Source organism: Apteryx rowi, unplaced genomic scaffold, assembly GCF_003343035.1.
Source record: "Apteryx rowi isolate R43461 unplaced genomic scaffold, aptRow1 scaffold_1131, whole genome shotgun sequence".
In the NCBI taxonomy this organism is placed as follows: Eukaryota; Metazoa; Chordata; class Aves; order Apterygiformes; family Apterygidae; genus Apteryx; species Apteryx rowi.
Window position 1 is genome coordinate 75,729 of NW_020447344.1, and position 64,220 is coordinate 139,948.

At 41.8% G+C, this 64,220-nt stretch overlaps 1 protein-coding gene across 3 annotated transcripts; it reads right to left on the reverse strand.

Moving 5' to 3' along the window:
• Positions 1-33,420: 33,420 nt before the first annotated feature.
• LOC112972401 (transcriptional regulator Erg) lies at positions 33,421-53,451 on the reverse strand. 3 transcript variants are annotated; one of them, XM_026078878.1, is made up of 8 exons: positions 53,286-53,451; positions 50,138-50,341; positions 49,093-49,173; positions 46,943-47,014; positions 40,805-40,873; positions 40,367-40,423; positions 38,445-38,492; positions 33,421-35,596 (listed from the first exon to the last, which is right to left on the reverse strand). In XM_026078878.1, the coding sequence occupies exons 1-8, from the start codon at positions 53,395-53,397 to the stop codon at positions 35,076-35,078; spliced, it is 1,164 nt and encodes a 387-aa protein (XP_025934663.1). In that variant the 5' UTR covers positions 53,398-53,451; the 3' UTR covers positions 33,421-35,075. The 3 variants fall into 3 exon arrangements, with proteins under 3 accessions (XP_025934663.1, XP_025934655.1, XP_025934672.1); XM_026078870.1 differs by having other exon boundaries at positions 38,445-38,513; XM_026078887.1 differs by lacking the exon at positions 49,093-49,173.
• Positions 53,452-64,220: the final 10,769 nt, after the last annotated feature.

Below are 64,220 nucleotides of genomic sequence, written 5' to 3' on the forward strand. Positions count from 1 at the left end.
CTAAATGGCCAATCTTGCTAGTTATTGCAAAAAAACACATTGCTGTTTTCAGAGAAAGTATTGTAAATCCTACCCTGATCTTAGAAAAAGTTTGGAAAGAACAGTATATACAATAGTAGCCTATGAACAACGCTTGTTGCAAGTCAGCATAGTTTTCCATTGTAATATTGTGTACAGATATATAGCTTCTTTCATGTGAGAAACCAACGTTTAGACAACGTACATTTCCCAAAGTGTATCCGACTGATATTTCTGTAACAGAATCACTCTCACTTCAATCTCAGCGCACAACCATTAGGCTCCTGGAGAAGGTAATTGTAATTAAGCACAATTCCAAATGAGATACCTACATTTCTTCCTCCCTTCCTCCCTCTCTCCTCTGCTTTCTCCTTTGTACTCGTTTTGACAGGATCTGTTCTGCACACAGAGTGCCTTGAAACAGCAGTGAATAATAAATGGCATCCCTCTGAGCTCTATTTGAACATGAAGCATCTCTAAAAGCTGCAGATTTGGGTGCATATTATGACAGTTTATGGCTGGCAAAGAATAGGGAAAACACCAAAAGATAGACAAGAAAGGGAGGAACAGATAAATACCTTCTCTCTCTGGAAAAGCACTAAACATTTAGTGCTTCAGAACTGAGACTTGTTTTCTTCTTCAAGTAAGAGAAATCTATTGTATTCAGTAGAGTATAAGGCAAGATTTTCTTTTATTTTCGTTCAGAAAATTGCCTTAAAACCAAATCTTATATTTGGTTCAATATGGTAGCTGATTCTTTGTCCTTCAACCAAAGTGCTTGAAAGATAGAACAGAGACTCAAAACTTACTGGGGTAATAAGATGTTTACAAGCAGTGGTCCAGGCAGAAATGATTGAAACTTTCAGTTGATACTTCAGAAAAGTTTACTAAGCTACAAAATGTCTAGTTATGAAGAACTTATTGCTTTATCCTGACTATTTTATTTATACTAAGCTCACAAACCTAGACAAATGAGTAGTCCTGAGAGAAAACAAACAAGCTGAATTTATTCCCGGATATACTTCTGCAGAAAAAGAGAGCATGTCTGCACACAGAATTATTCCAGCAGAATCACTTAACAACCCTGAGTAACTTAGTCTGGAACGATAATACATGTGGATGTTGTGAGACTGGAATGTGGGTGTCTTTCCCTGCATCAACTTAAGTGACTTTCATGATTGATTCCATCAAAAAGAAAAAAGAAATAATCATATTGCCACATGGCTTGCTCCATTTTACCACTATCCCACTTAAAATTTACAGCTTCTCTTATTCCAGATGCATTTATTTGCATGTGCAGACAAGCTCTAGACTGTGAGGAATGGCTCTAGTTTCACTCATGGAAATGGTCCTTCCCAGGAATTCTTTCTGGGTGTTAATGTCACTAAAATCCAGAGGCCAAATTCTTGGCTCCATACTTCTCCTTTCTGCAGCATTCTGGCGTTGCAAAGAGGCCATAAAGCTGATCCAAGAAGCCAGCTGAGCTTTTTCCCTGGCACAGAGAGAAGCATCATGAAGACCAGGCTATTTCCACTGGAAAAAAGAGCCTCATTTTCTTCAAGAAATGAATGTGCTGTAATGAAATTTTACAACCCCCATAATAAACCCATTATCAAGATTGTGACAAAACACGAAAAAGCTTAAAACTTCCAGTAGTATCATGCTAAACCACAAAATTGTGGCCAGCTCTAATTCTGTATTGCAATGAGCAGTTGGTTTCAGATACAGGTTTGTTTAAATGTTATATTTCATAACCATAAATTTAGCTTTTTAGCTGAAATTTAAACTCAGATTTCATTGCTAATCCATGGCATGTGATTGAACTGGTATTTAACAAGTCTGTCTGCAGCTGATATTCTGAAAGTGTCTGTTTTAAATCTGTGATCTGATATCAGCATCCCATTACCAAGTATTCATCTCATACCTGAATAGAGTTGCTAAATAATAATACTTTGACCTATTACGCTTTTGCTTCCTTTTAGAGCAGCAGGCTCTTAAGTGCTTCATTAAAGCATTCAGTATAATTTGATGTCATCTCACTTTGTACCTGGTAAACTGAAGTACAGAATAGCAAAACAGAAAGAGTAACCTATCTACTCAATTCCAGATGTCAAAGCTGGAGACCTGAGATTTAGTTTATTTGTGTAGCAATCAGGTCACATCAGGCATGCGAACCTTTTTAACACATTTGATTCTGTATAGCATTGTTCAGTGAGAAGTGGTATATGCCAGATTTTCTGTCTCATCCTCCTATCATCAAGGAGATAGTTGAAATACGCACTGATGTTTGACCACCAAGATAAACACCACTGTTAGCACAATTTTTGGTCTCCTCCTAAGTTCTCTTGATCAGCCTGTACTGACGTCACTGCGTGTTAGAATAGCCTCTTGAGTTATTTTTCTATATACGTCTGCTCAGTGTCTCTCTCCTTGGCCTCCTTCTCTCACACGCATTTGTCATGCAAAGGTGGACAAGAGGAAGTGGCTACTTACGCCCTCAGCCTGTCAATAGGATGGGGAGTATGTGAGTTGCCGAGACCTGTGGCTCGGTTGCTGTGCCCAGGACAGATGGGACACAGGACTGACTGCTGGCCATGCAGTGGTGCATCCCCAGGTGGTGTGGAAGTTTGTGCGAGTCTCCCTGCTAGGATCTGCCACTACATCATGGCAAAACAGAGCTTCTGAGCAGCTTCAGTTTTTGTTGGACTTTCTGCATGTTTCTTTAGCTGTGACTGTGAGAGTCACTGCATCACTCGCACGCACCTTCTCTACCCAGGTTTGACAGTATTTGACAAGAGCGAGCTCTGCAACTAAACACTATTAAAACGGGTGGTTAAAATGCACGGTCTTGCTCTCCGTCGTTCTTCTCCTTCCTAACTTCTGCTGAGCAGCTTTCTTGGGAAAGTTGTGTTCACAGATAGGTTTAGAGACCAGACAGCTGATACAGGGCAAGAATATGTTAGCCTATCACATTTTTTGCAATAAAGTTTCATCTAAAATAGCTTCAATTTTCAGGCAGTTACTACTGCGAATGTGTGGGGGTGATGGGATAACATGCTGGAGGGAATTAAACTGCAAACAAACTGAGGGGCTGGATGCTGAGTGGAAATATTCTAAATTTGAAATGAACAGCTCTGAATGCAGCCCTTGGCTACAGAAATAGAGTATTTGCAGCTAGGGATCCATTTCCAGTCCCACCCTGAGTCAGTACGTGTCACAACACTGAAAATGTATGGACATGGTGATCTGCASTGTAACTAATTTGGTTGCTGGCAGACCACATGGTACAATAGGCATGATCTAAAGTCCATTGAAGTCAAGGTCCCTTTCCATTGACTTCAAACAACTCTGGATCTGCACTGAAGGGACAGCGAGCCAAGCTCACCACTGGAACAAATGATGACAACTCCATGGAAGCCAATGAAACTCTCTGCTTGTGCCAACAGTGAATCTGGCCTATAAACTTTGTTCTGCAGGGATCAGAGACTCCATAATTCATGCAGTGGTTCGAAAGGTAATTAAATTTTCATGGCCATCAGCATATCGGCCACGGTCTGTACTCAATTACTTTTTGACTATATGAGACAGCTCTTTTCCTCAGTCATTTATTTAAATGCTCCCTCTTCGTTGCTGTTGAAGCAGTCACAGTTTGCATACACGCTCATTTGCCTTCTTATCTAGAATGTTGCTTAATCATTGAAGCCTTCCTTTTTACACAGTGGCAATATAATAAAATTGATTGTATGATTATGAGTCTGGATTTCATTTACAAGAGTGTTGATAGAGGAGAGATGAAATCACATGACTTGTAAAGGAGCAGACTGGAAATAACTTTGGACTTTACTAGTTCTAGTAAATGTAGCAGTAATTCTGAGTTGGCTTAATACTGGCCATGTTCAGTGCAGGAGTCTGAATGCAGAAGAGATCTTCAAGGTATTGCATTTTGTCTTCTCTCTATGAGAGGGTCTCTGTGATAAATTCCTTCCTCATTAACTCATGTAAGCAAGTCACGTTGACTGTAATGACAACATTTATGGTTACAAGGCCTCTCATACAAAAATAAGCATTATCTAGGAGGATGTGACATTTCTTCCCCTTTCTGATGTTTTATTTAAACCTGTAGATTGATTGACTGTTTTACTGGATTTGTTCATATTAGCAACCTGACAAATACACATCATCTGTAGATTGTGGTAAATGAAATGCTGCACAGATTTCCATCCTTTTTTGGCTGGTTGAATGCAAAGCCTTAATCCAGATGACAGATGTCAGGCAGGTTATAGCTTTTTATGAATACATAAAACATTCGTGTAAAATAATATACATCACATGTTGCCAAAGCAAAGTGGTAAAAGGAATCAGGGATCCAAAAGCACTGCTAACTTTATTTTAATATCAGTTTGGCAGGAGAAATTCTGTGGCAGTACAGAAAAATGTCACATACTGAGAAGTAAAGGAATATTACACCTTTTCATTCTTGTTTGATAATTTGTCCTTATAAGTACCATCAGTGACCAATGAGAAGGAAAAAACATATTAAAAATGATTATTGCACCTGCTCCCCTGTTCAGTTTGGAGATTTCTTCCCCTTCAATCAGACAGCAGACATATAAATAGTTAATTTAGCATTTGGCACATCTAATGGAGCAGGGACCTGTGGTAGAGGAAGGAACAAACCAGTGACGGGACACTAATAAAACACTAATAAAAAAGTAGCCCAAGTATTTTTTGTAAAGATGATGATCATGCTGGTTACAGTTTAACAGCTGCATATGGAGTTGTGCTAGAGTGATTAGATTTAATTAATATAGAGTAGTTTATCAGAAAGAAATGATTCAGCTGGTGATTTCTCATTCTTGACTTCACGAAGGGAAGATGCATGCTCCAGCATGGTTTTGCATCATTTCCTGTACTTCTCATTGTTTGAACAGGAATGAGGGCTTGACTGTACTGTGTATTATTGCAATGCTTGGAACTGAGCTATCTAAAAAAGTCAGAATGATAAATGCATATATTTTAAAAATGAAAATGCTTTCAATCTGTTAGAGTCTTTATAATTGCATTTGTAATAATATCAGTCTATCTTGAAAAGGTTTTAGATCTAGAATACTCATAATTCAACATAAAACCTGCCTCATGTTTCAGCTATATGGTGTACTACACTGTCAACATTTCTGTCACCTACGAGGCTGTGTGTGACACTCACTTCTTCAAGAGCACAAAGCATATAAGCAAATGGATGGGGATGGTTAAGACATTGAGCTGAATGTAAAACACAATTTTAAAATGCTCCATTGCAGGTGGACACTTTATCTCCCACAGTATAGGTCAAGATAGGAGTAGTGGCATAATCCTGCCTGCGGTCTTCTGCTGGGTGACTGCACATGGGTGACATAGCCCTAACAAGCATGCTGTGGCCTCCATGACGTGGAGGCAATGCCAGGGTGCAGGTGTGGGCTCTTCCTACTGGCCCTTCTGTTTCACAACTCAGTGATGGCTTTAAACAGACAGCTTGAGCCTTCATCTCTTCAATCACAGTTTTCTACTAGTCTTCTTATTTCACTCCAAGGGCAAGTATTACATCACACTGGCTTTGACAACAGCAATAGTCAGTTTTCAGGCTCAAATGCAGCTCTCAGAAGTCTTTCTAACAGTGATTTGATGAGACTAGTGAAGTCTCATATGCTTAAGAAAAGCCCTCAGAGCATGGAGTGGCTTTGGGAAATATTTTTCATGCCTGTGAAGAGTTGGCTGGAATTTCTAATCTGCAGCTTCCCCACAGCTGCAGGCACCCCTCCAAAATGGATCTGTCTTGAGGTATTTATAACATGTCTGTCACCAGGGTAGCCAAGCACCACATGGAAATGCGGCACTCAGGTTTGCAGCTGATGCAGCTCATCATCATATTGCTTCTCTCCCATGTTCCCCACCCTGGCATGCTTTCTACAGTGTTTGCTACAAGAGACCTTGTTGCAAAAGCTTGCTCCTCTGAAAGCTCCCTAATGGGGATAGTGCACAAGCCTGGCACCTACCTTCTGCCCCGTAGTGAAGCATCCCCTCAAGAGAGAAAAGACCAATAGACAGGACTGAAATTTTTCTTTTGAAAAGCTTGGACTACCATGCAACATACTTCTGATGCTACCGTGAAGAGCCACATTTAGTTGAATAGTGTTTATACTAGCTCTCCTGACTCTTTCTTAATTAACTCTCAGTGTTTAGCAGAGACTATTCCTACATCTTCTGAGCTTGGCAGGTGAATACTTTGCCAGTACAGAGCATTGCACTTGGTCCTACAAAGCCATGTGCTGAAATACTTCTCTTCTAATCTCCTTTCCTTCCAAATCTAGGCATTTCAACCTGAGCTAACTATCTAATAGCCTGATGAGCCATTTCCTTTTCATGTTGTCTGCAGTCTTCATCCCTTCCTGTGTTCTGCCCAATATTTACTTGTAAGGGAGCAATCTTATCTGAAACATGAAGTTTCTGGTCTTCAGAGTAAATATGCAGCTTGGACTGCTAGTAAATTATCTGTAAACTAGCTGATAAAGGAAAATCACTCCCAAGCAGCTCTGGTCTGATCCAGATCTGAAGACAAGGTAAAGACCTGGGTCTCCAGAAAGCAGCCAAGGAATTCTAACATTTGCACTGTCTAACTGAAATACATATCTGAAACAGTTGCTAGGCAAACTAACCCCATGCCTCACAAACCAATTCCACCACTGGGTTTYGTACACACTTGCGTGTCTGAAGTTTGATGTTTCTGCAAAATATGTAAGGGAAAAAGTACTCTAAGTGGCATATAAGTTACAAATATAGCTCAAAATTCATTGGGTAAAGGGCATACCTGGGTAGTGAAGCTGCCATGTGCCCACCCACCTAGTCACTCAGCCCACCTAGGAGGGCTCTAGTACAGGGACTTTTTGAACTTCAGTGGTTGGCAACGCCTTTTGTATAGGTCTTCTGAAAAGGACTGAGCTTTTACTACTTTGAGTAGTTTGCTCCACTTTGACCAATGCTCATTGGGGAAATTCTCCTAGAGGGGGACAATTCAAGGATAGGAATCTCAGACAAAAATGGCTAATACTCCATTTCTTTTTTCCTCCCTAAGGTTTGAAATCTGGAGAAAACTGGGATGGCTTAGCAACAGCCCACCTATTGCTCCCTGCTAGCTCTGCCTCTTGCACATTTGCTGAACCCTGTAGCTTCAGAAGGTTACAGGCTACAGGGCCAAATTCTGCCACTGATTTCCCATGTCTTCCCTAGATAGCAGTCTCACCGACTTCCAAGGTATTACCCACAAAGCAAACAACTGCTTCCACTCATCTGGCCCTCAATAGYCATGTTGTGTGCTTGTCTTGCCCACACATTGCTCCATTGAGGCTATTGGAAACCATGGAAAATTCCAAAATTCCTGAGTGTTTTGAATGGGTGAAGGAGCTGAGTTTGCATCCAGTTTAAGTTTAGATTTGGTTTGTGGCTCAAAGCTGACCCAGGACTAGAGTTCAAATTCATACTTGAGGAGTGGAAAACTCATGGATTCATCTCATGAGGATTCTTACCCAAACAGTTGTTGCCTTGGGGTTTGTGGCACACATGAAGCAGAGCTGGGATCCTGCAGGATGCAGAACATCCCTTCAGCATCCACTGATTTCCACGGTATGACCAGAACACCTTGCAGACCAGCCCTAAAAACAGACTATGCAAGCCTTGTGATTTTCTAGATCTGATCCTGAACACTATCCACAGCAGCAGGCTTGGTTGTGGTGATCAGAGTACCAAAGCCCTTGAAATTCAAATGACGTGATTTCTAGACTCCACATGATTTCCAGACTATGCCCAGTACTGGGCTTTGTCCTCCTTTAACTATGGGAGAGGGAGCTTGCACCGCTGTGGCTTATGGAGGTGGCTTGTTGCACGCTTGCTCCAGTGGCCAGGGCAATGGGACTTGTGAAAGATGGTAGATAAATATGTATCGCTTACCCTTAGAGCTTCAACCTGCAGTAGCAGGGTCTAACAGACAATGATTATCACCTCTCAGAGTTTTTTATTTGCTGCTTGGAGACCTCTTTCCCCAATATCCTACAATAATACACTTTAAAAGCAGGTGGGGCCTTCAAAACTACTGAGGGTGGCATCTCTCTTAGCTTATAGAACAAATGCACTTTCTGGCAAGAACAGCAAAGACAGCTCACAGACCAGCATCATCGGATGAAATATGTGTCAGATACTCCTAGCTGATGTGCTCCAGCATTGGTAGGAACAAATCTGTTTGCTCTTTTATCTGTGCAGTGCACCGCACCAGTTTTCCATTCATTCCATTGCTGATCCAAAAGGGAAAAAAGTCAAACCTTTCACTTTTCCAGTATTTGTTAAAGCACAAGTGTTTTATTTGGAGACTCTGAGTATATAATTGTTTAAAGTCTTAAATGAGATCTCTGTGCTGCCAGACATCCATTCAGAAACCACAAATCAGGCCATTAGAAATTTTAAGACTGGCATAAACATCATGAGACCTTCAAAAACAGGAAAATATGGATTCCTTCCTTCCTTCCTTCTTCTTTCCTCCCTCCCTTCTTTTTTTCCCTTTCTTTCTCTTTTTTCTCATTCTTTCTTCCCTTTCTTTCTTTCTTTTCTTTCTTTCTTTTTTTCTCTTTCTTTCTCTCTTTCTTTCTCTCTTTCTCTTTCTCTCTCTTTCTCTCTTCCTCTCCTCTCCTCTCCTTTTTTGTTTCCTTCTGTTTCTTTCTCTGTCCCTCTCTCTTTCTTTCTCTTCCTTCCTTCCTTTCTTCCCTCCTTCCGTTCTTCAGAATTGATATTTTAAAGCTTTTCTCTGAACTATTAGAAGCAGAGAAACTTAGTTTTTTTTCCAGYGGAAGCTGAGACTCTGCTATGGGAGACCTTTAGTGCAGTTACAAGAATTTGCAACATTGACCTGCCCTAAGAACTTCAGGCAACCAAGAGAACTAGCAAAGTTTCCACTGACATAGAAGCTTAGCTGGCATGCCATTTATTTCACATCTTTTTAGTTCATATCTGGTGACAGCGATTTCTTGACTATTTTTATTACTATTTACTGTCTGTATTATAGTAACATCTACAAGCCCTGGCCAAACTCAAGATGCTCATGCACGTGATGAGAAGCAATCATTATCTACAGAAGCTATAGTATTAAAGGCCAAGATGAACAAAGGGAGGAAGAAAGGAGGGATTATCTCTCCCTCCCCCATTTACAGACAGATACTGAGCAGCACAGCAAGATGAAGAGACTTTCCCACGCTACCTCAGGAAGTCCGTGGCAGAGCTCAAAACTGAACCGAGATGCTGATTTCCAGGCAACTGCCTTAATCACAAAGCCTTCCTTTCCATCAAAAGCCAAAGAAATCAGCGCAGCAAAACACAGACAGCAACCTAAAGTGACCTGCCACCAGATTAGTTGTCAGCATGATCTGCTCTGCCCCATGCCCTTGGCTCCCTGCCACAGAGTAGGCTCCCAGGGGCAGTCTGGGTGCTTGTTTTGGGGGGTGGCTGGCCTAAGGGATCCCGCAGGTGCTGAACAGCAGGTTGCAGCAGCACAAACCCTGGAGGCTGAGCTGTGTCCTGAGGGTGGCTTTAGGACTTGTCCTGACAAACAGCACAGAGATGTGCCACCAGTGCCAATATGCAGAATAAACTGCAGGCGCCTGTGCTCAGTACCCCTCCGCATCCAAAGGGCTCTCTGCATGGTCTGAGGCATTCACTAGCTGTTAGCCCCTAGGTGGTTGTCTTGGTTAAGGAGGCATAAAAAACATGARCAACTTCACTTATCGGAGCATGACGGGAACAAAGTAACAAAGTACACTGTTCTTGAAAGTCAACACATAATGCAGAAATTTCTCAGAGCTGGCAGGAATATTACTTTGATTAAAAAACCTGGTTTGCTGGTAAACTTCCTGTATTTTAAGGAATTCGCGTAACCTTATCAGAACACAGGCTGGGGGGGTGCTTAATTACCTTCCACACACCTGGCAAAGCTATCTAATCTGTAATTCTCTAATGTAAATAAATTTTATGACTCCCAATTATATCTTATTAGATAATAACTTTAATGACTTTATGAACGTTCTTAAGAGAGACCATATAAATTGCATTGGAGTCCAGGAATGGGTACTTTATATATTGTAATTCAAAGAAGGCTGTGGAAAAAACAGACAAGGAAATTACCTAGAAGTTTTCTGAGTAAGATCATTTCAGGATATGTCAGAAAGATAACGAGCAGTACTTTCAGGTTCATGGGTCTTGTCTCCAGTGCACTGAAAATTGTATTTTAGTGGAGCCACAGATGGTTGTGTGAGGGAGCTGGGACCCCTTCCCCTGCATGGGAGGGCAGAGGGGGCTCAGAGACCATGGCGGACTCTGTGGTTCAGAGCTGTTGTTCGCTTCCTAAGTTTGACAGTAAAGCGGCCAGACTGAAAAATGAAAAATAATCCTGTTTGAGATGTGCCTCCTGGGCCAACAGGTGCAGTACAGTCTCAGGCGCCCGGCTCCCTGATGAGACGCTTGGCCCCAGGAACAGCCCCAGGAATGGCCTCAGGAACAGCACAGCCCCCTCCCCACTCGCCTGCTCTCCCCACCATGCATCGCTGTCACAAGCCGCTGCCTTCACTGGTTGCACAGTTCTTGGTCTTGAAAGGAGAGGGAAGGCTTGATGTTTGCTTTGGAAGGCTTTTACACCCCCTTCTGTTATTACGGATCACACACAAAGTACAATCTGGGTCAATTTTCTTCTGTTTCCTACTCAGGTATTTTTCCCGCCTTGATACCAATCTTGGTGGCTGCTCAGCTGCCAGCTGCAAACACAGGTACCCTTTCCTTTCCACTCCACACCGATCTGTTCTCTCCTTTCCCATGGTTGCCAAAGTAAAATATTGAATCACTGAAGAGACAGGTGACTCTGTCTTCATTGCATTGTTCAATTCAGCAGGAAAGCTCCTGTTTAAAGGCTGAATTTTGCTGCTCTATGGACATATTCCTTGAACCTTGATAGGAGCTACAATAATTTGATTTGTTTTTACTGTGTAAATAGACAAACATTTTAAAAGTATGCTTTGATTCTCCTAGAAATGCTCTGTGAGATTGGGTAAAGGCCATGAGGGTGGGAGGGGGGTACACCTTTGAGGCTTGCATAAAGAAAAGGTGCCCTGATGCAGGGCACTCTGAGCCATGTCTGAGATACACATAGTTCACTGGTGAGCCTCCCACTTACAGCACAGGGCAGTGGTTCAGCCTCATACAGGGAAAAAAGCTGTTTTTTTTTTTTTTTTTCCTGTGCTGAAGGTGTCATTGCTCAGCTGGGCAGGCTTGGCAGGAAAATAGCCTTGAGGACCTGATGSAAAGCACACATCACAATGAGCAGAGCTCTGTGGGCACAGTCTGTTCATTGTCTCATGGGTTTCAAAGACTGTGTGGGCCGGGGGAAAAAAAAATCAAAAATAAGTGCATCTTCAACAATCTGATGACATATCCTAGACCTTCACTGTCAAAGAGGCTTTGTCATTCCAGTTCCCCATTCAAGAGGAGGGTAATTCCATCACACACACTCACCCTTTTTCTTTCTGTCTTCAAGGACATGTCATTTCCYGAAAGAGCATTAGCCCAATGCAAAAGATGCCAGAGAGTTGTCTGTCTTTTTCTTTAACATTTACATATTCTTTAGCAAATCTTTGAGGTGTCCAAATGATGGGTAAGCATTGTTGTTCTTTAGACCAGGCAGGCAGGTATAASGAGGCAAGATCACAATTTCTGATCCAATGCCAAACTGAAGGGGAAAGGCTGAGCTTATTGGCCAAGGATAGCATTTGGAAGAGTTTGCAGCTATTCTGCAGCTGCTTTGGGTTGGAGTTGCAGACTGCAGCAGATTCACTTAGCCCTACTTTGGTGAGCTCCTGGTTTCTCCATGGGTGTTAAACTCCACACAATGGCATCAGTAAATGGCACTTCTGCTAAACTCCAGTTGCCTAGGAAATGCCATTCTTTTCTAACAATGACATGGCCATTTGCATTCCTGTGGCATCATCACTTATCATGTAGACCACAGCAAGATCATATCCCTGAGCCATCAGCCCACAGAAACACTAACTGCAAGAGAAAGCTGTGGCATCTCTGCTTTGCAGTATTCGCTTCCACAAGCATTCACAGGCCTGAGTTCAACATTTCTGAAGGACTGCCCCTAGCTTTGAGATGGAAACATGTCTCCTCTGGTGCCAGTAACTTTCCTCTATAAATCTAATGTTCTTCTGTACAGGAGAAAAGATCTCCCTGGAGCTGGTCCTAGACAGTGAAATCATCTGCAACAGAAGTGGTGGGCTATTTCAACCCTTGGCACCCTCTGCTCCAAGTGCCAGAAACACCTAACTATCTTCATGTGCTCTAATGCAAACATACAGGAATGAGGATATTCAAAATAAAAAACAAAAATAAAAACAAAAATCCTGAAAGCACCAAATGAAATCACAACATTGCACACAGTTTTTCCTCTGGGAAAGGAAAAACAAACCACATGCACCATATACTACTAATCATGTGATTTAATGTATTCCTGGAAGGCACACAGCTTCTGGGAGGATAAAAGCAGTATAAAAAACTTACGGATAGTGGAACAGCCTGGACACCACTGCTCACTAAATTCACAGCGACATTTCCATTAAGCTGAAGTGGATAGTGGGTTAGATGCATGGAAAGGCATTTCTGGTGTTTTTTTTTTTTTCTCCAGAGTGGAATCAAACCTTCAGTCAACAAGAAAGCTAACTAAGATACATAGGAAGGCATAGATGAGAAGCAGCTCTTTCTCATCCTCTCTTTCACACACACATACAGAGTTACTAGCTTTTGCTCTGGCTCTTTGAAGCAGTAACAGAGGTTAAAGGGAAAAAAAAAAACAACACAGAAATTGTGACCCTCCTAAGACTCACTGCAGAATGTGCACCAGCAGGAATTATGGTTGGGTTGTTTCACACTGGCCAGTAGCAGGCTCAGGGATGATAAATTCCTGCTCCGTAAAGGCAACAGATGAGAGTCACAGCAGGGCTATCATTCCCATGCATGCACAGTGCTCAGATAATGACACTGCTGCGGCAGCTGAGCCCTCCCATTTCCTTCGGTGAATAAACATCTCTGCTTCCTCTTGATTCTCCCAACAGATATTTGGCTACCAGTCTTCTCAATTTCCTCATGAGAGATGAAGAAAAGTCTAGGTATTTCCCAGTTGCGTATATCCCCCCAATTATAACCTTGGCATGCATCAAGAAATGATTTCCTCTTTCATTAGCTAAACCTTCGCACAAGCCTCCCCTGGCTCCTTAGCTGGCAAAAAAGAAACCACTGGATTTACATCTGCTCAAGAAAGGGCACAGCATGCTGAAAAGCTCATCAGCAATTGACTAGATTCAAGCTTTAGTCTAAATCCATCAGGAAGACATTTCTCGGTATTTATCCCATTCACACTCTTGATGGCTCAACAGCAATTCATCCTTCCCCATCTTCACTCACCTCTGCTCCCTTCTCCAAAAGGGTGAGAGAGCAGAGACATTGTCAAAACCTTTTGCATGTCAAACCTACTCCACTACTGCCTGTAAAGCCACTTGCACAGCAGAGGACAAGTATGATTTTTTTCTTTCCTAGAGTACACATAGAATTGGTGGCAGAGGCAGGCTGCTAGGAGAAATCACTATAACTCATCACCACCTCTTTTTCCTTCAACTTAGCAGACCTTACAGTCTCTGTGCAAGGGAATCATTTGGCATCTCAACTYCCTCTGTTTCCAGGCTGTGAGGTGCATGGCCTCTCCCTAACTGTTGCTCTTTTCAACATGCTCACCTTTGGTACAGGATTCATCCTTCAGGGATGTGAATGTGCTATAGCAGTCAGCATTGCTAGGTTAGACAGGAGCGTTTTTCTTTTTGGCCCCTCACTGTTTCACAGAGTGAAAGAAGGACTTAATTTTATGAATAGCAAGGACAGGATGCTGTGCAGTTTTTAGCCTTTTGTGTATTGAAACCATGGTCTGCACAATGGTGTGTTTCGGAGTTAACATCCCTCAGGAGGAAAACGCACCAGAGGAAGCATTTCCTGCTGTGGGCAGTTGACAGCTGGTGTTGAAAAAGGGCTTCTCAAGTGATGGAGAGGAGGCTATTTTGGGGAAGGTTGGTAACATTATTTTACTCTTCATGTCAACAGCTTTGGTGGTTACCATAACACAAGTACAGTGATAGATCAAAGGGAAAATGTGACAGGAGCGGAGAACCTCAGGTCAGTATTTGTGTCTCACCATGCACACACATATACCTTCACTCACCCTTCTCAGATAGGGGCAGCCATCCCTCAACTGACAAATGTGTTTTCAGAGCAAGGATGGAGAAGAGAGGGATGTGTGGGCACGGAGATACCACAGAAAATCATGCGCATAATACCAGGCACAGACTAAGTCTCTGGAGAGCTGTGAGAGCCAGCGACAGGGATCAGTGTAGCATAATGCAGAAGAAAGAGTATGGGGGTGAAGTCAAGCTATTTCTGTGGTACAGGCAGGTCTTAACAGAGCAGAGATTTCACAGGACTTATTTCTAAAAGGAGATACAGACAAGTGGAAACATAAGGGCCAAGATTAGAGTGATTCTAGAGAAATTCTGAGCAGACGAGGCAGTTTCGGCAGGTAGCTGGGTCTGAGAGGGAGAAACAACTGAGTGGGGTCAAAGAGACTCAACTGCCGAGCACTGAGGTCCACAGAATTACAACAGCCAGCATCTCAGTGGCCAGTCACCTTGGGACATCTGATAGAGGCAAAAAGAAATACTAATTTCTGCTAACTGGCAGCAAAACTTTTTATTACTTGGAGCAAACAAAAGGGAATGCATCTAGTGCAAATATGCATTTCTAGCCAGTCACCACCTCCACAAAACCAGTGGCACAGGTTAGCTCAGCAATAACATCATTTATTTTGGGAGGAGAAATTTAAAATAAAGGTGATATAAATAAGAAAAAAATCAGTTTGTACAACTATACAGTTGCTATGAGTGGGACTGGATTAAACTTTTTCAGAAAAATGTTTTCAAACAGAAACATACCCAAATATTTTGGTGAATTCCTGTCAAATTCATTGAACTACTCCAGCCAAAAAGGGGTGAGAAGAATAAGGTTAACCATCAAAATATTTAAGTTCAAGACTTTCAAACAGAAATATTCAATTTTCCAGCCTGAAACTATGTGTAACTTTCTAAAAATATCTCTGCATGAGTACATTTTTAAGATTAAGGGAGGTGGCAGAGATTTCTCTCTGAGTCATTTATTTGCACAGCTTGGGACAGCTCTACTGGAGGGGCAAAGGAGCTTGCAGAGCTCCAGTTAGAGCTGCCTGGCATGTCAGGCACCACATGTTACAGGACAGCTGCATAGTCTTCTTTTGTCCGTCCATCTCCTGGCATCGTGACCGTCATCACTTCTTGTGGCTTCAGCTGACATGGTGAATTTGACAACATAGATGAGCTTGCCCTTTGTGTCGCTGCCTAGTCTCATCCCTGATTACTTTAGCATGCCCCACATGTTAGACTACAGTTCCCTATATCTAACATTTGCCCATAGCACTACTGCTGAGGCAAAGCTAGTTGCCTTTTCTCCTTTTCTTTGTAATGTTTCTTTTATTATAAAAAGGCCATGCAGCCTTGRGGTAACAAGCTGAATGTTTACTTAATTGTTGGTCAAGAGTTGGCTCCCGTGGAAACTTTGGCTGAAGGCAATGCTGTAAAACATAGTCCCCTTCTATAAGAGTGCCAGAAAACCAGGGGGCAGGTGGCAGTTCTTGAACAATAGTCAATTACACTTTTTAGGCAAATATTTGCTCATGTGTCCAGACAATAATGTCTTGTGGAAATGTGTTTGCACAATGTCCTTGACAAAGGCTCGTCTATTAACCTGGACACAACTGGGTACAGCTCTGGAACAGAGCTTAACACATGAACTTCTCAGTTCAAGCAACAACAAAATAACCTCATGCATCCAACTCTGAACAAAACAACCACTCCAGATTACTTTCACATGAGGAAAAAAATTCCTGTTGAAGAAGATTTATTTTTTATCTATAAAAACATCCAACATGAACTGCTGTGCTGAGATCTAAAATTCAGCTCCTACAATTTTAATGCTCTTCCAGCCTGGCCTTGGCCAGGTGGCCCAAGGATGGAGTTTCRAAGCCCCAATGAGGCGCCTACACGGTCATTTTGCCATGCAGCCGCCAGCGAGTTTTGCCTGTGCTCAGAGCGGCAGGAAGCCCAGGGCTGCCTCAGCGCCGTGCTGCTTCCAAGCATCCTCTGCCCCTGCAAGGAGCTGGCTTTGCTCGGCACTGCGCCAGCCACGCAGGCACAGCTCCCCACTGGGGCGCCCCGTGTGCAGCGGGGACAGCAGTCCCTCATTTTCAGAGCACAGCACAGTTTGGGTGGTATATGGCACATCACAACATATCGCTGGCACACGTGCTGCTAAGCAAATAACAGTTTAGCCTAGTGGTGCCTGAACCTGGGCTGGGAACTGCTGAGGAAGGGTTGTAGATGGGGCCTGGACAAAGTTCAGCTGAATTTTCTGTATTTATCTTTGGTTTTGGGGTCACACAAAACAAATGGTCTGCAATGGGGCTGTCAGCCAGAGATGTYTGGGAATTTTTAGTTTAGCCCTTTGGGTTGTGAATAATCATCCACAAGCTTATCCTCTTCCCCTCCAGTGAATTCCTTAATAAGTGTCTTTTCTGAATGTTTACACTAATACACAGTATTTTCTGGACGTTTTGGCTGAATAAGTTCCAGCATCTGTTTTACACACACGTGTTCACTGCAKCTTAATGGCAATTCAGTATCCATGAGTGTGTGAGTCAACTCAGTCATGTGGGATTGTTTCTTATTCCCTGACTAAAGGACTGGCACTTATACAGGGGAGAACATGATGTTTGCCATAGACAGTAAATAATTAAAGTAAATAAAAGACAACATACACAGTAGTGGCTGAAAATTCAGCACAACCACATGTTTGTGCTAAAGCTGATGTAAGTGATAGAATTTTTCTAGCTCTGTCTGGATATTCATGAAAAATTAAGAACCTATCCCCCTGTTGTCAAGCTCATTACAGGAGTAGCTGGATGAAATCATATGGTCTGTGTTACTTCAGGAGGTCAAACAAGATGAGCTACTGGTCCCTGCTGACCTCAAAACTATGAATCCAGGAGTCACAGAAAACCAAACTTGCCCTGTTTGTTTGTAAAAATATTCCAGAGCCAGTTGTTTAGCTTTTATCTCTCTTGATGAGCAGTAAAAATCGTTGAATTCCTGCTGCAGCATTCCTGAAGGTAAAATCACACTGGTAACCATTTTATTGCGATCATTATCTTACACTGCTTCCCCTCCCAAAACTTATTTTATTCCCCATATCATTTCAATGCCTATTTTTCCATAGGAAGAAAGCTTTAAAAACCTCTTTCTTGTCCAAATAAGAAACATTATTGTTCTGGGAAGCTAAGCTCAGGTTTACATAGTGAGGACCACAGAAAGAAACACTTAAGGAACATCAGCTATGATGGGGAGTGTACTGAAAGCCTTTCTTGTTTATTGCAATGCTTCTCCTTTTCTTCTCTTTGAGTTTTTCATGGGCTAGATCATAAGGCCTCAGCTGGAGTCCCCTCCAGGCACCTTTTGCTCTCTCATGGTGTCCCTGTCCTGACCACTAATGCGTATAACTGAAGGGCCTAATAAATAGCAAAGACCAGGACAGGTTTAGGTTGCACTCAGAATAGCTTGTGGAGTGGTGGGAGAGTGATCAAGACTGCTGACATAGCTTAAGGTCACASAGTTAGGAGGATTTGGTGTGCTTAATCCACAGTGCCATGTAGGAAACCCTGCCAGAAGTTTTTGTCCTGACCCTGTGTGCCACCAGCACTTGCACTAATGAAAAAAAAAACCATCTTTTTAGACGAGAGAAAAAATCATACCTTGAGTAACCATACCCAATGGCTTCTGAGGAAGAAAGTAAAATATATACTCTGTTAGTTACTGTTCCCTAGAAGAAGCATTTAACGGCATGATTACAGAAATTAGGGCATATACAAAGGCAAAAAATATTTGTTCCCCTGGGCCAGAAGCTGTGTTCAGTTACACCCAAGACACCACATGAAAGTCTCCTGCTTGCAAGGTGCCAAGCAGTCCTGCAAAGCGCTGAATCCCATTTGCTGCTGTTGACATCAGTGCGAGCGGCAGGCACCCACGGCTCCCAGCAGCAGCTCAGCACTTGCCAGGTGAAGCACCGCAGCCCYGTTACAGCGATGCACGTGCATGTGTGCCGCCCTCCGCACCCATGAAGGGCCCCATCCGCAGGATCTGAACGGGCTGCGGGGAAACGGTCCCTGGAGCAGAGCTTGGCTCAATTCAGGGCCCGTTTTGGCACTAGATGTTAGCTCCTCTCCTCTCCGGGATGATTAATTTTGGTAATTAGTTTTGCTTTGATCGTAACTTCCGGGCAGTGCTGCAGGTACTGAAAGTAAGGGAAAGAGAAGAGGAGCATGGGGCAGGCACAGCTGCAAACAGCTGCAAACAGCTGCACACCTCTTTGCAGAGCACCCCCGTTCTGACCCGAAAATGCATGGCTCTTTCGGGTCTTGGCACTGCTTGAACCGAAGCTGACAAACTGAGTCCTGCCAAACCCCAGGACCGGCCTGAAATGTGCTCAGAAAGGGGTCTCCAGGAAAGCGGAGATTGCTCTAACCCACCACACCACCTAGCGTCAGGACATTTTAAAGCACTCTGTTCTCCTACACCCACGTTTTGTTCTGAAGCATCCTAAATATACGCTCCTTACACTCCACATTTTCGAGCACAAGGTGCACTTTATAATGTTTGCTTTGTCCCAGGGGGCTGCCGAGTTTACCCAAGGCAGGAAACTGCTGCCCTCCGGAAGGGCTACGGGCACGAGGGGTGATTCCTGCCCAGAGCAGCCCTCTCCTTTGAGGCTGTGTAATTACGTTATCAGCAGCTGTTATGTTATGTTTGGTGCTGTAATGGTGCATGGCAATTTGTAGCCACCTGARCACATCAGCTTCATACCCAAATTAATAGCAAAAGTGTATTGCTCAGCACAACAAAAGGAGTAGGCAATGCAATAAGTGGGACATACAGATCATACCTATCCCCTTTAAAACAAAATAATGCTCTGGGATGGTAACATCACTCAGTATCCAACTGGTACCTTGAAGCTTATGCACTGACAATTAATATCTGAATCACAAGGGCCTTATTTTCCCCAGAGTGTGTGCTATGTGGGCACGTCAGGTGGGGGGTAGGTACAGTTCCCCAACTGCCTTTCACACTTGTGCTTTTAATCATGTGATGCTTTAGTGACAATTATATGTAGAAAAAAAATGCATTTTTGGATCTATTTCTGGGTGCTGTGGTAAGAATGACTATATGCTACCCTCTGGTCTGAAAACGTGGAAGGACATAGGAACTGGAAATCTGTCTTTCAGGATGCACCAGCATTTGCAAAATAAGAGAGGGCCTTCTTGCAGGAACTGTGACTAGCCAGCTTGCTGCTGGTAATATTTGTTTGGGCGGTTATGGGACACAATGCTCCCTGGAGGCTGCTGAGCTTCCCCAAAAGGTGAGCATCTTTGACAATGCACTCCCTTTATTTTTAGACATACTGAGACAGTACTTCCAGCCTTGGAGTTCTGCTTTCTTTAGAAACCCTTCATCTTCACACTTTGTTTTCATCTATAGAGCTATGATCTTATCCATTTTTTTTTTAATGAAAAGAAAAATCCTGGTTATTCAGGTAATAGCTCTATTAGAGATATTAATGAATACAAAAAGTCCATTGTCTTGGAATGGGGAATAGTTTTCAGGCAAACCTATTGCTTCATTGACAGATAAAAAGTGTTCTTCAATATTTTACAAAAATTACAAGAAAAAATAATCTCCATCAAAATTTATTTTCATTAGTTTTGTTCTTTTAATCGTGAAAATATTTCTTTAATTATCATTATGCAGAAACATTTGTATTCGAAGGAACTTAAAACTGAGACCCAACAGACTCTCTGCTCATAGGTTTATGAACTGTGTGGCTAGAACGAAAAAAAGTAGAAGTCCTAATGGTGTTAATATTACTATAGCAGGTAGTGTCAGTCTAAGAGAAGATTAATTCCAGTATTGTATATTTGCTTTCTCATTGTCTTAGAAATAAACCACAGGGTGTGTGCATATGTCTGTGGGGGTATTTTCATCTACAAAAAAACATGCCCTCTTGTTATGTACTCTCAGCAGGTAGCAAGCTGTTTTTCACTCTCTGGTTATTGCCTGTAACCTCAGGGCCCTTTAGGGTTTGCCCCAAGGATGTGGTGACTGCACATCCTCGGGGGGTGTCCCTCTATTATGGGGGGGAGACACCCAGGCACCCCAGTGGAGCGCCCTGGTGACATTTTTCACAGACAGAAAAATATTTAGGGCATCGAGTGTCTCACTTTTGGTGAATCCTAGTGCCATCTTTTGGGAGAAAGAGGAATATTCCTTGACAGGTGAATATGCCTTGACACGATTTAGCAGAGTGGCTAGGTTGTTTTGCTGCTCGGTCTTGTTCCTGGAGGAGCAGGCTGGTGCTGGGGCTCCTGCACATGAAGGAATGGGTCCAAGATGCACAGTCTCCCAGGTGGCTTGATATTGCAGCAGCTTGAGGAGGCCAGCCCAGGCAGCCTGTAAGGAGCTAAGCCATGTCCCAGGCCACGTGAGGTGGGGCGGCTATGCCAGTCCCCTGCCTCTGTCTGCAGCATGTTGTGAGTGCTGGCCCAGGAGGCCTGATGCCCACCTTTGCCAGCCCCTGCAGCACAGCCCAAGCCATAGGGGCCTGCCCAGGGGCTGGGGGAAATGGAGGCTCTTCCCAGAGTGGGCACCAGGACTGCACCCATTATGCAATATAGTGCCAGTGTGAAGTCACACCGGGGCAGTGGAGCAGGGAAAGCACAAGCTGGTACCTTTCCAGACCATGCTGCCTTCACTGCCTGTTCTCTCGGGGCTGCCCTGGGGCTCAGCACTGCAGCCTGCTCTGGTCTGGAGTGAGGGCACAGCCCAGCCTTTCACAGAGAAACTCCAGGGAGCATCTGAAATACAGCAGGCATCTAAAAACCGTCCTGTGCCTTCAGCTCTCCTCTGTCACCCAGCTCTAGCCCAGAGGGAAGGTGACAAGGGGAGAGGGCAAAGAGACTGAATATGACTTCTGTCACAACACCTGCCTACAAAAACCTGGCTATAAAACCAGGCAAATTTGGCAAAATCCTTCAGATAATTCAATGCTACAGTACAGCTGAAGAGGAGTGCTGTGGAAAACACAAGATCATGGGGAGACCTTTCAAGCAGGTTTAACAGGGAGCATTAGAAAGGCACAGGCTTTAAACACAAAGAAGACATTGCTTAGCTGCAGGATGTGTGACAATCACTGTACCTCTGCAAGGAGAACTGCATATGCTGGCAGGCTTTGAAAGCAGAAAAGGGTTTTAATTGCTCAGTCTTCATCCAGCCAGGAGTCCTGCCTGTTGTGTGAAAGGTCCTCTGCCTGAAGAAGAGGAGAGGAAGGATGTCCCCTCAATGAATGCAAAGGAGCCCAGCTTCCTGCAAGCTCTTTGCCCAGGTTTCAGGCTGGAGGTGGGAGGATGGCACGGGAAAGAGCAGTGGGGCTATATCCCTCTGTCAGGTAAGTTTGTGAGGAACTCACACACCCTGTCTATGATGTGCAGCAGAACCAGTGTGTTATTCAAGTTAGGGGTCCCCTGTCACATCTACGTCCTTCAGATCATAGGATAACATGACCCTCTCCTACCATTTGATTTCCATCTGGAGAAAAAAAGAAAAAATGAGCTGACATTGGCTACTCCCAAATGTTTCTCTCCTCCAGGGAAACCATGCTGCTAATTTATGCCCTTCAGGCTAGCATCTACAAGAAACAGTAGTCTGTGTCTGAAAGCATGCAGTCCTCCCTTAGAGGCTGCGAGGAGTGGAAGGGCCTTGGAGAGGTGAGTGGCACCCAGGGTCTGTCCCATGCCATCGCATGTCTGCGCACCTTTGGCTTTCCTACCCATGGCCTTCCTTGAAAGAACAGATTTCTTCCAAATGCATTTACTCTCTCACATTTGTTCACACACAGGAGTTTAGGCTGTCCCATAAATTCACAGGAGCACAGAATAGTTAGGGTTGTAAGGGACCTCTGGAGATCATCTTGTTCAACCCTCCTGCTCCAGCAGGGTCACCTAGAGCAGGTTTCCCAGGACCATGCCCAGATGGCTTTTGAATAGCTCCAAGGATGGAGACTCCACAACCTCTCTGGACAAACTGTTCCAGAATTCAGCCACCCTCACTGTAAAAAATATCTTCTTGAATTCATATGGAGTTTCCTGTGTTTCAATATTTTTTTGTTTTCAGTTCACTGGGCACCACTGAGAAAAGTCTGGCCCCATCTTCTTTACTCCCTCCTATCAGATATTTATATGCATTGATAAGATCCCCCCTGGGCCTTCTCTTCTCCAGGCTGAACAGGCCCAGCTCTCTCCATCTTTCCTCATATGAGAGATGCTCCAGTCCCGTCATCATCTTAGTAGCCCTTTGCTGGACTTGCTCCAGTAGCTGCATGTCCCTCCAGGACTGGACACAGCACTCTAGCTGTGGCCTCCCCAGTGTTGAGCAGAGGGGAAGGATCACCTCCCTCAACCTGCTGGCAACGCTATGCCTAATGCAGTGTGGGGTGCTGTTGGCCGCCTTTGCCACATTCGGCGAGTGAGAGGTGCTGATGCTGTGACCTTGCACTGGACTGTGCTGTGAGAGGAGCCCAAGAGGTTCACAGGGACCTGAGCTTTGACATCCAAGGTGGCTATTCTACAGACCATTGCCCCAAAAACTCCTGACCCAACAAGATTTGTGCCCTGGTATCTGCCTTACCACACGAAGCGCTGAGCTGGCTGGCAGAGCCAGACAGTTCCCGCCTACATCCATCCACCTTAACTGTAGCCCCCCTGAGGTGAAGAACTGGTATGCTCACAGGATCCTGTGACCACTCAGACTGAAAATCAGAGGTTTTGATTTGCAGGTTTAGAAAACAGGATGTTTTGAATCTGTACCTCCCTGCATCCAGCACTACTGACCCCAGGGGGAGCTGTCCCAGCAACCTTGCAAACCCTGAGCTGGTCTCTGCAGCGATTGCTTGAACCTGAGGTGTTTTGCATGAAGCACTTTTGGCTCACCATCTTAGTATTTTTCTTTGTTTGTTTTGTTGGACAATTTTTGAGTGGCTTTACAGCTGGAGAGCGATACCAAGAAAGGGCTGAAGTACAGGAAAGCAGTACTGCTTCATCTCTGAGAGTAAAGGACTCTCTGGAAGTTTGGAGCCAGGCTGCAGAAGTCTCCTAAACAGTCACTTGAACCAGTCTCAGGTACAGCATGAAGAGAAGCCAYTGCTAAAGACTTAAATCTGCTAACACATTGAGGACCAAATGTAGGCTTGTCCTTTTCAGCCGAAAGAGGCTGGGAAACCAGTGCAGACCACTATACCACAGGCTCAGAATAGAAAGGGCGATAGAGAAAACTGCAAAACAATTTGGGAGGCAGGTGTTTCTGCAGGTTTGAGTGAGAGATTGTGAAAGCTGTAAATTGTTGACCAGTTGCAGCCTATGAAGCATTCATTCATAGTCCCCAAAGAGACTCTGAACATTGTGGCTGCCTGTATTGCAGTGGCAGTGAGTTTGGCCCGCAGCCTCATAGACCACCAGTTCAATAGCTCTTCACAAACACAACCAGAGGAACCCTGTCCTCACTGATCCAACCTGGAGACATTTCTGCTAGCAAGCATGTAGGTTTCAAATTCACTTACCAGTTCCTGTATTTTTAAAAACAAAATTTTGGTAACTCTACCTGGGGATATCTGCCTTTTGTTGAATTACACCAATGCTCTCACCAGGCTTTGGGTGCTGACCTTTACATGGGAAGGCTCCCTATCCAGCAACAAACTGCTGGTGGAGCTGGAACATGCTCTGAACAAGCATGTTGTTCTCTAGCTGTGGTGGACGAGGAAATTCTCCATGACCTACAGAGCCATGTAGCTTCCTTGCCTGTGAACACCACCAACTAATACATCTTGCAGACTCACCTTTGCTGACAAAAAAATGTCTGGTGCTTTGCAGGTCCACAGCTCTATAAACAACCTTACCTGTAGGGATTCATCAGCTGGGGGTGCCCAGCTGCCACCGGAGCCATGGTTTCTGGATCTCAAGGCATGAGCTAAGAGACAAGATCTATTACCTCAGTGGAAGCAGCCAACTCAACCACTTTGTATTGTGAAGGAGGGTCAAAGTGGAGGCGTTAAGTATTTACAGGCTAAGCCCAGCATGCACTGATGCACCTATTTCAACAGTCAAACAAAGCATACCATTCCTAGAAAATGTTCAACTCACCTTTTTCTATAGGAGGGGCTAAGCCTAGGACTCTCCAGGAACCTCATTATATGGCTAATTGCATAAACCATGCAAGGCTAGGAAGGTGCATGGAAGCACCACTCCTTTCCTGGAGGCCTGTCAGTTCTCTGTCTGGATCACCAGGAATCAAATTGCTGCCCAGAAAATTTGGCAGTCTTACGATGCAACAAGCACCCAGGCTTTCATTAGTGTATTGTATTACATTATTGCTCAGGAAACTCATTCRCACCTTCAGAGTGTGAGGGAGTGCTCTGCCTACAGATGTTCAGGAGCTCTGAAATAGGTTATGACCTAGAAGCCTGTTGTTGCTATCTAAAAGGCTGTTGGAGATCCCCAGCAGCCCCACAGAATGAGTTAGAAAATTCACAGGTATTTTTCCATTGCCATCCAAGAACTGTAAGACCTGCGTAGGAGAGTGTGCTGGGGAGAGAAGTTCGCATTTGCTCCTGTCCAGGTGTACAGGTGCCAGACCATGATTATAAGCCTCATGATCCAGGGCACTCAAACACAATTGCAAACATATATCATTGTCCATCTCTTTTTCTTTTCAGGTCCTCTCCAAGTCCCACCATCAGGCCATGGAGCTGTCAGTAATGGTTTTGAAAAGAGTCTGGGTGAACAATTTTGTCTTTAACACCGATCATTTTGTATGAAGGCATTTTACTGTCTGATGGCTGCCTCTGTTGGTGGGTGTCTTTGCAGCTGAAACTTTTGGTTGCCCCACAGCTGTACGCTCAGCTTCAAGCTGAAGAATTAACATCACTTTATTAAACAATAAAGAACCAGAGAAGGATTTTTGGAACATCTGAGAGCCTTAGGGACACAATTTCCATGGCAAGTCTATAAGATTTGTGAGCCTAAGTTTCTTTGGGTCTTTTGGAAACCTCATCATCAGTCAACTAATAACCACTTTTTCTCAGGTATTCTGATTAAATAAAACTACTCCACCTCTTTCCTCTTCTCCACTTTTATGTTATACTATGCCAAAATTGAAGGCAAAAGGCATTTTAGACCCCAAAGACTGGCTGTGCTTTAATTATAATTAYGGTAAGGCCCACCAGACACTTTCCAGAAATGACTGAACCACCAAATGTCTCAGCTTTCAGGCCTAAGTAGGGAGGCAAATTGTACAGATACTGAAGTGCAACAATAACTACGGGCACCTACCATGTCTCAGCTCCATTAGAACTATTTCTATAGTTACAATGGAACACTGAAAATATTAAAGCAGTGACTATTAGTGACCTTGTATACTACTGTCCTAAAATCTTTCAGGAGAGTGCATTGGATCTGGCATACAGTGGGAGACACAACACTGTATACATAAAACTCTTGTTTTTGATATACAATTAAAATAACAAGAGTGAACAAAGCCATTTACAGAGTGTTAAGCCAGCATTTTATACAACTTACGACAAAACAACAGAGATGTATCATCTGATGCTTTTACACAGTCTGGAATGATTTATTATATACTATAAATTTAGCATTGCAATACATTTAATTGTTGAGGTAAGTTAAGAAATGAAAAATGCTGCTTAGCTCATTTTGCATAGCATTCATCAGTGACTGGATATTACATTCCCAGTGGAAATTACCAGCATTGGCAAGGCTATTTTACAGCTGTTCAGTGTGCGGTCTACATTGTAATGAAGTCGTGACATGAAATGTTTGTGGAAATTATAATGAAATGTTAGCTGAAAATACACTAAAGTGGTTAGTGAAGAAAGAGAAATGAAGTATAACTTTTACAAACTCCACCATCTCCTCAGGTCACGCAGCTTCAGCTGTTACTTTAGCCCAGATGTGCTAAGCTGCCTCCTCCTATTGAATCGCACGTCACATTTCCTCTCCAGCATCTCCTTTGGTCTGTCTTAGTACTTTGAATTAAACCTGACCTTATCTTCTCCTTATGCCTTTTTTTTCATTGTCTGTAGCTTCTTACTTTATCATGGTCTACGGTCTCCTTTCCTTTCACTTTTCTCTCCCTTTCTCTTAACCTCTTCATATCCAGTTGCTGTTCCCTTCCCCACATCCCTCAGATCCATCCCTCACTTCCCATTCCTACAAGGAAATCGCTTGTTGAGCTTCCATAAGTATTGAAGTTTCCCTGGTTTCCCCTGACCACATGCAGTTCTCCCTTCCCCCAGCCACACACGGTAGAGCTGCTAAATTAGCCTCCATGATTGCTGTCTATGCACTGTTAGCCCACATTTCAATTGCTGGCTCTCCGTTTACTGGCAGATCAGATCTGATCTCATGTTACCATCATCAAATCAGATCTAATGCTTGGTACTGAGTAATCCTCACAAGAATGTCTTAAAGGTCCACTTATATCCACTTCCATAAATTGCTAATAAAGAGGGCAGTATCAYGACAATTTGCTGTTCCCTCCAACGGCACTTCGTAACTCTCTTCTTCTTTCCCTCTGATTTTAGCCTTCCACCCCTATTTTTCCTTCCCTTTTCCAAGCCACTGATAATAGCTCCATCTCTCATGCATCCTCGGTAGTATGCCCTCTTTCCTGCCATCTTCTGTGCTTTAATCTTCCAGGAACAACCCAGGGAATGACCTTCACCTTCATACCTGTTTTGAGAATCAAGCCCTTCCCTGGTGTTGTTCTGCTCCAAAGACTGTTGGCCACTCATATTAGTCCTAATCTTCAGCCCTTTTCTTGGAAACTCATGGTAGGAGGTTTACAATTCACTTGCAGCCATTCAGCTGCTGTACAGAGCCATTCACAGCTTTTCCACAATAGTAACTAACAGTCAGTCAGGGAAATAGCAGACACTTCAGTCCCTTCGGGAGCCAGGCTGTGAGATGGCTATGGCTGTCAGGATATGAGCCCATCGCAATGTCTGAGCACCTTTTACATGCTTCCTGGATTTATCCTCAGAGCTTGTCAGTAGGAAAATAAATAAATAAATAAACAACAAGCTCTCCCTCCTTCAAGAAAGAGCTGAAATGGAAAATATGCAGCAAGTCTTAGTAAAAAATATAGCCTCTCTTCCAAACTTTTATTAGTCTTGTGTATTTAAAGATGTGAGCACTTCAAAGCAGCATCTGTTACTCATGATGTATATTTACCATACCCAGCACAATAGGATCCGACTCATGGCTGGGTCATCTGAATACCATTCTCATCTCAGGGAACCACAGAATATTGATGTACCATGATGGTGTTTCTGGGAATTAGACACCATACTTTTTTTTTCCCATCCATAAACAGAATGAATAGTTGGACTCTTCCTTATCACCCCTTCCGTTGCATTTTGGATACTGTAACACAGTTGAACATGCTCCTTCCCCTTCCCACAATGGAATAGGGACATTATTTTAGAAAGTGACCATTTCAGTGGTCATGCTATTGCAGATGTACCTGAGAGCTTCACAAACCCTCCAGCTCTTCTCTAGGATGGTCCATGTCCCTTGCAAGCTCTGCATCATTCCTGGTAGACCTGTGCTGATGTCTCACATGCCATAAGGGTCTAAATGGCTGGTTTGCTGATACAAACTGGTAATTAGTAATACAAAAATACACAGAGAGATTGAGAGAAAGACTTGTCTAAAACTTAAAACCTGCCTTTCATAGTCTTCCAAGACTACTTTGAAGTCAAGCTTGAGCATGTGTGCCTGTTTTAAGGACCCAGTATTCATTTTCTGCAGAGCAGCTTTAAAGTTTCCAGAGCAGAAGAATGACACCTTCATCATAAGCAAAACTGGAAATGCATAGGAATTTTTTTTGGCAACCTCATTTGTGATTATCTAGTAATAAACAGCAACACACTGCTGGGTGCTCTATGGATGTGCAGTTTCTGCCCCCAAAAACATTCAGCCTGGCAGGAACACAAACAGAACAGGGCCAAAATAAACACTGTGAAGTTGGGCAACATGAGCTAGTGAAATTAGAATAGTGAGTTTGTAACAGTGGTTTGGAAAAAACCTTCCTAGTGGTGTTCTGGCAGAGAGATCTGAGGAAGAGAGGTATTCGGTCCATGAGCAAAAAGCTGCACCAAACACAAGGAAGAGCATGGAAGCCCATGCAAAGTTGAATTGGGGAAGGGCCTTTTAGCTGCTCAAGAAAGATCTCTTGGCCAGATGATGCTACATGCCCATTAGCTGCTTGCTTGGGATCAGAGGCATAAAGTCCACTAGGAAGGAAGTGGCAGTCCAAGAAGTCAAAGGTAGAAATGGTTTAGACAGAAGGAGACATCAGGCCTGCTCATGGCAGAGGCAGAAAAAAAAAAAAAAAAGGCCCATTAACAATTATCAGAGAAGAAGAGGGATAGATTTGTGAAGTGAAATATGTCTAAGCTTGGCTAACAGCCAGCCAGAAGAAGCATGATAATAAACTACAAATATTTGCAAAGCTGTAAACATTGAGGCGGGCTAGGAACTCTGGCATGTGAACCGTTGGGAACATAATCAGAAGAAATTACAGAAGGAAAAAATAGCAGGAAAACAAAAAAAACTCTTTGACAAAGAGATGCATTAGCTTGTGTGTTAAGGAAAGAGGTGAAAATACCCTGGAGCTGATATTTTTGAAAATGAGCGGATGGTTAAGGAAACACCAGTGAGTATACAACAAAAAATAGTTCTGTAAGAGTGAGGGTGCTGGATGGGGTAACACAAGTGGCCTTTCTCACTATTTCTTCTAGGACTGTGCATAGAAAAGTATCCTGCCCCTTATTGTTTTATAAACTATATTATGGCCCAAGATTCTGGTGTGCAACCTAAGGAGTCTTCTGAGCCTGATTTTGTGAAGTCCTCACTCCATTAATTTAAAAGCACATCTCAGGCCAGTTACTAAAGCTAACCTGCCTGGCTGTTTTATTCTGCTTTCTTGAAAAATATGCATTTTTAAACAATGAAGACAATTATGTTTTGAAACAATCTGTACATTCCAGTTGGCCTAATATCTGCATTAACCAACTCACTGGTCTGTGGGCCAACACTCGTCTCATAGATACTCACTTGTCTCACTCAGGTACCCTGGCGGCAGCAGCTTAGAAAAGAAAAAACACATGATCTTTAGAGGGGCCAGACGCCCGAAGAGACAACACTGCGATGAAGTGGTTTCCCCYTTCTTCAAGCAAGGTGCTTGCTACATCACACATCTAATGCAGTCTCAACTGCCAGTTCCTTGAAGAAGAAACTGAACTGCCTAAGGAGCATGGGAGCCAAAACACTTCAGAGGCTGCAGCTGGGGCCTGGAAATGAGCAGGGAGCCAGTACAGCCTTTTGAGCAGACTCGCATGCTTCCTTCAAAAAGCACCACTCACTCAGACTTTGTTTTTCTTTTTTTCTCCTGACAAAGTGAGCAGCAACAGCAGTTGCAACAAACCTTGCATGACTAGAGGATGAAAGGCATTAAGGGAGTGCTTAGCTAGGCTGCTGTATATTCTCATGACTCAGGGTGTKTATGCAGTGCTAATTGAAGAGGGAGGGCTTAGTGTTAATTAACTAAGGGGGATGCTTCATGGCTTCCTTAGCCCTTCCCTCTCTTGCAGTAGTGCTGAGTGCTGGAGGGACAGCCTCATCCAAGCCCCAGGGACTGGAAGCTCTTAACCAAGCTCAGGCAAGGAAGGGCTTTTAGCCACATGGCTCTATGAACAGCCCAACACAGCATTGGATGCAACACCTGCAGGAAGGGAAAAAAAAAAGGAAGAAACACTCTGTAACATGAAAACACGGGAGAACTCTGTTTTTTTTCTATCAGGTGTTGTTGCTGCATCACTGGGCTACCTGTCACCCTTGAAGGGACTCACCTTGCTGATGCTCATTCAGCTCAGGCACTTGGGAAGGCCTCTGAGCTGCACAGTCCCAGCTGAATACCATGAGATGGTCTTCAATGACAAACTGATGGTACCTATGGTCCAGAAACACTGTAAGTCACTTCATGTTTGTCTCTGCAGGCAGTCCTGGATACATGTGATCAGGAGAGAAATGGAGAATGGCAGTGGAGAAAAGTGAGCCACACTTTGGTCCCACTAATGTCTTAGCTCTGAAGGCTACAACCACAAGATATATGAAGACTCCCTTTGCTGACCAATAGGGAATGAAGTACTTGTGTCGCTTCAGGAGGCAGTCAAAATTCAGACATGTGTTAATCAAATCCTTTGGTCAGACTGGATGTTGTTCTGACTTGTTGGTGATTCAGGTAAGCAGAGCTTATTCTTGGGGGCAGTGGAAGAGTGCCAGCTTTCCCTGTTCTCCTGATGTGACCAAAACTTGAGAAGACTTGGAAAAAAAACAATGGAATCAGAAGTCAATAAGATCATTAAAAATATAATAGAATGTAGAGTGCTTTTTTTATTTTTGCCTTTCTTTAATGTAATGTACAGCCACTCAAGATCTAACTTTAAAATCAAGTTTTATGTGCTTAGCTGGTGTAAGAAACAGTCTGAGCAGGAGGAGCGTGCAGAAGAAAGTCTAAATCACTGAAGATCCCTTTGTTTCTGTCGGCAGAGCTTATGAAGCATGTGGCATTTGAGGCATCCAATGTGGACTCTTCTGAATGTGGAAAGCAAGGGGAGGAAGCTCTTCAGATGAAGGTGTTTAGTACAGTTGGTGCTGTACTGTCCTAACCTTTGAGAAATTCAGTGTTGATTTTTCCCTAAGAATCCCAGTGCAAGTATTGTAAAATGTCATTCAAAGGCATTTTTGGTATCTTCGCTAAACTGGGTTTATTGCCGGGGGAAATATCTAGATCAAGAATGCTGAGATTTGAGCTTCCTAGTTTTACTTTTAAATCTTTTCTCACTATCACCTTACATGTGCAGCTTCTCAGAGAGGTGTAAATTTCTTGGCRAAACATAAACATAGACATATTAAAATCTCTAAGGTTTGGGAAAAATAAAGTTGCCACTTTGAGTGCTATAATAAGGAATGGGACTTGACTGATAACTGACTTTAAAAGGAGTCCTAATTTAAATGAAGGGCCAAAATTATCAGCATCACCAGCTTGTACAAGCGTGARCTCATCAGGGCTACGTTGTCAGTGCATACAGGTGCTTAAAAGGCACAAACAGGCAGCTTCTTCAGCTGAGGTCTTGGGGTCTAGCTGAGCCTTGCATGAGTGTCTCTTGTGGTATGGACTCAGTTTTGTTGAGCGTGCCTTCTGGCTGTGCCAGGATTGTTCTTCTCCACAAAAGAGGAAAATGTTCAGAAGTGGGAACCAGCCCCTAAAACTCTGCCCTTGCACCTCTCTTCCTGTCTCCCAGCAGCAGGACAGTCAGGGTAGCAGGCAGTGAGCAGCAGAGACATCTCTGTGGATCCACTGCCTGTTTTGCCTCTGCCAGCTYTCTGGGACACCAGCCTAGCACTTGCCCCCAGGGCACGGAGGCCCTGTGGCGTAGCTGCCAGCCCTCCTAGGGTAGAGAAACCTCACCAGCAGCAGGGCCATCAATCCCAACCCAATTCCCCAGCAGCAGTAGGGCTGTAAGCATAGCTCTCCACCCTTCRGTCTCCTCTTCATCCTCAGGGTTGCAAAACTCAAATTTTCCAAGACTCCTGGGAAGCTGCGAGCCCACTCTGGGGAGAGGCGTAGCCCTAGGATGGGCGTCCTGGACTGATCTGCTGGTGTACGATCTTGCTCCTCATCGTGAAGGGTCACCATCACCCCCGTCGCAACTCTGTCCCAGCAAGGATTTGAACTCTCTCTTCTCATTCCAGGACATGTCTCCCATCGCACATGGCAGCAGCTGGCCAATACCRCCTGGAAACCCTGTGAGCAGCTCTGTGAGCACTGGGGATCCTTTGGAGGTTTCCAGACATGTCCTTGCCAATCTAAACAAAGATGGTTGTTTTATCTGGATTTTCAAGTGTTTAATTAAAAGGTGGTTCAATAATACACTTGCAGTTTTTTGAGCTGGACTGTGCACATGATGGAGATAGCAAGCATCTATAGATATATTTCCAATGAAAAGCAAACTATTATTCTTATAGTCAGCATGTAGGTGTGCCTGGCATAACTTTCTAAAATAGTGACTGACTAACCTTTTCCAAGAGCTCAGTTTTTGTAACCTTTCCATGAGTTTTTATTTTTTTAAGAGATACAGACTTACAGTGCTTCTTTCCCAAACCATCACAAGGCTGATGATGCCATTGCTCAGGTCTCAAACATCAGTAATACAATCCTGTGCTTGTAAACGGTCACCAAGACACCCATAATGTGGGAGTCTGGCAAGTAGGTTCCCATTGCACAGTACTGATTAATGCTCTACAAAACAGACATGCACAGCCTTTGCTATAAAACCTGAAACCACACCCATTTTGTCTGAAAARAGACAAAAGAACAGCAAAAGAGAGGAATATAGTTGGAGGTCCGAGCTGTCTGGAGTCTCTGCAGTAAACACTGCCTGCTGTGGAGAGCCACTCATAAATGTCAGTGCTAATTCTCCAGACCAGTTCTTCAGCTGGTGTTGAAAAAAAATGGAGTCATGCCATTAGACACCAGATGTAGTTTGGGGGCCCAGGGTACAGTGTGGGAAGCCTCTATATCTAGGACAGAAAGAAAACATTCTGCCCTTTGTAAATATGCAAGATGAATTCTAATGACAAATTAACAAACTACCATACATTCTGTTCTAAAGTGAGGAATAATGGAAGTGATTCATTATTCATTTTATTTACTAATAATGATACAGTATGTATTAATAGCAAGGGGGCATGGTAATTGAACATATGTTTCAGTATAAAAATGTCTCAGGCTGAAATAGTGTTGCATAATCTGAAGGCAATGAAAAAATAATTTCTGGGTAACGTTTCTTCCTTTGAGGCCTCCATTAGACTTCATTTTCACTCTTGGCCATGAAGTCCTCTAAGAACTGGGCATGGCTGCAATCTCTGGGCAAAAGAAGCTCAGTAGGAATGGCAAGGCACTGTTAAGAAGAGTAGCAAGTATTTTAGCAGAACTGTGTGGAAAAGAAGATAAACAGCACCTGTCTACATTAAACTCATGCTAAGCAGTGCTGTTTGGTCCTACATTTTCATAATTGTCAGATCTCACAAAACACAACAAACTTTAAAACAAAATACTTAACATATTTTAACTTTGTAGGAAGAAGGTCTGATAGGCATGTTAGGTACTAAAAATGCAAATGCAAACTACAGTGTCAATCTGAATTGCCATGCTAGGCCAAGCTTATTTTATTACATACATTCTGCATTCTAAGTACTAATACGTTCATAATGTAAACATTAAGCATACAGAGTTAAAATTCAAGGCCACAATATTTTTGATTGTCCCTTTTTTGTGTCTTTGGTTGGCCGAGATCAACTCGTAGTGTATAAATGCATAAGTTATATAATAATTATATAAAAAGGAAAAAATAACATTGACTTGTATACTTCATTCTGACAAACGCACAGCGTTCGCGACTCAATAAAGAAAAACTGGCGCCCGCCTAACAAAAATACTTAGATGATTTCTGATTTTGGCAGTCAAGGGTTGTCTCTTACCTTAACCAATAGAAAACAAACTCCCTTAATAATGATGAGGTTCTAACTGGTAACTTTTAAATATCAAACACAATTCCAGTTTCACTTTTTTTTTCAAGAGATGCATATTCTGATTTCTGAATTTTTCTGTTTTTCCTTTTTTCCACTTTTTTTTTATTACTATAAAATCAAGTCTGTTCCTCCTGTAATACTGGGAATGGTATGATACTGAGCAAAGTGTTTCACAAGTCCAAACAWGTATTTCTTCATAGTCCCAACACTGCTAAGTTTTCAGTCTCTTCAGTCTCTACTGGTAAAGAAGTTCCTTTTCTCCCATTCTCACCACCTTCATCCTCCTCTTTTTCCTTTCTGCTTCATCTATCAGGTGCAGGCCTTTGATCTACAATCATACACTTGTCCTTCAGCACATTCTCATTTCCAATGTTTGGCTCAGGGTTCTGATAATACTGTCAAGGAATCTTAGAGTTTGGGTTGTCTTCACAGTTTGAGTAGCTGATAACTCTCCAATGAATGGAATGCATTTGATTTTAACCAAAACAATGCYGTTATATTCCAAATCAGCTTCCGTGCTAAACCAGTCTCTTTTGTTGATATGTTTCTATTTTTTAAATACAGGTAGTTCTTTTTTTTTTCCTTTTTTCCCCCTCTTTTGTAATGATTCATATATTGTATGTTAGGTCACTATAGACTTATCCTTATACTGCTGTAGTATAGTCCCAGTTTTGCATTAGCAAGATATCAAACTTTACACATATGCTTATCAACTTTTTAAGACCACTAGCTTTCATAGGTTTTCCTTACCATTTCATGCTTTTACCTACAATAGTCTATTGTTGTTTGGTCCACAGAGTCGACACCCATATACATTACATTTTAGTATCTTTATACTTATGGAATATCTCCTTTAAATCCACACTACAAAGAGTCTTTTGACATCTTTTTTTTAACATGTTTTTTCCCAGCCAAACCTTCACTTGTCTCTTTAGGCACTTTTAAGTCATGTACTCCAATAGAGTTCATTGCAATTCATTGGGGACTGTATCCCACTGAGAAGTGTCTTTGCTTTTTCTGGGATTCCTTTTTTCCCCACTTAGTAGTAAGTGCCAAGATGAGAAGGCATGTGAGCAGCTGGCAGCCTGGTATTGGGGTAGATACCTCCAGTTGGTGAATTCCAGTACGGATTAGGGGCAGCAAAAAAGCTGGACGAGGTTACGGGCAAGGCAGGGGGATGGGGAGCTACAAAGTTCATCTTCTGAGGGTGTGCATGATAGGAGCTCATGTAGGGGAGGTCTGATGGGTATTTGTACATGGATGACTCTGGAGGGTGAGGCTGGAGGGCCTGAGCGATTCCATGGAAGTCAAATTTGTAGGCGTAGCGCTTACCGTGAACTTTAGTCATAATATTTTTATCATAGTAGTAGCGCAGTGCACGGCTGAGTTTGTCATAGTTCATGTTAGGCTTGCTTTTCCGTTCCCCCCAGCGCCGCGCCACTTCGTCGGGGTCGGTCATCTTGAACTCCCCGTTGGTGCCCTCCCAGGTGATGCAGTTGGAGTTGGAGCTGTCCGAGAGGAGCTCGAGCAGGAACTGCCATAGCTGTATCTGCCCGCTCCCTGTGGGGGAAACGAAAGAGAAATGTCAGGACTAGTGACTAACAATGTTAAGACATCAGTTCTTCCAGGCTCTCACATAGGACCCTATTAGGAAATGTTGCAATATTGGTTCCTGCTTCTTACTCTAACTAGTGCCTTTTCTCCTAGCCTCGTCTCATGAAATCCTGAAGAACAAAGATAATGGTAATGTGTCATATATTCCCCAATTTGAGTGGCAGAATGCCATTACATGGAGATTTAATAGTTACCTAATGTCATTCAGTGYAGACAATTGATGGGGAAATAATACAGTGCTCATTTAGGAAACTAATCTCTAAAGTTCAGGACAAACAGCTTTCACTTGCGCAACATTTTGCTTGTTCTCACAGCATTATGTTGCAACTAAATGTTCTCTGCTATGGAATAAACCTACACGAAATGGAGAAGTTTAGAGAAAGCTGGACCTGTGCCAAACCATATCACCCTTTTACAGCATTTGGGGAAATGTAGAACGGAAGCTTATTAGCTTGCTGTTGCACTGCATACAACCATAGGGCAAAACATTCGCAAGAACAGTGAAAAGGTCCATAAAATACATTCTTGTCATTGTTCTGTGTCAAACAAAAGTTTAAATGACTACTGAAGTTAAGAATTAAAATGCGGTTACTGGATTTTTTCTCCCCCCTCCTCCAATTTCATCTTAGAAAGAAAACAATGGGGCTGCCGTCAAATTTGCAGAAGTGTTCTGCCCAGCATTATAAGAATAAAATTTGACCATTTTAGGCAATTGACAGTAGATCCAGAAGGGCCTTGCCACTGATATTCATGAAAAAAGCTTAGCATTTCTTAATAAAGCAGCACTAAAATGATGCAAAATACAGCTGAAGCAGCTTGCAAGGCAATCTGTTTCACAAGCACAATGTCAGCAGAATTTGCCAACCAGCTTGTATGTGCTAACTTCTAAGTACATCTCTGACCTGGAATTGGATTTTTTTTAACAGATATGTGGGTATAATAAACAAGCTTTTCTTTAGAAAGCTTATAAGGGTGAATTATATCAAGCTAGAGTAGCATCTGAAATCCATTAGCAGTTTATACTTCAGTGCAACTGAAACCTCTACTCATTTAAATTGTATTTATTCAAACTGTTCTTAATGAATTTCTTCTGTTCCATTAACATGCATTAAATAAACAAACAAACAAAAGAATCCGTGGTATGAGCAAGACATGCAAGTTTTAATACACAAAACATAACAAGAGGATTAGCCTTTGAAAAATCAATAAACACTTCAGCACCGGGCAAAACACAAATTTTTGAATAAGCAATCCAACATATGTTCTAACATAAACACTTGCCTTCCAAATGTAATATATAGTCCTATGAAAATAAATGGTTGCTGTCAATTTCCTTTTAATGAGAGAGTAATTCCACCAATTTATAAACACACAAAACATGTTAAAGTACAGGAATGAYGGCGTGTAGAAATTCCATACCCAAATGTTAAAAACATATCCCAATCCAGATCATTTTAGTGTTTTTGACAGTAAGGAAGGTACAGAGCTACCAAATGGACACTTGACAAAACTGTAAAAACCTGGGACTTGTGAACAAATTAAAGTGAGTTAGGCCCCCACTTCCAGTTACCATCAGTGTCACCTGGAAACCACCTCCTTTAGCCRTTCCCACTCTTAATACTTATTTAACTGCTTTGCTATGCAATGCAAAACTGTTTGAAAATTAARCTAATCTAGGACGGTGCTTGATGTCACTTGGGATGAAGCAAAATGAAATGGAGCAGTATTTTGGCAATTCCATACCTGCAAAGGCCATAAAGTTGTTGTTGTGAAACATTATTAGTGGGGACTGGAGGGACCTATAGTGTGGAACAAGGAACATTGTACCCTTTGGCTGTTAAAGAGAGGAAAACAGGAAGTGGCATATACAATGTCAATCTATTGTGGCAGATTACGATTTTGATTACAGTGGTGTACGGCCACAGTGTGTACTGCGGACTCAGAGCAACACAATGAAATCTGCACAGTTCACAATCACTGTTACTAATTCATCAGAAGATTTCTTGCCTTCAGTTAAAATATGCTACAGGCCACTGTCAAGAATGCGCCCAGCAGAGTAACTGTAATGGGGATGCTAGTTTATCAGCACTTTCTCGTTTCACCTGGAACTTTCACCTTCTTCTTAAAGTGGGAGAACACTTTTGAGGTGTCTAACCCAACTATTTCTTTGCAAATAGATTCTGCTTTCCTGTTTTTCCCTATCTACTTTTGCTGATTTTGGTTATTTATCCAAAAATTATTGCATTTGTCAAGGTCAGTATGGCATTGTATTGTGGGTTAACAGAGTCTGGGACATATGATAGAGGACCAGTAAGAGACCCATGGCCTTCTGTAGGGGTACCTGAAGACCAGATGAGGTGTGTTCTAGCACTTAAGAAAACACCAGATGGCTGTGTCTAGGCAACTGAAGTGAACCCTGTCAATATGGTTACTGGAATCTAATGGGCTATTTGACTGACTGCATGTAACTATCTACTCTAGGATGAAATGTATCGCTCTCTACTGAGAGCTATAACTGCATCTCCAATGACTATCATAGGAGCTAAGACACCCAGCTCATATGTAGACACCTGCATATAGATAACTGAGTTTATGTGTCTTAATCTGTGGGCTCTGTCCCACTCTTGTGTAATTTAGAAACCAAATCCTGCAACACATTGGGTATCATCAGTCCCACTGGCTCATACTGAAGTGTGGTGAGAATGGTCGCATCACCTGCTGAGTCTGGCATTAAACCAGCAGGGATACTGTCAGAGAAGAAAAGTCCACCTAAATCAGCAAAAACCCTTCTCACCTGGATTTGCAAGACGGCTGCTGGTTGGTCCAAGAATCTGATAAGGATCTACAAAATTTTGAAAGAAATCTTTAAAATGAGGTAACAATATCATCAAATATTTTAATATCATCAAATATTTTAAACATATCTAGAAGTATTTGTCATTTTTTAGACTAATATTTTAGCGTTATTTAAGAAAGATACCATGATGCTCCTTGCACAGCTGATGGATGTGCACATGTTGACGCAAGCTGGGTCTGGCTGAGGGCCCTGCGAGCTGTGACATCTGCTCCTTAAGCCCCSTGACTAGCCTAGCCCTTGCAGCAGGCTGAAAGATGAAGACCCAGGTAGGGAGAAGGAAGAGCATCTGGCACAGCACTACTAATCCAACCCAAGGAAAAGGAATGAGTTTGGAAATTCTCTGAAGCTTTTAACAGAAGAAGGGATGCTATACTCTCTTTCTGCCCTTCCTTATCTAATTTTCTGGCAGGTCAGCCCCTCATTTACCAAAGGACTCTTTGAAATAGCAGCAGAGGGTGGGATAGGGGAGGGCTGCTGGACAAACAAATGGCAGGAACTGGAGGAGAGGGGAAACCTTGTAAGGGGCACTGGGGTTGTTTTTTTTCTCCTTTGWAATTGGAGTCCAGTAAGGGATTCCCTGTATTAACCTTGCAACTAGGGTTTTCAAAAGAGCTTGTGTCAGTCACACAAATCCCAGAGCATCTCAATGTTTTCCTCATGGAATTCCCTCTGGAAATGAACAATTTTTTAGTCTGAATTAAAATACAACAGGAAAAAGGAAAGATTGTGACATAAGTACGAAAGCCAAAGCAATGGAACACAAGTACAGCCCAGAGCCCCTCACTGAACAACCCTGTCGCTGGGCTGCCTCCTCTCCAGCTGCTCTCAAACGGCTGCCAGTTTTACAGCCAAGGAGATAATCAGGTTACATTCCTTATACATTTAAATAATCTGTGCAGCTCACACACAGCTACTAAATGATCCTAAGGACATACATAAATCATCAATATATTTTTCGAAAGCCTCTCATGGTTGGGAGGCCACATTAGATAAAATGCAGAAATGCTATTTGGGCAAACAGCAGTAAAATACTTCCCAAACAGTGCACATATAAGTCGTTCAAGTTAATGAGATGTACTCATGAGCACTGTCTTATTTAGCTATAACAAAAACCAAAATAATGATTTGAAATCCATGTGAGAAAAACAGGCTCAGAATCTTCTGAGCTGAAAATATCCTCCAAATCTCCTTCCTTTCCTACATCTACCTTTATTGCTGTTAGCATCACTGTCTCAGAATCTCTGGAGTGCTTTCTAGCTACTTTTCCAAGACACAAGATAATTTCCTAATAAGGGGTTAGGTCCTACCCCATGGATTAACTGCTGTGAAACCAGAAAATGTACCCATCTTTCAAAAACACTAGCCTTTAATCCTGCAAACCTCTACTTTCTCCTCACAGTTTCCCAACACTGGGAATCCTTCTAATTTTCCTCTTATATTTCAGGAGTACAAGATATAAAATTCAAACAGGTGGGATGTAATCCATTGTCATCTCTTGGCTCATGCAAATGTTTCAGCTACTAGTATTTCAGCTACTGTGGAGTATATGATCCTTTGACATACTTATCTTCCACCTTTGCAAACCTAAACTGTACATAGATACCTTGTTTAATAGCATTTTCACTCTGTGAGGTTGTCATTGCCATTAAACACCACTAAAAGTAAATTTCAATAGCCACAGGAGCCTCCATCTGGGATCCAGCTATATAGTCAACTTATACACAGCTGGGGATTTCCTGGTCCCCAGCTAGAGTTTTCACACATGGTCAGATCTTGCAATTGGCTTGCAGCTGGTAGGTGAGAGTTGTCCTTCTGATCATGTTCAACAAAGGCATAACTTAAAAAAAAAAGACACCCACCTAACTGAGGACGCTGGTCTTCTGTTTTGGGCACTGTTGAGGAGGATGGCTGAGTAGCTGAAAATGGAAAAATCCATGCAGTTAYTTTTCCAGTTTGGAAGTTGGTTACCAAAGCTGTTATAGACTACAGGCCTGGCACTCCTGGTGCTCATCACCCAAAGATGGTCACAATAGGACTTAGCTTTATAAGACTATATAGTCATAGATGTGATGAAGTTGTCTCTGATGAGAATGGGTCTGAGTTCATCCAGAAGGATGTGGCTGTCCCCTAGCAACTCCACCCAGCCTTGCATATACACAGCTAACAGGCTTTCCAGRCACAGGTAAAAATCCTCCAAAACTGAGTGTTGAAGTAACTGCTCTCAATTCAGTTCAGTCCACCTGGGTTGCACTGGATATGCACTGGGCCCACAGGCTAGATCTAAGCAGACTCTTTACCTTTTGATTGAGGAGTGGGGTGGCTGTGACTTGTCCATGCTGTTCTCCTGGCTTGCTCATAAGGCAAATCTGTGAAGAAAAAATACATTGCTTCATGCATATATGGCATAAAGTGTCACTGAAATTGGAAAGATACCCCTTGTCAAACCTGCTATCACAGTCTCTAAAAATAATAGTGCCATATTGCCCTTACTGACCTATTCCCCTCCAGCTTACTCTGTATATCCTCTCCTGCTCTCTCGACCAGGTCCTCAGGTGTCATTTACTGTCACCTCACTTTTAAACTAAAGAGATGACCCTATCTAAACCTGTACACCTCATTTAGGTGTCCTGCCTTGCTCTTTGGAGGTGCCTACTCTTGTTGGATGTCTAAAGTAGACTGAAGTAGCTGGCAAAAATACTCCAGAGTTGTCCRTCATTTCCAAATGCTAAGTCTTCCCTTTGGCTCCCTTCCTCAGCCAAGGATGCCAAGGAACAAGACCCACTGCACATTGTGGACAATTCATGCTACTGCTTTGCAGGGAAAGTCTCCCTAGAGGTAAGAGCACGGATTAAACATAAACCATATAACATTTCCTCCCAATCTCAGTATGTAATAATATTTTAAGAAGATAGGCTTTAGTTCATTTATTATGCCATTCTTTCCCAGTTTGTTGGTGCATCCCTTGACATTAATCAAAGCATATAGGTTGTGTTTAAGAGTTCACTTTTCTGCCACTGACTCATAGGCAGAGATATGTGAGACAACACAGTCTTTTGTCTGTTGGATGTTTCACTAAACCAGTATTGTAAATTATTTGTGCTCACACCAGCTCTCACTGCCTGCATATACTTTTGTTATAGTCTCCCTTTGACATTATTCTTCATACCTGCACACGCTGTCTTCCTCAGATGTACCCTCTGGTCTAATTTTCATCCTTCAGAATCCAATTTTTTTCAGATAATTGGTTGCTGCACTTGACCATTCCCACTTGTTTCTCTTCTACTAGTCATTTCAAATTGTTAATAATTCTTTTTCCTTCACCTTCCTCCCCCACCAGAGTATCCTTACAGATCTCTAGAAACATAACACACCACAACCGTGAACATGCTTCAGTGTTCAACTATGGTAAGATATCTATGTATTCTCTAAGCTTGCTTTTCCCCTAGACTTTTTCATGCCTATYTTCTCATCTTTCTCCCCAAAAGTGGGTAGTTTTTTCCTCTTCCATCTATTTAAATGTGCCTTTTTGCTTCTTGGGACAAGTTCCTTAATTTTATGTATCTAAAATTTCATTTGCCTTTGTTTTTCATTTACTCATTACCTCTATTTCAGTTAAATGTTTTAGCATATAAAAATGTAGAAAATAAAGCATAAAGATTTCTTCATAAAGATTATGAAGAAAATTCAAAAGTTTGTTTTACCTTTTGAAATCTTTTGCAGTTGCTTGTACTTTTCTGTGACTGGTTTTAACATATTAGCTACTATTGCTGMCAAGATGATAGACTTATCAAGCCTGCCCTGAGATCTCAGGAAGGTAGCGGAACACACCTAGTAGAATTAAATCAGTGCAGGCGCAAGTCAATGACACTTTCTTGACAGTGCTTGTGCTTTACTTTAGAAATGGTGTTTGGAAATTAAATAAGGTAGGAAGTACAGACCCAGTCACAGACTGGCTCTGTGCATGACATGTATCTCTGCCCATTTTCAGACATTATGAGTAGGAGTATGGAATGGAAACAAATTGTAATGTGAAATTCACAACCAAATTGACTTTAATTTATTTAGTCTGTTTGGCTTGAAGAGCAGACTGGCACTACCACCACTGTCGTCTGCTGGAATTTTACACTTCAAAAAAACTTTGCTTTTGCTGAGATATGCATTTTATCTTAGTATCGCATTTAAATAACTGGTGTCCTTTTTATCCCTGATATTTTTCCAGAGCCTTCTCTTTCAGAAACTTGGAGAAAATAACATGAACTGCACAAATGCTCATTTCTGAGCCGGACATTTGCATGCAGTGATTTACTGGGTGAATCGTTGTAACATGCAGATGTCCTGACCAGGCTGAGATCAACACATGCTATTAATTCATGTAGTTAGAGATTCACTGGCCCTGGCCTGAAGGCTTTGTCATCTAGAAAGAAAATTCAGAAGGACTTTGGACACATTTCCAGAGGTGTCCAAGTTCTGTCTGTATGGGGGGGGCGGAGTTCAGTCATGGGGTGGATTGCAGGACAGTGATCTTCTCTCAGCCCTGAGTTTCAAACAGCCTTGTGCCTTCTAAACTGGCCTAGGCGCTGCGGTCCCCTGAAGCTTTCTGGAAGGCCAGCACACATCCTGTCCATCCCTGCCTTGCCTGGCCAGATCTCTGCCCTCATGGTGGGTGAGGCAAATGGGAGGCATTGGTGATATTAGGAATATATTTTCTTGTTTCCAGTCCTTCATTTTCTGCCCAGAAAGGCTACAAAGAGGGACAAATAGGGGAAAAGAATCACTTAGCAGATATGTGCTTAGCAGATATTATCCTATGCAACTTTYGTCTTCTCTCTTCTTCTCTCCTTGTGGATCTGTAAATTACTACAGATCTGCACACTGAGAGGGCTGCATGGTGCTGTAGGCTTGTACTTGGTGGCACTTGCAGCCCCCAAAATCCATTTGGTACAAATTTAGTACCGGGAGAAAACTATTCTGCCTTTTAACTCAACATATCATAAGATGTGTTCTGACTACACCCTCTCCATTAAAAGAAATATCCAGTTATCAGCCTTGCTTGAAATAGCACAAAATTCCAACTTCATTCTTAGTTCAGGATTGCATCTAGATAAACATGCTGCTCTCCTAGATAAGCAGATCTGTTCTTATTCATGAGATGTTAGTACAACATGTCCTTATCTTGGACAGATCTTTGATGGGAATGGTCCTGTTTTATGAGACATGTAGACAAACCCATATTAGGTCTTCCTGAGCTCCTGATTACTTCATTGTATTACTTTCAGCTTGCAAAAACCTCATGTTCTGTTGTAAAGGTGACTGAAGAAATACGCCTTTGTCATTCCAATTTTTTAGGAGCCTCACTCATTTCCTGTTTTCTATTGTAGTGCCTTAACAATGGCAATACTTAATTACTTTCTCTGAAATTGCATCCCAGGATTTGGCTGATAGCCCTTTAACATTACTTATCCCCCTACACACATTTTTGACCTTTTTCATGTCATCAACTGATTGTCTCCAGGGTCTGCTATTGCTCTTAGATGAATGGAGCTTTGTTATGGAAAAGTTTCTTTGCAGTCTAGTTGAAATTTGACGTTTGACTGAAAGGAAGGCCAAGGAATAATCCAGTGAAATAGTTTATTGACAAAAAACCTTAATTTTTGCAAAAATCTTTTCTTTTCTTAATGAAAATGCTGACCTTACAGATGTTTGACAACTTTCTATTGTAAAAGATAAAAAAAAATAATGCGTTGGAAGTCAGATGATGGTTTATTATAGAAAATGTTTAATTAGGAAAATTAGGATACACCAACCTACACAGAAGAATAAGGACACCCTATATCCAAACTACAACTCCCATAAATTATTGTGGCAATATAGGAAGATGCTTTTAATGTTGACATGAAGAATTTTGTTTTGTAAATGTTGAGATTTTTGATTTTGGTAAGAAATGCTGAAATGAAACAGTTGACCATGTCTGATATGGGATTTTTAGAACCCTTTACTTCAGAGAAAACCAATATTTTATTTTTCCATCACAAGTCAAGATGACATAAACACTGAGATCATGGAATTTCTCGTGGGATAAAAAATCCAATTTTTGTTCAACTCTACTGGAAACGTACCCCTGAAATAGTATTCTTTTACAACAACTCATCCTAGCTTTTGCCTGAAATACTCTCAGCTGAGATGATTATCTCCTATAGGAGATTCAGATCCTCTGGTCTTATGTTACATGTTTATTTTAGTTAGAAAATAGTGAAAGCTTTGGGCATCCAGTTTTATGTTGCATAGCTGGTAGTTATTATTATAACTGTGCTTAGTCTTCTTATCCATATTCCTGACCAGATTTCTTTGAATCATTCAAAGCTCCTGGGTTTCACTAACCTGTGACCATGAATGCCAGACTCCTTATATGTTTCATGAAAATGTCTTTTAAGTTTTTTTGAGTATCTGTTTGTCTAATACTGAGAAACAGACCAAACAAGTACTCTGTGCCACTCTTTATTTTGATAATTGTGTCATGTTTCTTCATCCCCAGACCYCCTCTGAGATGAACAATTTCAAACTTTTGTATCTCTCAACGTGCTTGAAAGATTTTTCATATTCCTACAACTGGCTCCAAGCTCCTTCTAATTCTGTGCACAGCCTTTCTGAAAAGRGATGATTCACACAGCTTTCCACACAAGGCTGCACTGCTATTTATTTAGTGTCAAAATCAGATTTCCAATATCACCCGCCGCCCTGTTCCTCACATATCTTAATTTGTTTACTTTTTTCACTTCAGACAGCTATTGGGCAGCAGCTTTCATTGTGCCATAAATAAAGATGCCTACGTTTAGTTCGTTTTTTCATGAATTAAGAGGGTTAATTTGAGATCAGTAAGATATGCAAACAACTTGTGCCTTATTTTGCATTTATCAACTTGTATTTTCAGCTGTTAACATATTGCCTATTCATTTATCTCAGATAAGCTCTCTGGACTCCTTTACAGGAATCCTTGGTTTTGAGTAGTGTCAAAATCTTATCTCAGAGTTTTATACCAAATTTCACTGTGCCCTTTTTCGCAGTCATTCATAATTATGGATCACGGTACAGAATGCGAAAGCACCCATGACTAAAGCTATTCGGTTTTTAGTCTTGGTATCAGGTCAGTTAGCCAGTTCTTGATCTGTTAAAATATTTTGTTTCCTACAACATGCTAATTTAACTTCTATTGTAAATTGTTGTGGAACACCTTAGCAAATGCCTTGTGAAAGCTAAATGTATAAATTGGATCAATTGTTTCCTGTTTATTCATTACTGCATTGTTATAGACAAATGATCCTAGTAGAASAGCAAATGTTATAATTATTTTCCTAGAAACTAAACAGGATAGGTTTGATCATGTCATGATCTGGTGAGTGTTTCTCTAACTATCTTTTTAATTATCTATTAACAAATATACAGATGTATGTGCGTATATATATATATATAATATATATACATGCATATATACATAAAATAGTTACTTGTATCTACTCTCCTGAATTATACCCTAGAGCATTGATAAAACACAGATAAATATTTGTTATCCCATAAAGCTCTTTTTTTTAGTGAGAGAAAGGATCTTTTCACAAGAGCTCAGTCAATTCAAGTGTATGTCCCTTCAGGACACATGGATGTGTGCCTCTTCGCCTCAGTAATGGATTCCCTTTAAATTTAGTAGTTTGCTCCAACGTCTTTTGATGTCTCACAGTACCTTGTGCTTATTTCTGGAAAAGCAAATGTCCAAATTAGGCATTTTTCCAACATCCTCATTGGTAAAGGGTGATGTAAAGAAAATTTTTAGCTTTGTAGCACTGTCCTCATCTTCCTTTAGTCTTTCACAAACCAGCRCACCAATACTTTCATGGGCTTCATGCTTTTGAGCAATAAGAATTTTCTTATGGCTTGTTTTTACCTATTTAGTCTCCTGTCTTTCATGATTAGATGTTGTGAGTTTTGTTTGCCTCAGATAAAAAGTAAATAGCAGGAGAAATAAGTATCCTGATTTTGTAGAGCATTTTTTCTCAATAGACTTCAAATAGCATTATAAAGGTGGGCTGTATTCTGGCCTCATTTTACAGATGGGGAACTGAAGCACCTTGAAAACTGACTGCATTGGGATTATGCAGCAGACCAGTGAATAGAGCTCAGGTCTTCTGATTCTCTGTCTGGTGCTTTTAACACTGGATAGCATTGCTTCAAAGACAGAGATATGCAGAACAAACATAGACTTATTAAACTGTTCTATTTCATCATCTCACTCTACACAATTATGTGTATTATATATATATATAAAATGTGTGTGTATTCAAAATGCATATAGCCTACTGTTTATACAGAGACAGCTGAAAGAGAAAAAGAAAGAGATGCTTCAAGAGATGGAATGAGTAAGATCACAGCATGGTCATCATTCATACCTGGCCTGGTTGTAATTCTTTGTGTTGCTTCTGGATAAACCGACGTATTTGGAAAAATAAAAGTGGYGCCTCCTGCAGAGAAAGAAGGAGACATAATACCTAAAGATTCATTTTCACAGTCCCTAAGTCCACTGATGACTATATTTTCCCTCTTGTAGTGTATCTGAATGAAGCTTATGAATAAATATTTTGTATCTTAGAAATGTTATATATATATATAAAAATGAATTCCAATAGCCCTTGCACCTGTGTAAATCCATTAAAACTACTGCATAAATGTCTGCAAAATCAGGGTTAAGGGAGGAGAGAAACAAGTTCAGGTTTTCAAGGTTAGGAAACCCGTTCCACCCTCCACCCACACACACTGCCTCCACCTGGGCACGTGGTTTCATGTCTTCTGAAATAAAACTTCTTTGCCTTCTCTTCATTAGCTTATGTACTTCCCAAACAGGTGGTATTTTTAACAGAGACTGTTGGGCCTTTGCCAAAGCCTATTGGTGTCTGTGGGAATCTTCTCACAGCATTTGGCTTTGAATCAGACTCCTCTGAAATCTCACTCTCTTGACAGTGTGAAAAACTTTAAAATATTGAGCTTGATATAGAAAATGGTATCTCATTATCTCAGGAATTGAAAGCACTCTAACTACATTAACAGACTTTTAATGACCATCTCTAGGAATATGAAAAGGGTCATAAGGAATTACCTGTGCAATTACTTCTGACTTCAAAAGGAGCTCATTCCTAATCCTTTGGGGGCTCTTTGAAAACCCCACTCCAAAGTTTTTATGACAACAGAACAATTAATGTTTCTTATGCTGAAAATCAGTATGATATTATCCACACTCTCAATAACAGAAATGCAGATGATCTCATTTCAGTGAAATAAATTTCAAAATATCATTGTCAGTGCACACATATAGAAAAAGATAACACATGGAACTGCTGAACAACTCTTGGATAACTGTGCATGGAAACTCTTTGGCAAATTAGGATCTGGAAAGCCAAAGATGGAAAAGACCACTGAGTCCATCTATTTTTAAAAAAGGCTTAAGGCTTATTCCAAAACCCATCAAAGTAAATGGAAAAGTTTCTGTTGCTTTTGGTGGGGTTTGCAGCAGGCCTACAGCCCAAAGTAGAACTTTACGTCAAATAGTAAACATCTAATCTTTGGAAGTTCACTGTTATTTCTCAGTGAAAAACTACATGAAATATGAAAAAGAGAAACTAGGTACCCTGATCTACTTTGGGGTTTTCTTTTGTTTTTTTTTCCCTTTTGCATTATCCTTTGTATTATCTTTTTCATTTCTCATAAATAATTGTTATTTCTGGTCACTGTAGGTAACTAATACCCTCAGGCATGATAATGCAATATTCCAAATATATTTAATCAATATGTATATTGTATTATATGTATAATTCCATGCCATCCTCTGTTGCCTAACTGCTAGAACAAGACAAAATTTACTTTGATTTATTTTCATAAATATTTTAAGTTACATCTTGAAAGACAGATGCTTTTAAGGCACGTATTATATTGTTCTCCTACCTACACTCCATAATTGTCTGAGCCAACTTAACAGAAGGGTGAGTATTAACAAAAGCTGTTCTACATTCAGATCAGATTTAATGGAGACTACAGCATAAGCCCCATATCATAGCTGATAAATGACATGGGCTATCTGCCTTAATAACAACAATTTTGTTGAAGTATATGATATAATATACTGCATGGGAGGGGATACAGCCCCCATTCGGCTCAGCCCACAGCACATAGGCAAGCACTGAAGCATTCCTGAGCTCCACTGACTTTTTTGGGATCCGTCATGTAGATCTGACTATAGAATTGAACAGAACGAGACAAAAGCCCTCAGAGACAAAGGTCTTGAGCCTGCACATTATTGTTTGTCAGGGACCCCCTTCGCTTGTAGGACAAAAGAATTTGTCAGTGGAGAAAGAATTTTGCAGCACCTGGCCCTAGTGATCTCACCTTTTTTCTGCGTGTCTGTGAATAAAATCACACACACAGCAAGGAGAGGATATGCTTGTCTCCCTCCTGATTTACCATTTCCATTTTTAGCAAGCAACTCATAAACAGGAATCCTGTGCTTTTAGAAGATGACCTATAGCAATGGGAGCAGTGCCAGCATTACCTGTATTTCTAGCATGCATTAACCGTGGAGAGTTTTGTAAGGCCTTATCAACATCATCTGAAGTCAAATGTGGAAGAGGAGCTACAAAACAAAACAAAAAGCAACACCAAAATGAAAAAAAAATGAGAATTATCTTTTAAAACCATATTTTCCCCTGAGAGGATTGTTTGAATGTGAGTCTACCAACAGTCAGTTTCAGTCTGCAGTCTGCAGGGCGGTGTGTGTGCTAGAGCTTGAACTAGGGCATTCGTTTATTCGACATTACAAATGTATAATATTTCTGACTGATTATTGACAGTGTGCGTGTGGAGAAGACTGCACCGCACTGGTGTTGCAATGCTTGTTGCTTTCTTTTTTTTTAAATCATGTTCATTTTAACTTCTTTAAACTAAGGCAAACCTGCAAAATTTCCTCAAGTTTAGATGAAAGCCCTCAAGTCATGAGTTCACTAACCCCCTCTTTCCCTTTGAAATGCTAGCCATGCACTACAGTATTTTGGATTTAGACTTCAGGGGCTGTTCTTCTTTTCCATGAATGTACAGAACTTTTATTCAATTCAGTGAAATCTTCCTAACCTTATTCAGAGTAGAGCAAACTGCTGTGAGTCCTTAGAATCATGCCTGGAATTCACTTTATAAATCAATGTTTGCACTCTTGTTTAGCATTCTCATCTTTAAAACAGAAAGAAATGAGTATGTGACCAGAAAAAACAGTAGCACTGAATCCCATTTGATTTTCTTCCTACAGTATGCTGTTTGAATATGCTAGGGTTCAAATGGATTTTTGTCTGAGATGGACATGTAGAAATATTCCCTAACTCATCTCTTCAATAAACCTGAGTGAAAGCCAAGTGAAATTAATGGGAATCTTTCCATCAAACTCAAGAGGCTTTGGATCAGGTGCTCTAAAATGTTCTTAGGAGCAATAATATTTGCGACAGAGACATTTGAAAACCCAGGGGGTGTATCCATGCCTTTAAATCTAAGACTGATATCAACCGCAGATTGATTCTAGCCACTACCATAATTACAGAAAATTGTCTTACTTTCTCTGAGGTAGTGTAGGTGTGACAGGAGGATATCTGCGTTATAGCTCGGAGTGAGTCTCTGGAAGTCATCTTTGGTCATTTTACACAGCTCCTTCCCATCGATGTTCTGGAACAACAAGATGTCCACGTCTGGGAGACCATACTCCTTCACTGCCCACTCCAGCCACTGGCGTACGTGGTCTGTGCTCCATAACGTAGGATCTGGTGGTTTCGCAAAGCATAAAATTAGCTGGGGAGGGGAGAATGCTGATGCTCTTGACCCAGTACAAAATAAGTATAGACTGCATTCAAACTGGAGAGACCTTAATCATGTGTTTACTGACTTTTATAGAGATACGTGAGGAATTAATTTGGCCAACTGAGAGCAAAGAATAATTTCTGTGAAGAAATTATAGTGAAGAGCTGTGAGCACTGATTGTCCACAACATAAACCCACTGCTTCTGGGCTTTTTCTCCCCTTCCTTTTTTTTGTCTTTCTTTTTTTCTGCATTACTATCCACAGATTAACACAGGCTCCTGTCCTCGTGCAGAGTAATTTTCAGAAAAACATGTAAGAGAGCGTATTAACAACACTGCAACCTGTATCTGAGCAATTATCAATACACTCTGTTGAATTCCTATCTTCATGAAGGTGAAATTCATACTAAAGTCAAAGGTAGATTTTCTTGGGCATAAACTAAGTAAGCATTTGCAGATTTGGCTTTTTATTTCATAAGCTAGAGTGGGTCATATTAAAATATTTGCACTTCCTTTCCTAGACTGCTGTGTTGTACTGCTGTATGCAGCTACACCCACATGGGTTTCTATTTACGACTTCGAGTTTTGGCAAAACCATTTGGGGGGAAAAAAACAGAACCGGTCCATATTTTCAGCGAAAAAGTAAGTCCAAATACCTTGTATTTTTGAGGGTCATGTATGAATCCTTGATTTTAACTTAAACTTCTTTTTTGGCTCTAAACTCCTCCTTCTTGATTTCTCTTCCATTCTACTTCTTCCTATTCCTATGAGTTACAGGAAGCCCCCAACAACGTGAAGGTCCCCTATGGACCAGCAGTGAGCATTCACATAATGTAAGAAAGTTCCTACCATGAAGAGCTTATACTTTTTGCAGGCAAAAAAATAAAGGCAAGGAGAGACAAACTATATCTTGAAGACTGAGAACAGAGCACACAGAGGTCAAATGGCTATAGTCCATCACACAGAAGTTTGTGGAAGGACTGGGATTTGAATGATGGTCTAAATAACTTTTCTGTGGCTGAATGCCATGCCTTCTCTTTGAATGTTGTTCAGGCTGGTCTCAAAGAGGTAGGGACCTCTTTCCATGGGCCTGGACGCTACTCAGAGTCCACCGGAGTGTGTCACGCTGCTGCTAACTCTCAATTCTACAGCCATTATTGCCTTCCCTTTTCTGATGCTTCTCTTGGCATTTTGAGCCCTCAAAAGTCAGAGTAGTTAATCCTCTAGAGCTTCAGAGGGTTTCTCTGCTCTCCAGAGCGCATCAGAAATCACTTAAAAGAACCCTTCCATCTGGTATGAAATGTGCAGCAAACTGAGGGATGCAAATTTGGTTGATAACCTTGGGGTCTGGATGAGATTGCCCACTCCTACCGCAGATAACTCCAACAATTATGTTCAATTTGGGTTGAAGTAAACAACCAAACACCAGGAAGTTTACCAAAACATTTTGGTTATGCCTACAATTTTTAAACGCTTCTTACTTATGAGAAAAAGTTACCATAGCTGAAAATCGTGAATTTTGCTTTTTATATTCTTAAACTTTGCCACATCAGCTGCACACTGCCTGTGTAGTAGCAAAGCAAAAACAACTGGTTTTTACCCATATATTTCTTCTAAGGATCTCAAAATAGTAAGGCTGTTAGCATGATCGTCTTGCTCCTTGAATGTCACTCAACTTCATCTCAAAATACGCCTACCAGAAACATGATGAGAAAAAAGCTTGCTGAGCTAACCACACTGTGTGTTACTAAAAGACTGAAAAAAGCGCCAACCAGAAAGAATAGAAATGTTTGCCTTAGAAAAACACTCAAATGCTGTCAAGTTCAGTGTAATCTGCTTCCAGTTAGGCAGAACACTTCATTATTTGGTGCATCACTTTGCTGTGCTTCAGAAAACGCTGCCAATACCATTGCAGAGGATACTGCAATATATTTGTCTGCATGTATCTTGGCAAATAACTGAAATAATCACGGCTTGCAAAATTAGCCACAGTTAGTACTCTTGCATATCTTAGCAACTGAAAAACTGTAAGAACATTAAGCAACATAGTAATAGCAGAAATTTTTCTGATAGACACATCTCTGCTGAAGAGGAACTAGTAGCAAAACATTCCCTTCTGGTTTTCAGGTTGCAGGTGTTGTGTATATATTGTGTATACCCACTTGTTTATGAACACATATATATGTCATGATGGTCTAATGCTTTGACTTTGGAAATAGGCATGCTAATTATTTTGCAAACCCAGGCAACAAATCTTGCAGCAGAGGTTTGTGAGGAAGACAAGACACACAGGAGTGAATGCCTTCTTATTCAATTAACTGCTGAATCCTACAAACAAGCTTGCCACCAGAAACAGTGTTTCTCAACTGTGCTCTTACATGAATTGTCAGTTTGCTTATTGAAATGTATTATCCAAACTCAGGAGATAACCTAAACAAATAAAGTTTCATGCACTGCTTGATTTCACAGAAGCTATCCTCTTTTTAGCATGCCAAGGGCCAGACTGCACTTGGTGTTTGCATGGTGTGGTACACTGATCCTTTCTCCCTCCCATACACTGCACCCAGCCAGTTCATGGGATTAGGAGATAGAAGTGGATCTTCATTTTGCTCATTTTAGGTGGAGGTGAAATACTCCCAAAAGAGCTGAAGAAGTCAGGGAGGATCTGACTCCCTGCAGCCAGCCAGTTCTGCCTCTGAAATGGGAAGAACAGGTTGAGGAGGTGGCTTCACTATGACATTTCTCAGCATATTTTCATAATAACCATAGGAAATTACTGCTTTTTTTCTTCCTGATCACCTGTACCACACTGCCACTCTTCTCCAAATCTATTAAAATGAAATTAGTAGGCTTCCCGGAGGAAACACTTTTTTCTGCTTGAAATTTTTGTGTAGAGGGTCGGTCTAACCTGCTGGCACAATAACTCTTCGTTCATTGGTAGTCATATTTGGGGGTGGAACGTGCTTCTCTTCCATGTAGCTTCCATAGTTCATTCCAACATTGTCTGAGCTGCTAACCATTTTCCCTCCTTTTGCCACGCTGCAGTCATCAGGAGAATTCCTAGACAAAGAAGAGAGGTGTGCTTCAGTTATTATTCCAGTTGCCACTTATATTCTCAGCAAAAAATCAACCTGAATGAGATGGAAAAAAAGAGACTGGACTGTCAGGGTTGGGCCATCATTGGAAAACCTACCACCCAGTGACCCTGCTGTTTATTCCTTCAGTTGCCTTAGAAAAATGACCAGCCGCAAAGGACAATATACTTGTTTTTATTTTCTGAGGATCAGACTCTTTATTTCCAAACATATAAATGCCAGAGATTTATTTCCAGAGGCCAGGCTAGGAATGGAGGCTTGTTAATGAGCACACTGAGCCTGATGGCTGTAAGTAGCTGGTCTCTCTCCAAACATCTCACAGACATCTCAGCAAAACATACAAAGGCCCTTAATGCAAATTTTCTGAGGGAAAACTATTATTAGTTCGTATTAGCCATGGAGAGCTTTCCACCTCCACTGCTGTCACTGTTTCATTAGGGTCACGCTCAGTTGCACTTTACGTCGTGCAGTGTAGACATACTTCTATGTAYGGCCTACAGAAAAGGAACATTTGCCAAAGCCATGATTCAAAATACCACACGCATGACTGGAAAAACCTTTCAGCTCCTGACTAGTGCAGTCTCCATGGTACTATAGTCAAGAAATGGAAATCTGCAGAGGATCTGCAACCAGACACCTCTTTAATTTTGGCTTTGCTTTCTGAATAGAGTCTTTAGGTTTAACATCCCACAGGGGGTTCCTTAATGGCATTTTAATTGCATCACAGTTTTCTTTCTGGCAGACACAGACATATTTGTCCCTTAATTTAATGTCTACAACGTGTTTCATCAGAGAGAGAAAAATTGCTACAAAAATCAAAAGAAAGAACAGAGCCATGGGGAACACCTTTAAATGTAAAGAGGGTGTTTGGTAAGGGAGGGAGGGTGTTGATTTGGTTTTGTTTWTTTAGAGATACTACATTACTAGCCAGCTTTCTTCCAGTTCTGCCATTTAGCTCTGGATACTGTACTTTGGTCTTAGTGAACAAGCGCAAGTCAGGTTGGACTAGAGAGACAATCTGCCTCAAGGATACCACTCCGTAAAGAGACTTTTCTTTCTTTAAAGTTTAAACATTTAATCCTTCCAAAACATTGTCATGCTTCATTTTGGTTTCTTGAAAACTAACTAATTCGCAGTCCAGAGAACCAACAGAACCCTCCAAGGATCCATACTCCTCAAAGCGTTTCAGGACCTGGCCCCCAGCTAATGTGTTTCACCAYGATCCTCTTGCCCTCCCCAGCTCAGACATCCCAGCTCTTGCTCCAAGCCTTGGGCAGCAATGTTCCCTGAAGCCCACCCACGGTCCAGAATACAGGAACTTTCCCAGAAGCATTTTGTTACTGTTTGAGGACAGAATAAGAAAAAATCATGTACAGTTTGGCCCAYTGTCTGTTCAACCTACACCAAAAGGAAGAGGATAGTTGACAGCTACTAACACCTACTTTCTGTTGTTCAGCTTACTCTGTGTTGGTAGATTGTCCGGTTCTCCTCTGCCCAAAAAAGATTAATAAATAACCCATAATACATTTCCTGATCAAATATTAAGTAAACACCAAAATTCAAGAAACATTTTTGAGAGAGGGCATTAATTCTTCTGTCATCTTTTGTGCCCACCAATTTGAAGCCTGTTTAGGATAAGCCCTGACAAGAAATAAGGCAAGAAAAAGGTTGAGTAGGCATTTGGCAAATGGCTGGGGAAGTCAATGTGGCAGATATTTTATCCAACATCCAAACCACTCAGTTGTGTTTACTGCTCAACACTACCATGGGTCAACAACTAATTCACAACACATTTCACATGTGTGTTTTAACAAATGTATAGCATTTTAAAAGCTGAAAAATTTTAGTAAGCCTGTTAAGTGGTCTTAAATACTGCAAGTACACTTTAAACATATCATTTTTTTCCTAGACAGTCTTGTTGTATTAATTTTCCCATGTTGTGATAATTTATAAGAAAATATTAACGGCCTAWGGTGTTCAGTTTAAATACAAAATATATCACAGAAACCATTCCAGAGGTACTGTCATCTCCTTTAGGAGATGGAACGGGGCCCTGAATGTTGCCTGGGAAATGTTGGCTTCACATCCTTTTTTCAGGTATAAAATATGTTGGGTGCTGCATAACATATTACATACGATATCTGCCTGTGTAAAGGTCCCATAACTACTTTGTTAGCCACAGGACTGAATAACAACCACAAGGGAAGATGTAGTCAGCTCATACTCTTGCCTTTCATTGAGTGTGGTGAATWGAGCGTTTCCCCACAGGATCAGAATACTTGGGCATTATTCTCTCAAGTTTAATTTTTCTCACCCACTACATACCTCTAAATATAATTCTGGGATGCAACTTATTTCTGTCAAAACAGCAGTAAGCAGAACAAAATAACTAACTTTCAGACATAAACATGTTGCAAGTGAGCTTTTGAGATGATTCTTTGTGACTAAAATGTTGACTTTTTCTGTTTACTTTAAAGAAATAGAAATGGCATTTATGTATCAGTGAGTTTGCATACTGAAGTCATGGAAAGTTATTTGGAAACACCATCCAACTCCTGCCTTCGTTTATACCTGTACAGATCCCCACCCTGACTCCCAAGGTCAGCTAGATTACAAAGACAGAAGAAAGAACAATTTGGCCCATTCACTGAGTTTTTTGTATGTTTTGGGGAAACAGAGAGCTAGCAGCATCTTTTGGCCTAACTGGCCCAGCTACTTTATTTTGCTTTACTGTGAAAAGGAACTTGTCATATAGGGACATCAAAGTCTTGCTGTTGATGTGAAATACAACATCAATATTAGCCTACACCACTTCCATGGGCAATCAGGCACTAAAAACACTATTGTAAACACTGCAGAATAAATGATGTGAAAGATCCAGTAGTAGCACACAGCTTTTGGCAATCTGACAGGGCTGCTGGGCTGATTCTCTGATCTGAGTATAAACAGACAGAGGGTGGGAGAGAAAATCATAAATAAGCCATAACTTTGCATTACAATTCAGAAGCAGATGGTCAAAAGTTTTGTCCCGTTAGCTTCCTGGGTGGACAAGTCCCTAGCTGAGCAACTCTCCTAAGTCCATGCTTAACTTCAGGCATGCAAGCAACTCCATGGGAGCTAACAGGACTCCTTGGTACTTCAGACTGAGCGTGTGCTTACACATACTACTGAACCAAAGCTTAATGCAAGTGTCTGGAACTGACTTCTACAGTATTGAAAGCAAAACTGAAAATGCAAGCAGCCACTAGAAAATGGTATTTTTAGTGCCCAGAACAACAAGAGACTGATTGTCTGMAAAGGCTTTTTTTAGGACATTCTGTGAGTCTGCTTTATTTCTGAACCACCGGGGGACCAAGGGCAGTGGAAAATCAGCTTTCAAAACTTGTGCCCAGCATAAAGGGTGCAGCCYTGCAGTGATTCATCCTCAGCTCCAGGTCTGAACTGAAACCTGAGATGTTTTTCTTCACAGCTGCATGTTATTTTTACCCTTTGTAAATATACTTTGTTACACCTGGAATTTACCAAAAAAAAAAAAAAAAGGATGGTGAAAAGACTACAATCATTCTACTCAAGAGCACTTTGTCCAATCCTGAGCTGATTCAGCTCTGATTGCTGATAAATGGCTATTGACAAAAGTATTTCTCCATGGCTTTCTGGACCTGGAAACCCTGCCTTAATTCAGGATCACTTAGAGTCAAGATGAATTGATGGTTAAATTTAGTGCTTGCTCCTATTGAAGCCGATGGGAGTTTTGCCAGCCATTGACTCTGATGAAAGCACATGTAAGTTCATAAATAAGTGTATGAAACACATTTTTATCCTCTTCACTATACCACTATTTTCCCCATGTGACATAAAGCACCTCCATTGTGTTAAAATGCAATGCGTCAGATAAACATAGATTAAGAATTAGCAAAATTTTACATTATCTCAGTAACATTCCTGTAATATAAAACCTTGTATTTAATTTATCTGAGGCAAATACATGAGAAAAATTGTGTTATCCAAATATCTATATAGAGTCTTTCTTAGTTAATTTAATAACCACAGTTTGGATAACTTCCTTACAGAGCTACTTATAGGAAAGGGGTCTCCTGAGAGTAGAACAATATAAGAATATCTTTGAAGAGTTTCCCATTCATGGTTCCCAGTCCAAGGTTGGTCAGGCCAGGCTAGATGTTGTGCTACCGTGAACTTTTCTTTTGTGAGGCTCTGGGGGATAAACCATGATTCTTTTCTACAGGACACAGCTTCGTCTCCCCTCCTTTCCTCTTCTTGCCTTGACTCTCCTGTCTCATCACACCAGAGATCTCCAGAAGAGGGAACAGCCCCAAAAGGGCTGCCACCTCCCCACCCAGTCCTTAAGTGGAAAGGGAGAGCTGCGCAAAGCCATCACCCTCAGCTAATTAGTGCCAACACATGTGAATTTATATTTAGCCAACATGACATCACATAAAGGTCAGCTTATACTTAGTGTATTACAATGCATGCTCAGACTGCTTTCCACTTACTGMAGCTACTCAAGCTGGAGTGAAATTGGTCGGTGCTTCCCAAACAAAAGGGGTTTCACTGAAAAAAATGGCCCTTTAAGAAGAAAAACAGAACTTCCCTAAGACTTCTTACTTTAAAGTTGTTTTCCAAAGCCTGCATGACATATTTTAGTCAATAAAATAAATTCAGAGGGTTATACAGCTGCACTCCTAAGCTCTCTTCCCTGCTGCTGTACACACCCACTTTCTCTTCATGAATCAGTGGGATTCACATCGGCTGAGACCTGTCATGGCAGTGACGTGTAAAGAGGGGTTCTTTGATCCCTTTTTCACACTGACCCCCAGGAACAACCAGACTGTGAGAAATACCCCTGCACTCCCGAGTGCTGGCACCAGAGTGAGGGTACACTAGCAGCTTTGCAGAGCCCGAAGGCCTGCTTCACTGGCACCAGCAGTGCCTCCTGCAGATGGGAAGTGAAACTCTGGAAAGTGGTTTAGGTGATGGYATCAGAGGCCCAAACGTATACTTTGACTGAGTTTGATTTCCACCATCCACCCTCATTGGCCAGACCAGTAGTTAAGAGCTGCTGGRTGCTTTATTCTTGCACATACACAAAGCCAAACCCTGCACGTGTACTGAGTGCGCCGTTCTCATACACCTTCCCCTTAAGTGTGCTGGGTGTGCTCCACCACAGTTAACCTGCTGAAAGGAAAACACAGTTTTTATTTTCTCTTCCATACCCTCTTGTGAAAGCAGCACTAAATCCTCCACAGAGGACTATCACRTAACAGAGACATTAAAACGCCAAAAATGCAGGTAGGCTGAAGGATCCCCAGGGTGCTCGCGCACAACCGCTTAGAGAACTAGACTGGGGGACACCTTCCCCAGCAAATACACGAATAAGGTGGATGGGTGGATGAATAAATAAGGAAGCGGCTAGCTGTAGCCACGTGGGCTGGCTGCAGGAATGTGCCCTCGCCCACGGGAAAGAGGAATGCCAGGGTGGGAACGAGCCGCGAAGTCTGCGGGAGGGAGGGATGTCCCTTGGCATCAGTGGTGACGGCTAAAGCTGGCGTAAGCTGACGCTGAAGTCACGGTGACAGCCTGTTTATCTTTGCTATAAGGTAAGTGTCAAAAGCAAGAAAAGAAAGAGTAAAGCGAAGTCCCCTCGGGGCCATAGACCCTGGGAAGGTCTAGGCAGGGGGACACGAGCAGCTCTGGGATGGCCTCAGCTAGCGGCGGATGGCGTGGTGGGTCCCTCGTGGCAGCACATCCCCAGCAGCTTCCAAAATGGGGGCCAATTCCCACACATGGGGCTGCCCTAGGCTCTGTGGATGTTCAGGGTGGCTCTGGGGTCTCTAAGAGATGTCACGGCATGCAGCACAGAGGTGCCCTCGGTTATTTCTTTCAGCACAAGGAGAAAGCAAAAACGCCATGTGCCAACACACACAACTTTACTGGCTTTCTGCAAGCAAAGCAAATGATGCTTATTTATTGAGTTGCATATGCAGCAGCCGTTCATTTTCAATCAAACAATAACTTTTGCTAATTGAAACAATCTTTTTTTTTTTTTTTTTTTTTTTTAATTTTCCCTGGCTATCTTGCAGTCCACAGCTGCTTCAAGCCTTAAGGCCATCATGGCAAATTAAGGCAGTCAGCGTCTGGCTCACTAGAGGCCAGTCAAGCTATAAATATTACCAGCCTTACTCTTTGTGTTCACAGTGTGGGGAAACAGCTGGTTTAAGTTTGACTGCACGTTGTCATTTCTCCATTAGTGCAAACACTTCAATATTTCTTATGTGTGAGGTTGGAGTGAAGAAAGGGAAAGAAGGGAAGGGGGTCACTAAAAGCCAAAGCTAAGAAATGATGTTCTGTATATACATAATTTACAATTAGATTGCTGCCTGGGAGAATTCTGAAGTCTGACATGGTGATAGCTAGGCCAAAGCCACAATGACTTCCCAGTCGGCCTATAACTTTCAGGACCTATTTTCTCTTGTTTTTCTTTTATTATTTTTATAGAAATTCTATTATAATGGTAATGGATTACATTTCTCAAATTGTATTTCATTTCAAGAACTTGTAAGACTGTTGTATTTGTGGTTTCGTAAAATATGAAATACTGGGAGACAGGGCCCTTCCCAAACCGCATATGCCTTCTTTTGTGGGCAGGGATTGTATAGAAGGTTAGCAAAGTATAGCATGCCAGGCATAAACAGAAGTGACATCTTGTATGGAAACCATAATCCCCTGTGTCTGTGGAATGTCTGCTGATTTTCGTGATTGGTATTATTGGGCTGTGAGACTGATGGGTGCAAAACTGTAAAGTCAAAGAAGATTAACCACTTTTCTTTATCTTACTCACATTCTGTTTTGTCTTTAAAATGCTATTCCCAGACTTTAAACACTGAACATCCCCACTGACAGTACCCTGATCAAAATAAATCACCTGCTAAAGAAGGGGGAGAGGAGAAGGCTCATCTCAAAATGCCTGCTGGGTCAGAGACAGCCTCCTGTCAGTGTCTGTGCAGTGCCAGTACAGGGGAACACCACAGCCACAGGCTCGTTAGTAATGCTCTAAACATGGTAAATACTGTACTGGAAAAAAAGCAGTAATGATAGCAATAGTCATAAATAATGATGATGTTTATAACTCTTGCAGGGTCCTATGTCAATGTTTGAAGACTAATTTTATATTTCACTACTCATATGAGAACTTTTGGATGCTTAGCACATTTGAAATTCTGACTATCCTCATCTCCATCTTAAACTCTGAAATCTGAGCACACAATTTAAGTATCAGTGGTCAATCTGAAATGTAACTGTGTCAATTAAGAGTGAACATGTTATCTCAGAGTGAAAAGCTCTTTAGCTAGCACCTGGCAGCCCAGCTAAAGGCAGCTAGAGTAGTGGTAGGCTGGAAAGATAGCTTGTTTTTCACTTTGGCAACATGTCTGTGTCAAGAACAGAGCCAAGCCACATATGTGCGTGCGCACAGGCACACACACACACACACAAATGATAAACCAGTGGATTTTCTGAGCAAAGAGCTGCTTCATGAAGCAGTCAAACATAAAGCCCTGTATGAAGATGATCCTGAATTTGCAGTTTTCCCAGTTTGGTAGGCAGCCACTCCAACAACCACCCAGTCAGTGGGAATAAAGATTGTCAATCTGAGATAGCTAACACCACATCTTTTTATTCAGGATTAATGTTACTCTATATAGGCAGCTCCAATAAGTGCATTAGGAAAGTCATCCTCTTAAGACAGGTCTCTCAGCTTTGCTGCAGACTGACGTAGGGTTTGACTCAAGCCCTGCTGGAGCCAGAGCAGCGAATCCCATTGACTGCCATAGGTTTTGAACCTGGCTTGCTGTTTAGTCTGAGCTGAGGTTTACCAAGAATACCAGGGTTGCATGCCAGTGGTACACCACCAGATGTGGAATGAAAGGCACTGAGCCTCTGCTGCGTGGTGGTGCTTCGGCTATGGAAAAAGCCATGCCCTTGGAAAACAAGTGATGTCAGGATGATTGCTGCACAGCGATCCTGTTTCTCAGCATGCTGGATGCATGAAAGGTGTGCAAATACTCTAACTAGTTACACCACTGTCTATATCACAGATGGCAGAGTAATGGAGAGGTGCCCACCCCAACTTAAAGACAGTTAACCTGGATGCTGGGAGCAGGATGGTCCAGTCATGGTGGTAATGCCGTGCTTCACAGAGATGATTGCACCCCCCCCTTCATGGCTGGATAAGTTAGCTGGCAAATGGCTAGACTGCCTAAGGCACCACAAGTGCTACCCATTCTAATTTGCTGGTCTGTATAGCATAAAATAGCTGCCATTCAGGAGACCTGACAACTAGGGGGAAAAGAAAAAAAGCTGAGGCCACTCTGGGCTCGGAAGAGTCCTCCTGTTTGTCATATGCATTTGAACAGGCTAGTACTGAGGCTCTTTGATGGAAATGCAGAACAGTAACATGCAAGAAAAAATGGTACTTCCCAAAAGAGCCAGCACAAAAGATATATTAAGTGATAATTTCAGTTTCAAATGGTTTTCAAGCAACAATTGGTAGCACTTAAAATAACATTCTGCACATGATTAAATATTAATGACAACTAATTATTTCTGGCATTTCTTTAAAACTTCTGATTCAGCCAAGCTGATGCTGGAAAACTTCTGCTGAGCTTTCACTGCAGCTAACTTTCGGAATGCTTTTTTAATGAAATCATCACACGGCTCGTGACATGTGAAATTTATCGACGGCCTAAATAAGACCCTATGTTCCACTTCAGCCTCCCTTAAAAAGAGAGATTACTTACCAGTAAATTTAGTTCTTCCAAGGTACCTTTTTATATTCCCACCAATGGGTTTGGTGGTGTGCAAGCTGTGAGTCCCATAGATGAATGTGTTCAGAGCCAACTAAGCAATCCACTAATTCAAATGGTCTTTTAAACAGGACCAAGTACCCAGGGCCTTGTGAGAGCATTTGTGCTGGAGCAAATTTCACCCTAAATGCATAACATGAATTGCATACATTCATTGTAATAAAATTGCTCATTACTTAATTCAGTAAAATATGTAAAGAGCAATAAACAGAAAAGTAAGTAAGTATGACATATGCAGTCTCCAGAATTATAATATAGTACTTTACTAACAGGGTAAATCTTTTAGTCTGAGTCAAGACCAATAAGGAGCAGGAAGCAATATTATTACACTCAGGTGAAAGATTCACTCTATGTCACAAAAGGTCTCATTAGATTTATGTGCCTGGAAGAAATATAATGGCTGTACCAACATAATGGATTTGAAGAAACTGAATTTGATACCACATGTGACGATCTACATTATATATGCAACAACAGCAAGGTAAATGACAGCTTTAATTTCAACTTTTCTTGCTCTGCTTAGTTTAAGGTAGGCCCTTAGGCTAAATTTTCTGGTGCTGTGCAGCAGGGATTAGTTTTAAAAATACTGTTATTGTTAAAGAAAACTGTGTAGTTAATTCCCTTGGCAACACCCTGAAAATAACCCTTTAATTTCTTTCTAATGTTATTTCTTCAGTATTCACAGGAATACCAGTTTTGAAACCATTATGTTTTGAGATTTAATGTAGGGCAATTACAGCCAAAGTATATCTGGGGAAAGGAGTGTCTAAGCAGAGTGAATATATTTCTGCTTTGAGTGGGTACTTAATTATTGATGTGTAAGAGGTTCAGTGCACTCCTAAAATTTCATACCCTCTTCTAGACGACAAAACATACAGCCAGGAAGCAGCCTAACACAGTGAGCAGGGAGAGCCGGGCAGATCAGCATGAAGCTAACTATGCTCTGGTTACCACTTTGTGGGGTCTGGTACYCTGTTCGGCATGCTCAGTACACTGTATTATTCAGGCTCACTCTCCCACATAGGAAGATAATTATGGTGGATAATCTGGAGATCCTAGTGGTAACACCTCTAAGGCTCTGCAATGTGACCATGATACTTTGGACTCTTTTGGGACAACCCAGATTCTAAAATGGGTGTAAATGAAGTGGATAGGGTTTTACCAAAAATGAGAATCAGCTCCAAGCTCTCTAGCTACCACACACGAAGCATTTTGAAGAACTTTATGACGATCTGAGCATCTCCTTTAAGGAAAGAAATGTGTGAACTGCAAATGAGCAGGGAGGGAAAGGCTTCTGCAGAAAAGTAAATGCAAAGTAGCCTACAAGATGGCAGGGCACCACTAACCTATGCATATAAACTGTGGCCAATATTACATATGTGGCAAACAACACATAAGCTCTCAGGAAACCAGTGAAATACCAACATACAAATGGCAAAGGCCTAGGGGGACTCAAGGAAGGAACAAATGGTTTTCAGACTTCTAAGAGATGCATATATTGCACTGAACCGTAGTGAGTRCAGCTAACAGAGGCAGCAAACAGACGCAGCAGTTTGCGCAGCAGTGTTTGGGCTCTGACTAGAACTTGAGGATCTTGTTGGAAGTTGTGGGCTTTCTGAGGACCCCCAAGGAACTAGAAGGTGATTGCTGTGAACAGGAAAGGGGAAGTTAGGCAAGGAAAACTGCAGGAGGTCTTGACTTCTCCTGGGAAAAGCTCTAGCTAGGAGTGGCTGCTGCTAAGGAGCTCTCTTGGTTGCCCCTGACCAGAGGGAGTTGGGGCCTTTGATCCTGGCGGCCCTTGATTAGGGCGGGTCAAGCACCCTCTTAGCCAGTGCTAGGGAGAGGCCTATATAAGAGCCAGGCCTAGAG